The following is a 72,089-nucleotide window of genomic DNA, read 5'->3' on the forward strand; positions in this document are numbered from 1 at the left end:
TCGGGAAGAGGGGGGGGGGGGGGAGAGGGGGGTAGGGGGAGAGGGGGGGGGGGAAGAGGGGGGTAGGGGGAGAGGGGGGTAGGGGGAGATCACATCACCGTGTGTTCCAATACAACCCTGAACACACCCAGGGGGAGAGGGGGGGGGGGGGGGAGAGGGGAGATCACATCACCGTGTGTTCCAATACAACCCTGAACACACCCAGGGGGAGAGGGGGGGGGGGAAGAGTGGGGGGGGAAGAGTGGGGGGGGAGAGGGGGGGGGGGGAGAGGGGGGGGGGGGGAGAGGGGGGGGGGGGAGAGGGTGGGGGGGAGAGGGTGGGGGGGGAGAGGGGGGGATCACATCACTGTGTGTTCCAATATAACCCTGAACACACCCAGGGGGAGAGGGGGGGGGGGAAGAGTGGGGGGGGAGAGGGGGGGGGGGGGGGAGAGGGGGGGGGGGGAGAGGGGGGGGGGGGAGAGGGGGGGGGGAGAGGGGGGGGGGGAGAGAGGGGGGGGGGCGGGGAGATCACATCACCGTGTGTTCCAATATAACCCTGAACACACCCAGGGGGAGAGGGGGGGGGGGGAAGAGTGGGGGGGGAGAGGGGGGGGGGGGGGAGAGGGGGGGGGGGAGAGGGGGGGGGGGAGAGGGGGGGGGGAGAGGGGGGGGGGGAGAGAGGGGGGGGGCGGGGAGATCACATCACCGTGTGTTCCAATATAACCCTGAACACACCCAGGGGGGAGGAGGGGGGGGGAGAGGGGGGGGGGGGGAGAGGGGGGGGGGGAGAGGGGGGGGGGGAGAGGGGGGGGGGGGGGAGAGGGGGGGATCACATCACTGTGTGTTCCAATATAACCCTGAACACACCCAGGGGGAGAGAGGGGGGGAGGGAGAGGGAGGTGGAGAGGGGGGGGGAAGAGAGGGGGCGGGGAGAGAGAGAGAGAGAGAGAGAGGGGGGAAAGAGAGAGAGAGAGAGAGAGAGGGGGGGAAAGAGAGAGAGAGAGAGAGAGAGCGGGGGGGAAAGAGAGAGAGAGAGAGAGAGAGCGGGGGGGGAAAGAGAGAGAGAGAGAGAGAGAGCGGGGGGGAAAGGGAGAGAGCGGGGGGGAAAGGGAGAGAGCGGGGGGGAAAGGAGAGAGCGGGGGGGAAAGGGAGAGAGCGGGGGGGAAAGGGAGAGAGCGGGGGGGAAAGGGAGAGAGCGGGGGGGAAAGGGAGAGAGCGGGGGGGAAAGGGAGAGAGCGGGGGGGAAAGGGAGAGAGCGGGGGGGAAAGGGAGAGAGCGGGGGGGAAAGGGAGAGAGCGGGGGGGAAAGGGAGAGAGCGGGGGGGAAAGGGAGAGAGCGGGGGGGAAAGGGAGAGAGCGGGGGGGGAAAGGGAGAGAGCGGGGGGGAAAGGGAGAGAGCGGGGGGGAAAGGGAGAGAGCGGGGGGGAAAGGGAGAGAGCGGGGGGGAAAGGGAGAGAGCGGGGGGGAAAGGGAGAGAGCGGGGGGAAAGGGAGAGAGCGGGGGGGAAAGGGAGAGAGCGGGGGGGAAAGGGAGAGAGCGGGGGGGAAAGGGAGAGAGCGGGGGGGAAAGGGAGAGAGCGGGGGGGAAAGGGAGAGAGCGGAGGGGGGGAAAGGGAGAGAGCGGGGGGGAAAGGGAGAGAGCGGGGGGGAAAGGGAGAGAGCGGGGGGGAAAGGGAGAGAGCGGGGGGGAAAGGGAGAGAGCGGGGGGGAAAGGGAGAGAGAGCGGGGGGAAAGGGAGAGAGAGCGGGGGGAAAGGGAGAGAGAGCGGGGGGGAAAGGGAGAGAGAGCGGGGGGAAAGGGAGAGAGAGCGGGGGGAAAGGGAGAGAGAGCGGGGGGGAAAGGGAGAGAGAGCGGGGGGGAAAGGGAGAGAGCGGGGGGGAAAGGGAGAGAGAGCGGGGGGAAAGGGAGAGAGCGGGGGGGAAAGGGAGAGAGCGGGGGGGAAGGGAGAGCGCGGGGGGAAAGGGAGAGCGCGGGGGGAAAGGGAGAGCGCGGGGGGAAAGGGAGAGCGCGGGGGGAAGAGAGAGAGCGCGGGGGGAAGAGAGAGAGCGCGGGGGGAAGAGAGAGAGCGCGGGGGGAAGAGAGAGAGCGCGGGGGGAAGAGAGAGAGCGCGGGGGGAAGAGAGAGAGCGCGGGGGAAGAGAGAGAGCGCGGGGGGAAGAGAGAGAGCGCGGGGGGGAAGAGAGAGAGCGCGGGGGGAAGATAGAGAGCGCGGGGGGAAGATAGAGAGCGCGGGGGGAAGAGAGAGAGCGCGGGGGGTAGAGAGAGAGAGAGGGGGAAGAGAGAGAGAGAAGGGGAAGAGAGAGAGAGAAGGGGAAGAGAGAGAGAGAAGGGGAAGAGAGAGAGAGAAGGGGAAGAGAGAGAGAGGGGGAAGAGAGAGAGAGAGAGGGGGAAGAGAGAGAGAGAGAGGGGGAAGAGAGAGGGGGAAGAGAGAGAGAGGGGAAAGAGAGAGAGAGGGGAAAGAGAGAGAGAGGGGAAAGAGAGAGAGAGGGGAAAGAGAGAGAGAGGGGAAAGAGAGAGAGAGGGGAAAGAGAGAGAGAGGGGAAAGAGAGAGAGAGGGGAAAGAGAGAGAGAGGGGAAAGAGAGAGAGAGGGGAAAGAGAGAGAGAGGGGAAAGAGAGAGAGAGGGGAAAGAGAGAGAGAGGGGGAAGAGAGAGAGAGAGAGGGGAAAGAGAGAGAGAGGGAGGGGGAACGAGAGAGAGAGGGGGAAGAGAGAGAGAGAGAGAGAGGGGAAGAGAGAGAGAGAGAGAGAGGGGAAAGAGAGAGAGAGGGAGGGGAACGAGAGAGAGAGGGAGGGGGAACGAGAGAGAGAGGGAGGGGGAACGAGAGAGAGAGGGAGGGGGAACGAGAGAGAGAGGGAGGGGGAACGAGAGAGAGAGGGAGGGGGAACGAGAGAGAGGAGGGAGGGGGAACGAGAGAGAGAGGGAGGGGGAACGAGAGAGAGAGGGAGGGGGAACGAGAGAGAGAGGGAGGGGGAACGAGAGAGAGAGGGAGCGCGGGGGGAAAGGGAGAGCGCGGGGGGAAAGGGGAGAGCGCGGGGGAAAGGGAGAGCGCGGGGGGAAAGGGAGAGCGCGGGGGGAAAGGGAGAGCGCGGGGGGAAAGGGAGAGCGCGGGGGGAAAGGGAGAGCGCGGGGGGAAAGGGAGAGCGCGGGGGGAAAGGGAGAGCGCGGGGGGAAAGGGAGAGCGCGGGGGGGAAAGGGAGAGCGCGGGGGGAAAGGGAGAGCGCGGGGGGAAAGGGAGAGCGCGGGGGGAAAGGGAGAGCGCGGGGGGAAAGGGAGAGCGCGGGGGGAAAGGGAGAGCGCGGGGGGAAAGGGAGGAGCGCGGGGGGAAAGGGAGAGCGCGGGGGGAAAGGGAGAGCGCGGGGGGAAAGGGAGAGCGCGGGGGGAAAGGGAGAGCGCGGGGGGAAAGGGAGAGCGCGGGGGGAAAGGGAGAGCGCGGGGGGAAAGGGAGAGCGCGGGGGAAAGGGAGAGCGCGGGGGGAAAGGGAGAGCGCGGGGGGAAAGGGAGAGCGCGGGGGGAAAGGGAGAGCGCGGGGGGAAAGGGAGAGCGCGGGGGGAAAGGGAGAGCGCGGGGGAAAGGGAGAGCGCGGGGGGGAAAGGGAGAGCGCGGGGGAAAGGGAGAGCGCGGGGGGAAAGGGAGAGCGCGGGGGGAAAGGGAGAGCGCGGGGGGAAAGGGAGAGCGCGGGGGGAAAGGGAGAGCGCGGGGGGAAAGGGAGAGCGCGGGGGGAAAGGGAGAGCGCGGGGGAAAGGGAGAGCGCGGGGGGAAAGGGGAGAGCGCGGGGGGAAAGGGAGAGCGCGGGGGGAAAGGGAGAGCGCGGGGGGAAAGGGAGAGCGCGGGGGGAAAGGGAGAGCGCGGGGGGAAAGGGAGAGCGCGGGGGGAAAGGGAGAGCGCGGGGGGAAAGGGAGAGCGCGGGGGGAAGAGAGAGAGCGCGGGGGGAAGAGAGAGAGCGCGGGGGGAAGAGAGAGAGCGCGGGGGGAAGAGAGAGAGCGCGGGGGGAAGAGAGAGAGCGCGGGGGGAAGAGAGAGAGCGCGGGGGAAGAGAGAGAGCGCGGGGGGAAGAGAGAGAGCGCGGGGGAGAGAGAGAGAGGGGGGGGAAGAGAGAGAGAGAGGGGGAAGAGAGAGAGAGAGGGGGAAGGAGAGAGAGAGAGGGGGAAGAGAGAGAGAGAGGGGGAAGAGAGAGAGAGAAGGCGAAGAGAGAGAGAGAGAGGGGGAAGAGAGAGAGAGAGGGGGAAGAGAGAGAGAGAAGGCGAAGAGAGAGAGAGAGAAGGGGAAGAGAGAGAGAGAGAGGGGGAAGAGAGAGAGAGAGAGGGGAAGAGAGAGAGAGGGGAAAGAGAGAGAGGGAAGAGAGAGAGAGGGGAAAGAGAGAGAGAGGGGAAAGAGAGAGAGAGGGGAAAGAGAGAGAGAGAGAGAGGGGAAAGAGAGAGAGAGGGAGGGGGAACGAGAGAGAGAGGGAGGGGGAACGAGAGAGAGGGAGGGGAACGAGAGAGAGGAGGGACGAGAGAGAGAGGAGGGGGAACGAGAGAGAGAGGGAGGGGGAACGAGAGAGAGAGGGAGGGGGAACGAGAGAGAGAGGGAGGGGGAACGAGAGAGAGAGAGGGAGGGGGAACGAGAGAGAGAGAGGGAGGGGGGAACGAGAGAGAGAGAGGGAGGGGGAACGAGAGAGAGAGAGGGAGGGGGAACGAGAGAGAGAGAGTGAGGGGGAACGAGAGAGAGAGAGGGAGGGGGAACGAGAGAGAGAGAGGGAGGGGGAACGAGAGAGAGAGAGGGAGGGGGAACGAGAGAGAGAGGGAGGGGGAACGAGAGAGAGAGAGGGAGGGGGAACGAGAGAGAGAGAGGGAGGGGGAACGAGAGAGAGAGAGGGAGGGGGAACGAGAGAGAGAGGGAGGGGGAACGAGAGAGAGAGGGAGGGGGAACGAGAGAGAGAGGGAGGGGGAACGAGAGAGAGAGGGAGGGGGAACGAGAGAGGAGAGGGAGGGGGAACGAGAGGGAGAGGGAGGGGGAACGAGAGGGAGAGGGAGGGGGAACGAGAGAGAGAGGGAGGGGGAACGAGAGAGAGAGGGAGGGGAACGAGAGAGAGAGGGAGGGGGAACGAGAGAGAGAGGGAGGGGGAACGAGAGAGAGAGGGAGGGGGAACGAGAGAGAGAGGGAGGGGGAACGAGAGAGAGAGGGAGGGGGAACGAGAGAGAGAGGGAGGGGGAACGAGAGAGAGAGGGAGGGGGAACGAGAGAGAGAGGGAGGGGAACGAGAGAGAGAGGGAGGGGGAACGAGAGAGAGAGGGAGAGGGGGGAAAGGGAGAGAGCGGGGGGGAAAGGGAGAGAGCGGGGGGGAAAGGGAGAGAGCGGGGGGGAAAGGGAGAGAGCGGGGGGGAAAGGGAGAGCGGGGGGGAAAGGGAGAGAGCGGGGGGGAAAGGGAGAGAGCGGGGGGGAAAGGGAGAGAGCGGGGGGGAAAGGGAGAGCGCGGGGGGAAAGGGAGAGCGCGGGGGGGGAAAGGGAGAGCGCGGGGGGGAAAGGGAGAGCGCGGGGGGGAAAGGGAGAGCGCGGGGGGGAAAGGGAGAGCGCGGGGGGAAAGGGAGAGCGCGGGGGGAAAGGGAGAGCGCGGGGGGAAAGGGAGAGCGCGGGGGGGAAAGGGAGAGCGCGGGGGGGAAAGGGAGAGCGCGGGGGGGAAAGGGAGAGCGCGGGGGGGAAAGGGAGAGCGCGGGGGGGAAAGGGAGAGCGCGGGGGGGAAAGGGAGAGCGCGGGGGGGGAAAGGGAGAGCGCGGGGGGGAAAGGGAGAGCGCGGGGGGGAAAGGGAGAGCGCGGGGGGGAAAGGGAGAGCGCGGGGGGGAAAGGGAGAGCGCGGGGGGGAAAGGGAGAGCGCGGGGGGGAAAGGGAGAGCGCGGGGGGGAAAGGGAGAGCGCGGGGGGAAAGGGAGAGCGCGGGGGGGAAAGGAGGAGAGCGCGGGGGGGAAAGGGAGAGCGCGGGGGGGAAAGGGAGAGCGCGGGGGGGAAAGGGAGAGCGCGGGGGGGAAAGGGAGAGCGCGGGGGGGAAAGGGAGAGAGCGCGGGGGGGAAAGGGAGAGCGCGGGGGGAAAGGGAGAGCGCGGGGGGAAAGGGAGAGCGCGGGGGGGAAAGGGAGAGCGCGGGGGGAAAGGGAGAGCGCGGGGGGAAAGGGAGAGCGCGGGGGGGAAAGGGAGAGCGCGGGGGGGAAAGGGAGAGCGCGGGGGGGAAAGGGAGAGCGCGGGGGGGAAAGGGAGAGCGCGGGGGGAAAGGGAGAGCGCGGGGGGGAAAGGGAGAGCGCGGGGGGGAAAGGGAGAGCGCGGGGGGGAAAGGGAGAGAGCGCGGGGGGGAAAGGGAGGAGCGCGGGGGGGAAAGGGAGAGCGCGGGGGGGAAAGGGAGAGCGCGGGGGGGGAAAGGGAGAGCGCGGGGGGGAAAGGGAGAGCGCGGGGGGGAAAGGGAGAGCGCGGGGGGGAAAGGGAGAGCGCGGGGGGAAAGGGAGAGCGCGGGGGGGAAAGGGAGAGCGCGGGGGGGAAAGGGAGAGCGCGGGGGGGAAAGGGGAGAGCGCGGGGGGGAAAGGGAGAGCGCGGGGGGGAAAGGGAGAGCGCGGGGGGAAAGGGAGAGCGCGGGGGGGGAAAGGGAGAGCGCGGGGGGGAAAGGGAGAGCGCGGGGGGGAAAGGGAGAGCGCGGGGGGGAAAGGGGAGAGCGCGGGGGGGAAAGGGAGAGCGCGGGGGGGGAAAGGGAGAGCGCGGGGGGGAAAGGGAGAGCGCGGGGGGAAAGGGAGAGCGCGGGGGGGAAAGGGAGAGCGCGGGGGGGAAAGGGAGAGCGCGGGGGGGAAAGGGAGAGCGCGGGGGGGGAAAGGGAGAGCGCGGGGGGGGAAAGGGAGAGCGCGGGGGGAAAGGGAGAGCGCGGGGGGGGAAAGGGGAGAGCGCGGGGGGGAAAGGGAGAGCGCGGGGGGGAAAGGGAGAGCGCGGGGGGGGAAAGGGAGAGCGCGGGGGGAAAGGGAGAGCGCGGGGGGGAAAGGCGGAAGAGCGCGGGGGGGAAAGGGAGAGCGCGGGGGGGAAAGGGAGAGCGCGGGGGGGAAAGGGAGAGCGCGGGGGGGGAAAGGGAGAGCGCGGGGGGGAAAGGGAGAGCGCGGGGGGGGAAAGGGAAGAGCGCGGGGGGGAAAGGGAGAGCGCGGGGGGGAAAGGGAGAGCGCGGGGGGGAAAGGGAGAGCGCGGGGGGGAAAGGGAGAGCGCGGGGGGGGAAAGGGAGAGCGCGGGGGGGAAAGGGAGAGCGCGGGGGGGAAAGGGAGAGCGCGGGGGGGAAAGGGAGAGCGCGGGGGGGAAAGGGAGAGCGCGGGGGGGGAAAGGGAGAGCGCGGGGGGGAAAGGGAGAGCGCGGGGGGGAAAGGGAGAGCGCGGGGGGAAAGGGAGAGCGCGGGGGGAAAGGGAGAGCGCGGGGGGGAAAGGGGGAGAGCGCGGGGGGAAAGGGAGAGCGCGGGGGGAAAGGGAGAGCGCGGGGGGAAAGGGAGAGCGCGGGGGGAAAGGGAGAGCGCGGGGGGAAAGGGAGAGCGCGGGGGGGAAAGGGAGAGCGCGGGGGGAAAGGGAGAGCGCGGGGGGAAAGGGAGAGCGCGGGGGGAAAGGGAGAGCGCGGGGGGGAAAGGGAGAGCGCGGGGGGAAAGGGAGAGCGCGGGGGGAAAGGGAGAGCGCGGGGGGGAAAGGGATGAGCGCGGGGGGAAAGGGAGAGCGCGGGGGGAAAGGGAGAGCGCGGGGGGAAAGGGAGAGCCCGGGGGGAAAGGGAGAGCGCGGGGGGAAAGGGAGAGCGCGGGGGAAAGGGAGAGCGCGGGGGGAAAGGGAGAGCGCGGGGGGAAAGGGAGAGCGCGGGGGGAAAGGGAGAGCGCGGGGGGAAAGGGAGAGCGCGGGGGAAAGGGAGGAGCGCGGGGGAAAGGGAGAGCGCGGGGGAAAGGGAGAGCGCGGGGGAAAGGGAGAGCGCGGGGGGAAAGGGAGAGCGCGGGGGGAAAGGGAGAGCGCGGGGGGAAAGGGAGAGCGCGGGGGGAAAGGGAGAGCGCGGGGGGAAGAGGGAGAGCGCGGGGGGAAGAGGAGAGCGCGGGGGGAAGAGGAGAGCGCGGGGGGAAGAGGGAGAGCGCGGGGGGGAGAGAGAGAGCGCGGGGGAAGAGAGAGAGCGCGGGGGGAAGAGAGAGAGCGCGGGGGGAAGAGAGAGAGCGCGGGGGGAAGAGAGAGAGCGCGGGGGGAAGAGAGAGAGCGCGGGGGGAAGAGAGAGAGCGCGGGGGGAAGAGAGAGAGCGCGGGGGGAAGAGAGAGAGCGCGGGGGGAAGAGAGAGAGAGAGGGGAAGAGAGAGAGAGAGGGGGAAGAGAGAGAGAGAGGGGGAAGAGAGAGAGAGAGGCGGAAGAGAGAGAGAGAAGGCAAAGAGAGAGAGAGAGAGGGGGAAGAGAGAGAGAGAGGGGGAAGAGAGAGAGAGAAGGCGAAGAGAGAGAGAGAGAAGGGGAAGAGAGAGAGAGAGAGGGGGAAGAGAGAGAGAGAGAGGGGGAAGAGAGAGAGAGGGGAAAGAGAGAGAGGGAAGAGAGAGAGAGGGGAAAGAGAGAGAGAGGGGAAAGAGAGAGAGAGGGGAAAGAGAGAGAGAGGGGAAAGAGAGAGAGAGAGAGAGGGGAAAGAGAGAGAGAGGGAGGGGAACGAGAGAGAGAGGGAGGGGGAACGAGAGAGAGGGAGGGGGAACGAGAGAGAGAGGGAGGGGGAACGAGAGAGAGAGGGAGGGGGAACGAGAGAGAGAGGGAGGGGGAACGAGAGAGAGAGGGAGGGGGAACGAGAGAGAGAGGGAGGGGGAACGAGAGAGAGAGGAGGGGGAACGAGAGAGAGAGGGAGGGGGAACGAGAGAGAGAGGGAGGGGGAACGAGAGAGAGAGAGGGAGGGGGAACGAGAGAGAGAGAGGGAGGGGGAACGAGAGAGAGAGAGGGAGGGGGAACGAGAGAGAGAGAGGGAGGGGGAACGAGAGAGAGAGAGTGAGGGGGAACGAGAGAGAGAGAGGGAGGGGGAACGAGAGAGAGAGAGGGAGGGGTAACGAGAGAGAGAGAGGGAGGGGTAACGAGAGAGAGAGAGGGAGGGGTAACGAGAGAGAGAGGGAGGGGGAACGAGAGAGAGAGGGAGGGGGAACGAGAGAGAGAGGGAGGGGGAACGAGAGAGAGAGGGAGGGGGAACGAGAGAGAGAGGGAGGGGGAACGAGAGGGAGAGGGAGGGGGAACGAGAGGGAGAGGGAGGGGGAACGAGAGGGAGAGGGAGGGGGAACGAGAGAGAGAGGGAGGGGGAACGAGAAGAGAGAGGGAGGGGGAACGAGAGAGAGAGGGAGGGGGAACGAGAGAGAGAGGGAGGGGGAACGAGAGAGAGAGGGAGGGGGAACGAGAGAGAGAGGGAGGGGGAACGAGAGAGAGAGGGAGGGGGAACGAGAGAGAGAGGGAGGGGGAACGAGAGAGAGAGGGAGGGGGAACGAGAGAGAGAGGGAGGGGGAACGAGAGAGAGAGGGAGGGGGAACGAGAGAGAGAGGGAGGGGGAACGAGAGAGAGAGGGAGGGGGAACGAGAGAGAGAGGGAGGGGGAACGAGAGAGAGAGGGAGGGGGAACGAGAGAGAGAGGGAGGGGGAACGAGAGAGAGAGGGAGGGGGAACGAGAGAGAGAGGGAGGGGGAACGAGAGAGAGAGGGAGGGGGAACGAGAGAGAGAGGGAGGGGGAACGAGAGAGAGAGGGAGGGGGAACGAGAGAGAGAGGGAGGGGGAACGAGAGAGAGAGGGAGGGGGAACGAGAGAGAGTGGGAGGGGGAACGAGAGAGAGTGGGAGGGGGAACGAGAGAGAGTGGGAGGGGGAACGAGAGAGAGTGGGAGGGGGAACGAGAGAGAGAGGGAGGGGGAACGAGAGAGAGAGGGAGGGGGAACGAGAGAGAGAGGGAGGGGGAACGAGAGAGAGAGGGAGGGGGAACGAGAGAGAGAGGGAGGGGGAACGAGAGAGAGAGGGAGGGGGAACGAGAGAGAGAGGGAGGGGGAACGAGAGAGAGAGGGAGGGGGAACGAGAGAGAGAGGGAGGGGGAACGAGAGAGAGAGGGAGGGGGAACGAGAGAGAGAGGGAGGGGGGAACGAGAGAGAGAGGGAGGGGGAACGAGAGAGAGAGGGAGGGGGAACGAGAGAGAGAGGGAGGGGGAACGAGAGAGAGAGGGAGGGGGAAAGAGAGAGAGAGGGAGGGGGAAAGAGAGAGAGAGGGGGGGGAAAGAGAGAGAGAGGGGGGGAAAGAGAGAGAGAGGGAGGGGGAAAGAGAGAGAGGGGGAAGAGAGAGAGAGAGAGAGGGAAGAGAGAGAGAGGGGGAAGAGAGAGAGAGAGGGGGAAGAGAGAGAGAGTGGGGGAAGAGAGAGAGGGGGAAGAGAGAGAGAGAGGGGGAAGAGAGAGAGAGAGGGGGAAGAGAGAGAGAGAGGGGGAAGAGAGAGAGAGAGGGGGAAGAGAGAGAGAGAGGGGGAAGAGAGAGAGAGAGGGGGAAGAGAGAAAGAGAGGGGGAAGAGAGAGAGAGAGAGGGGGAAGAGAGAGAGAGAGGGGGGGAAGAGAGAGAGAGAGGGGGAAGAGGGAGGGAGAGGGGGATGAGAGAGAGGGGGGAAGAGAGAGAGAGAGGGGGAAGAGAGAGAGGGGGAGGAAGAGAGAGAGGGGGAGGAAGAGAGAGAGGGGGAGGAAGAGAGAGAGGGGAGGAAGAGAGAGAGGGGAGGAAGAGAGAGAGGGGGAGGAAGAGAGAGAGGGGAGGAAGAGAGAGAGGGGGAGGAAGAGAGAGAGGGGGAGGAAGAGAGAGAGGGGGGGAAGAGAGAGAGGGGGGGAAGAGAGAGAGGGGGGGAAGAGAGAGAGGGGGGGAGAGAGAGAGGGGGGGAAGAGAGAGAGGGGGGGGAAGAGAGAGAGGGAGGGAAGAGAGAGAGGGGGGGAAGAGAGAGAGGGGGGGAAGAGAGAGAGGGGGGGAAGAGAGAGAGGGGGGGAAGAGAGAGAGGGGGGGAAGAGAGAGAGGGGGGGAAGAGAGAGAGGGGGGGGAAGAGAGAGAGGGGGGGAAGAGAGAGAGGGGGGGAAGAGAGAGAGGGGGGGAAGAGAGAGAGGGAGGGAAGAGAGAGAGGGGGGAAGAGAGAGAGGGGGGGAAGAGAGAGAGGGGGGGAAGAGAGAGAGAGAGTGGGAAGAGAGAGAGAGAGGGGGAAGAGAGAGAGAGGGGGAAGAGAGAGAGAGAGGGGGAAGAGAGAGAGAGAGGGGGAAGAGAGAGAGAGAGGGGGAAGAGAGAGAGAGAGGGGGAAGAGAGAGAGAGAGGGGGAAGAGAGAGAGAGAGGGGGAAGAGAGAGAGAGAGGGGGAAGAGAGAGAGAGAGGGGAAGAGAGAGTGAGGGAGGGGAGTGAGAGAGAGGGAAGAGAGAGAGAGGGGGGAGAGAGAGAGGGGGGGAAGAGAGAGGGAGAGTGTGGAGGGGGGATGGAGGGGGTAGTGATGGGGGAGGGGTGTGAGAGGGGGAGAGAGAGGGGGTGGGTGAGGAGGGAAAGGGGTGGGTGAGGAGGGAAAGGGAGGGGAGAAGGGTGAGGGAGGAGGTAGAGGGGGAGGGGGAGGAGGAGGTCGAGGGGGAGGGGGAGGTCGAGGGGGAGGAGGAGGTCGAGGGGGAGGGGGAGGAGGAGGTCGAGGGGGAGGAGGAGGAGGAGGTCGAGGGGGAGGGGGAGGAGGAGGGAGAGGGAGAGGGGGAGGTAGAGGGGGAGGGGGAGGGGGAGGGGGAGGAGGTGGTAGAGGGGGAGGGGCAGGAGGTGGTAGAGGGGGAGGTGGTAGAGGGGGAGGTGGTAGAGGGGGAGGTGGTAGAGGGGGAGGGGGAGGAGGAGGGTGAGGGTGAGGTAGAGGGGGAGGGGGAGGAGGAGGTAGAGGGGGAGGGGGAGGTAGAGGGGGAGGGGGAGGAGGAGGTAGAGGGGGAGGAGGAGGTGGAGGGGGAGGAGGAGGTGGAGGGGGGAGGAGGAGGTGGAGGGGGAGGAGGAGGTGGAGGGGGAGGAGGAGGTGGAGGGGGGAGGAGGTGGTAGAGGGGGAGGAGGTGGTAGAGGGGGAGGAGGTGGTAGAGGGGGAGGGGGAGGGGGAGGGGGAGGGAGAGAGGGTGGGGGAGGGAGTGAGGGTGGGGGGGAGAGAGGGTGGGGGAGGAGGAGGGAGAGGAGGAGGGAGAGGGGAGGGAGAGGGGGAGGGAGAGGGGGAGGGAGAGGGGGAGGAGAGGGGGAGGGAGTGGGGGAGGGAGAGGGGGAGGGAGAGGGGGAGGGAGAGGGGAGGAAGAGAGAGAGGGGGAGGAAGAGAGAGAGGGGGAGGAAGAGAGAGAGGGGAGGAAGAGAGAGGGGGGGGAGAGAGAGAGGGAAGAGAGAGAGAGGGGGGAGAGAGAGAGAGGGAAGAGAGAGGGAGAGTGTGGAGGGGGGATGGAGGGTGGTAGTGATGGGGAGGGGTGAGAGAGGGGGGAGAGAGAGGGGGTGGGTGAGGAGGGAAAGGGGGTGGGTGAGGAGGGAAAGGGAGGGGAGAAGGGTGAGGGAGGAGGTAGAGGGGGAGGGGGAGGAGGTGGTCGAGGGGGAGGGGGAGGAGGAGGTCGAGGGGGAGGAGGAGGAGGAGGAGGTCGAGGGGGAGGGGGAGGAGGAGGGAGAGGGAGAGGGGGAGGTAGAGGGGGAGGGGGAGGGGGAGGGGGAGGGGGAGGTAGAGGGGGAGGGGGAGGAGGTGGTAGAGGGGGAGGGGCAGGAGGTGGTAGAGGGGGAGGGCAGGAGGTGGTAGAGGGGGAGGTGGTAGAGGGGGAGGTGGTAGAGGGGGAGGTGGTAGAGGGGGAGGGGGAGGAGGAGGGTGAGGGTGAGGTAGAGGGGAGGGGGAGGAGGAGGTAGAGGGGGAGGGGGAGGAGGAGGTAGAGGGGGAGGAGGAGGTAGAGGGGGAGGAGGAGGTAGAGGGGGAGGGGAGGTAGAGGGGGAGGGGGAGGTAGAGGGGGAGGGGGAGGTAGAGGGGGAGGGGGAGGTAGAGGGGGAGGTAGAGGGGGTGGGGGAGGTAGAGGGGGAAGGGGAGGTAGAGGGGGAAGGGGAGGTAGAGGGGGAAGGGGAGGTAGAGGGGGAGGGGGAGGTAGAGGGGGAGGAGGAGGTGGAGGTGGGAGGAGGAGGTGGAGGGGGAGGAGGAGGTAGAGGGGGAGGGGGAGGAGGAGGTAGAGGGGGAGGAGGAGGTAGAGGGGGAGGAGGAGGTAGAGGGGGAGGGGGAGGTAGAGGGGGTGGGGGAGGTAGGGGGGAGGGGGAGGTAGTGGGGGTGGGGGAGGTAGAGGGGGAGGTAGAGGGGGAGGGGGAGGTAGAGGGGGAAGGGGAGGTAGAGGGGGAAGGGGAGGTAGAGGGGGAGGGGAGGTAGAGGGGGAGGGGGAGGTAGAGGGGGAGGAGGAGGGTGGAGGGGGGAGGAGGAGGTGGAGGGGGAGGAGGAGGTGGAGGGGGAGGAGGAGGTAGAGTGGGTGGGGAGGTAGAGGGGGTGGAGTAGAGGGGGAGGAGGTGGTAGAGGGGGAGGAGGTGGTAGAGGGGGAGGGGGTGGGGGAGGGAGAGAGGGTGGGGAGGGAGGAGGGAGAGGGGGTGGGAGTGGGGGAGGGAGAGGGGGAGGTGAGGGGGAGGGGGAGGTGAGGGGGAGGGGGAGGGGGTGGGGGAGGTAGGGGGGAGGTAGAGGGGGAGGGGGAGGGGGAGGTAGAGGGGGAGGGGGAGGGGGGGTGAGGGGGAGGGGAGGAGGAGGGGAGGGGGAGGGGGGAGGGAGAGGGGGGTGGTAGGGGGGAGGGGGAGGGGGAGGTAGAGGGGGAGGGGGAGGTGGAGGGGGAGGTAGAGGGGGAGGGGGTAGGGGAGAGAGAGAGAGGGAGAGAGGGTGAGCGAGGGGGAGAGGGGAAAGGGAAGGGGAAGGGGGAAGGGAAGAGAGGAAGGGGAGAGAGAGAGAGGGGGGGGTCAGGGGAGGGAGAGGGGGAGAGGGTGAACTGATCTCTGGACGGTCACCAGACACTCGATACCCCACACACCCTGTGCTGTTACCTGCACTCGAGCCCGGATCACATCCATCGGGTTTGTGAGGGTGGAGGCAGTCGCTGCTGCGAGAGGCCCAGCCACGGCCTGGACCAGGAGGTGCGGGCACACACTGGGTGTCACACAGGAGAGTTGTTCTGTGGAAAGAAGAGACACAAAGATTGAGGGGGAAGGTCCTCATTAGAGCTGAGAATCAGCACTTCAACAGAGGAACGAAACTCCCCCGAACAAACTCAGCGAATCAGGACTGTACCCCACTGTTATACAGTGACAGACCTGTACCCACCAGTACTGTACCCCAGTGTTATACAGGGACAGACCTGTACCCACCAGTACTGTACCCCAGTGTTATACAGAGACAGACCTGTACCCACCAGTACTGTACCCCAGTGTTATACAGAGACAGACCTGTACCCACCAGTACTGTACCCCAGTGTTATACAGGGACAGACCTGTACCCACCAGGACTGTACCCCAGTGTTATACAGAGACAGACCTGTACCCACCAGTACTGTACCCCAGTGTTATACAGAGACAGACCTGCACCCACCAGTACTGTACCCCAGTGTTATACAGAGACAGACCTGTACCCACCAGTACTGTACCCGTTATACAGTGACAGACCTGTACCCACCAGTACTGTACCCCAGTGTTATACAGGGACAGACCTGTACCCACCAGGACTGTACCCCAGTGTTATACAGAGACAGACCTGTACCCACCAGTACTGTACCCCAGTGTTATACAGAGACAGACCTGTACCCACCAGCACTGTACCCCAGTGTTATGCAGAGACAGACCTGTACCCACCAGTACTGTACCCGTTATACAGTGACAGACCTGTACCCACCAGTACTGTACCCGTGTTATACAGGGACAGACCTGTACCCACCAGTACTGTACCCGTGTTATACAGAGACAGACCTGTACCCACCAGTACTGTACCCGTTATACAGTGACAGACCTGTACCCACCAGTACTGTACCCCAGTGTTATACAGGGACAGACCTGTACCCACCAGGACTGTACCCCAGTGTTATACAGAGACAGACCTGTACCCACCAGTACTGTACCCCAGTGTTATACAGAGACAGACCTGTACCCACCAGTACTGTACCCCAGTGTTATACAGAGACAGACCTGTACCCACCAGTACTGTACCCGTTATACAGTGACAGACCTGTACCCACCAGTACTGTACCCCAGTGTTATACAGGGACAGACCTGTACCCACCAGTACTGTCCCCCAGTGTTATACAGTGACAGACCTGTACCCACCAGTACTGTCCCCCAGTGTTATACAGTGACAGACCTGTACCCACCAGTACTGTACCCCAGTGTTATACAGTGACAGACCTGTACCCACCAGTACTGTACCCCAGTGTTATACAGTGACAGACCTGTACCCACCAGTACTGTACCCCAGTGTTTCCAGTGACAGACCTGCACCCACCAGTACTGTACCCCAGTGTTATACAGGGACAGAACTGTACCCACCAGTACTGTACCCCAGTGTTATACAGGGACAGAACTGTACCCACCAGTACTGTACCCCAGTGTTATACAGGGACAGAACTGTACCCACCAGTACTGTACCCCAGTGTTTTTCAGAGACAGACCTGTACCCACCAGTACTGTACCCCAGTGTTATACAGGGACAGAACTGTACCCACCAGTACTGTACCCCAGTGTTTTTCAGAGACAGACCTGTACCCACCAGTACTGTACCCGTGTTAGACAGTGACAGACCTGTACCCACCAGTACTGTACCCCAGTGTTATACAGAGACAGACCTGTACCCACCAGTACTGTACCCCAGTGTTATACAGTGACAGACCTGTACCCACCAGTACTGTACCCCAGTGTTATACAGAGACAGACCTGTACCCACCAGTACTGTACCCCAGTGTAATACAGAGACAGACCTGTACCCACCAGTACTGTACCCCAGTGTTATACAGGGACAGACCTGTACCCACCAGTACTGTACCCCAGTGTTATACAGGGACAGACCTGGACCCACCAGGACTGTACCCCAGTGAAATACAGTGACAGACCTGTACCCACCAGTACTGTACCCCAGTGTTATACAGAGACAGACCTGTACCCACCAGTACTGTACCCCAGTGTTATACAGGGACAGACCTGCACCCACCAGTACTGTACCCCAGTGTTATACAGAGACAGACCTGCACCCACCAGTACTGTACCCGTGTTATACAGTGACAGACCTGCACCCACCAGTACTGTACCCCAGTGTTATACAGAGACAGACCTGTACCCACCAGTACTGTACCCCAGTGTTATACAGAGACAGACCTGTACCCACCAGTACTGTACCCCAGTGTTATACAGAGACAGACCTGTACCCACCAGTACTGTACCCCAGTGTTATACAGAGACAGACCTGTACCCACCAGTACTGTACCCCAGTGTTATACAGTGACAGACCTGTACCCACCAGTACTGTACCCCAGTGTTATACAGTGACAGACCTGTACCCACCAGTACTGAACCCCAGTGTTATACAGGGACAGACCTGTACCCACCAGTACTGTACCCCAGTGTTATACAGAGACAGACCTGTACCCACCAGTACTGTACCCGTGTTATACAGTGACAGACCTGTACCCACCAGTACTGTACCCCAGTGTTATACAGTGACAGACCTGTACCCACCAGTACTGTCCCCCAGTGTTATACAGTGACAGACCTGTACCCACCAGTACTGTACCCCAGTGTTATACAGTGACAGACCTGTACCCACCAGTACTGTACCCCAGTGTTATACAGTGACAGACCTGTACCCACCAGTACTGTACCCCAGTGTTATACAGGGACAGACCTGTACCCACCAGTACTGTACCCCAGTGTTATACAGGGACAGACCTGTACCCACCAGTACTGTACCCCAGTGTTTCCAGTGACAGACCTGCACCCACCAGTACTGTACCCCAGTGTTCTCCAGTGACAGACCTGTACCCACCAGTACTCTACCCCAGTGTTATACAGTGACAGACCTGCAACCACCAGTACTGTACCCCAGTGTTATACAGGGACAGACCTGTACCCACCAGTACTGTACCCCAGTGTTATACAGTGACAGACCTGTACCCACCAGTACTGTACCCCAGTGTTTCCAGTGACAGACCTGCACCCACCAGTACTGTACCCCAGTGTTATACAGGGACAGAACTGTACCCACCAGTACTGTACCCCAGTGTTATTCAGTGACGGACCTGTACCCACCAGTACTGTACCCCAGTGTTATACAGGGACAGACCTGTACCCACCAGTACTGTACCCCAGTGTTATACAGGGACAGACCTGTACCCACCAGTACTGTACCCCAGTGTTTCCAGTGACAGACCTGCACCCACCAGTACTGTACCCCAGTGTTCTCCAGTGACAGACCTGTACCCACCAGTACTGTACCCCAGTGTTATACAGTGACAGACCTGCAACCACCAGTACTGTACCCCAGTGTTATACAGGGACAGACCTGTACCCACCAGTACTGTACCCCAGTGTTATACAGTGACAGACCTGTACCCACCAGTACTGTACCCCAGTGTTATACAGGGACAGACCTGTACCCACCAGTACTGTACCCCAGTGTAAAACAGTGACAGACCTGTACCCACCAGTACTGTACCCCAGTGTTTTTCAGTGACAGACCTGTACCCACCAGTACTGTACCCCAATGTTTTTCAGTGACAGACCTGTACCCACCAGTACTGCACCCGTGTTTTTCAGTGACAGACCTGTACCCACCAGTACTGTACCCCAGTGTTTTTCAGTGACAGACCTGTACCCACCAGTACTGTACCCGTGTTTTTCAGTGACAGACCTGTACCCGCCAGTACTGTACCCCAGTGTTTTTCAGTGACAGACCTGTACCCGCCAGTACTGTACCCGTGTTATACAGTGACAGACCTGTGCCCACCAGTGCTGTACCCCAGTGTTGGACAGTGACAGACCTGTACCCCCCAGTACTGTACCCCAGTGTTATACAGTGACAGACCTGTACCCGCCAGTACTGTACCCGTGTTATACAGTGACAGACCTGTGCCCACCAGTGCTGTACCCCAGTGTTGGACAGTGACAGACCTGTACCCCCCAGTACTGTACCCCAGTGTTATACAGAGACAGACCTGTACCCACCAGTACTGTACCCCAGTGTTATACAGAGACAGACCTGTACCCACCAGTACTGTACCCCAGTGTTATACAGTGACAGACCTGCAACCACCAGTACTGTACCCCAGTGTTATACAGGGACAGACCTGTACCCACCAGTACTGTACCCCAGTGTTATACAGGGACAGACCTGTACCCACCAGTACTGTACCCCAGTGTTTTTCAGTGACAGACCTGTACCCACCAGTACTGTACCCCAGTGTTATACAGGGACAGACCTGTACCCACCAGTACTGTACCCCAGTGTTATACAGGGACAGACCTGTACCCACCAGTACTGTACCCCAGTGTTATACAGTGACAGACCTGTACCCACCAGTACTGTACCCCAGTGTTATACAGTGACAGACCTGTACCCACCAGTACTGTACCCGTGTTATACAGTGACAGACCTGTACCCACCAGTACTGTACCCCAGTGTTATACAGAGACAGACCTGTACCCACCAGTACTGTACCCCAGTGTTATTCAGTGACGGACCTGTACCCACCAGTACTGTACCCCAGTGTTATACAGGGACAGACCTGTACCCACCAGTACTGTACCCCAGTGTTATACAGGGACAGACCTGTACCCACCAGTACTGTACCCCAGTGTTTCCAGTGACAGACCTGCACCCACCAGTACTGTACCCCAGTGTTCTCCAGTGACAGACCTGTACCCACCAGTACTGTACCCCAGTGTTATACAGTGACAGACCTGCAACCACCAGTACTGTACCCCAGTGTTATACAGGGACAGACCTGTACCCACCAGTACTGTACCCCAGTGTTATACAGGGACAGACCTGTACCCACCAGTACTGTACCCCAGTGTTTTTCAGTGACAGACCTGTACCCACCAGTACTGTACCCCAATGTTTTTCAGTGACAGACCTGTACCCACCAGTACTGTACCCGTGTTTTTCAGTGACAGACCTGTACCCACCAGTACTGTACCCCAGTGTTTTTCAGTGACAGACCTGTACCCACCAGTACTGTACCCGTGTTTTTCAGTGACAGACCTGTACACTCCAGTACTGTACCCCAGTGTTTTTCAGTGAAAGACCTGTACCCACCAGAACTGTACCCGTGTTATACAGTGACAGACCTGTACCCACCAGTGCTGTATCCCAGTGTTATACAGTGACAGACCTGTACCCCCCAGTACTGTACCCCAGTGTTATACAGAGACAGACCTGTACCCACCAGTACTGTACCCCAGTGTTATACAGTGACAGACCTGTACCCACCAGTACTGTACCTGTGTTATACAGTGACAGACCTGTACCCACCAGTACTATACCACAGTGTTATACACTGACAGACCTGAACCCACCAGTACTGTACCCCAGTGTTATACAGTGCCAGACCTGCAACCACCAGTACTGTACCCCAGTGTTATACAGTGACAGACCTGTACCCACCAGTACTGTACCCCAGTGTTATACAGGGACAGACCTGTACCCACCAGTACTGTACCCCAGTGTTATACAGGGACAGACCTGGACCCACCAGTACTGTACCCCAGTGTTATACAGGGACAGACCTGTACCCACCAGTACTGTACCCCAGTGTTATACAGGGACAGACCTGTACCCACCAGTACTGTACCCCATTGTTTTTCAGTGACAGACCTGTACCCACCAGTACTGTACCCCAGTGTTATACAGTGACAGACCTGTACCCACCAGTACTGTACCCCAGTGTTATACAGGGACAGACCTGTACCCACCAGTACTGTACCCCAGTGTTTTTCAGAGACAGACCTGTACCCACCAGTACTGTACCCGTGTTATACAGTGACAGACCTGTACCCTCCAGTACTGTACCCCAGTGTTATACAGAGACAGACCTGTACCCACCAGTACTGTACCCGTGTTATACAGTGACAGACCTGTACCCACCAGGACTGTACCCCAGTGAAATACAGTGACAGACCTGTACCCACCAGTACTGTACCCCAGTGTTATACAGAGACAGACCTGTACCCACCAGTACTGTACCCCAGTGTTATACAGGGACAGACCTGCACCCACCAGTACTGTCCCCCAGTGTTATACAGAGACAGACCTGCACCCACCAGTACTGTACCCCAGTGTTATACAGTGACAGACCTGCACCCACCAGTACTGTACCCCAGTGTTATACAGAGACAGACCTGTACCCACCAGTACTGTACCCCAGTGTTATACAGAGACAGACCTGTACCCACCAGTACTGTACCCCAGTGTTATACAGTGACAGACCTGTACCCACCAGTACTGTACCCCAGTGTTATACAGTGACAGACCTGTACCCACCAGTACTGTACCCCAGTGTTATACAGTGACAGACCTGTACCCACCAGTACTGTACCCCAGTGTTATACAGTGACAGACCTGTACCCACCAGTACTGTACCCCAGTGTTATACAGGGACAGACCTGTACCCACCAGTACTGTACCCCAGTGTTATACAGAGACAGACCTGTACCCACCAGTACTGTACCCCAGTGTTATACAGTGACAGACCTGTACCCACCAGTACTGTACCCCAGTGTTATACAGAGACAGACCTGTACCCACCAGTACTGTACCCCAGTGTTATACAGGGACAGACCTGTACCCACCAGTACTGTACCCGTTATACAGTGACAGACCTGTACCCACCAGTACTGTACCCCAGTGTTATGCAGAGACAGACCTGTCGCCACCAGTACTGTCCCCCAGTGTTATACAGTGACAGACCTGTACCCACCAGTACTGTCCCCCAGTGTTATACAGTGACAGACCTGTACCCACCAGTACTGTACCCCAGTGTTATACAGTGACAGACCTGTACCCACCAGTACTGTACCCCAGTGTTATACAGTGACAGACCTGTACCCACCAGTACTGTACCCCAGTGTTTCCAGTGACAGACCTGCACCCACCAGTACTGTACCCCAGTGTTATACAGGGACAGAACTGTACCCACCAGTACTGTACCCGTGTTTTTCAGTGACAGACCTGTACCCACCAGTACTGTACCCCAGTGTTTTTCAGTGACAGACCTGTACCCACCAGTACTGTACCCGTGTTTTTCAGTGACAGACCTGTACCCACCAGTACTGTACCCCAGTGTTATGCAGAGACAGACCTGTCGCCACCAGTACTGTCCCCCAGTGTTATACAGTGACAGACCTGTACCCACCAGTACTGTCCCCCAGTGTTATACAGTGACAGACCTGTACCCACCAGTACTGTCCCCCAGTGTTATACAGTGACAGACCTGTACCCACCAGTACTGCATCCCAATGTTATACAGTGACAGACCTGTACCCACCAGTACTGTCCCCCAGTGTTATACAGGGACAGACCTGTACCCACCAGTACTGTACCCCAGTGTTATACAGAGACAGACCTGTACCCACCAGTACTGTCCCCCAGTGTTATACAGGGACAGACCTGTACCCACCAGTACTGTACCCCAGTGTTATACAGGGACAGATCTGTACCCACCAGTACCGTACCCCAGTGTTTCCAGTGACAGACCTGCACCCACCAGTACTGTACCCCAGTGTTCTCCAGTGACAGACCTGTACCCACCAGTACTGTACCCCAGTGTTTTCCAGTGACAGACCTGCAACCACCAGTACTGTACCCCAGTGTTATACAGGGACAGACCTGTACCCACCAGTACTGTACCCCAGTGTTATACAGTGACAGACCTGCAACCACCAGTGCTGTACCCCAGTTTTATACAGTGACAGACCTGTACCCCCCAGTACTGTACCCCAGTGTTATACAGTGACAGACCTGTACCCACCAGTACTGTACCCCAGTGTTATACAGTGACAGACCTGTACCCACCAGTACTGTACCCCAGTGTTTTTCAGTGACATACCTGTACCCACCAGTACTGTACCCCAGTGTTTTTCAGTGACAGACCTGTACCCACCAGTACTGTACCCGTGTTTTTCAGTGACAGACCTGTACCCACCAGTACTGTACCCGTGTTTTTCAGTGACAGACCTGTACCCACCAGTACTGTACCCGTGTTATACAGTGACAGACCTGTACCCACCAGTGCTGTACCCCAGTGTTATACAGTGACAGACCTGTACCCCCCAGTACTGTACCCCAGTGTTATACAGAGACAGACCTGTCCCCACCAGTACTGTACCCCAGTGTTATACAGTGACAGACCTGTACCCACCAGTACTGTACCTGTGTTATAGTGACAGACCTGTACCCACCAGTACTATACCACAGTGTTATACACTGACAGACCTGTACCCACCAGTACTGTACCCCAGTGTTATACAGTGACAGACCTGCAACCACTAATACTGTACCCCAGTGTTATACAGGGACAGACCTGTACCCACCAGTACTGTACCCCAGTGTTATACAGGGACAGACCTGTACCCACCAGTGCTGTACCCCAGTGTTTTTCAGTGACAGACCTGTACCCACCAGTACTGTACCCCAGTGTTATACAGGGACAGACCTGTACCCACCAGTACTGTACCCCAGTGTTATACAGGGACAGACCTGTACCCACCAGTACTGTACCCCATTGTTTTTCAGTGACAGACCTGTACCCACCAGTACTGTACCCCAGTGTTATACAGTGACAGACCTGTACCCACCAGTACTGTACCCCAGTGTTTTTCAGTGACAGACCTGTACCCACCAGTACTGTACCCCAGTGTTATACAGGGACAGACCTGTACCCACCAGTACTGTACCCCAGTGTTTTTCAGTGACAGACCTGTACCCACCAGTACTGTACCCCAGTGTTATACAGTGACAGACCTGTACCCACCAGTGCTGTACCCCAGTGTTATACAGTGACAGACCTGTACCCCCCAGTACTGTACCCCAGTGTAATACAGGGACAGACCTGTACCCACCAGTACTGTACCCCAGTGTTATACAGTGACAGACCTGTACCCACCAGTACTGTGTTACTCTGGGACCCCTCTCCCCAGTAATGAGAGTATTGGGCTGTGTTACTCTGGGACCCCTCTCCCCAGTAATGAGAGTATTGGGCTGTGTTACTCTGGGACCCCTCTCCCCAGTAATGAGAGTATTGGACTGTGTTCCTCTGGGACACAGGTATTTACTGCCATGGGAACCTCTTCAACCTGTCCAAGGTGAACCCAAGCCCTGACCTTCAAGGCCACCGGTCGAACACACAGTCCCACCTTGGCCGCAGTGAATCCCACAGCCTGTCTCCCTGACCCCACCCTCGGTCAAAGACTGAGCACCTCGACTCTCAGCGCCCAAAGTCTGGGCACACGCACTGCGCTCAGTGGGCGAACAGTCGGACACCTGTTTGATGTTCCTTATAACTGGGCCCCACTGTCAGGTAGCCAGGAATCTCACCCACCTGCGTACAGATGGTAGAAAGGCCACCATAGTGCACTGTTGGGGATGTAGGTCATGAGTGATGCAGCGTATCCTCGGTAAAACCCTCGCAGCCCGTCCAGCTGGAAGATCTGGACGACCACCTCCTTGGTCTGCCCGATGACCAGCTGGTGCTTGCCGGTGCCCACCACCACTCTGGACTGCAGCTTGAAGCGACCCATGCTCTGGCCCTGGCCCTGCACCATCAGGTGCTGCGAGACGATGTCGATGGGCACAGTGATGGTCTGCGCCACCAGCGAGGCCGCGCCCCCGGCAATCACAGACTTCACCACGTTGCGGTTGTTGTACTGTGCGACGTACTTGCGGGTGAGCTCGTAGGTGGTAACGTAGCACTGGCCAGAGATGAGCGTGAAGGTGTTGACGAGAAAGCCTCGGTAGAATCCAGCCACGCCCTCTGTCCGCAGGATCTTGACAAACGCGTCAAAGGTGCCACCGTACAAACTCTTGCCCTTCTGGACCTGTAGCCGGGTGCGGATCAAGGTAAAGGGATAGACGCTGACTCGGATCATCATCGTCATACACACTCCAAACACATAGAACTTGCGTTTATCCAAATCCTCCCACTCGATGATCTGGATCTTCCGCCGATCGTCCATGGTGAGCAGAGGCCGATTCCCACTCGCGGCACGGACCTGGGCAAACAAACAACACCCCAGAAACATGAGGACCTCAGGCCCCTGTGCACACCTCGAACTCCGAGAATCACCAGTCACAGCGGGCGAGGTCAGGAGGTACCGACAGCGCAGGGGGCCGAGTGATCAATGGATTATCGGCGCCACCACGAGGGAAGGGGAGTCTCGGGACTGGCATCACGGCACCAACCCACGTCCCCCGCCACACCGACCCCTGTCCCTTACCGCGATCAACACCGTCCCTCACCGTGCCGTGCTGCACCGTCCCTCGCCAAAACTAACCTCATCCCTCACCGCACAGAACCCACCAGTACTGTACCCCAGTGTTACACAGTGACAGACCTGTACCCACCAGTACTGTACCCCAGTGTTATACAGAGACAGACCTGTACCCACCAGTACTGTACCCCAGTGTTATACAGGGACAGACCTGGACCCACCAGTACTGTCCCCCAGTGTTATACAGTGACAGACCTGTACCCACCAGTACTGTACCCCAGTGTTATACAGTGACAGACCTGTACCCACCAGTACTGTACCCCAGTGTTATACAGTGACAGACCTGTACCCACCAGTACTGTACCCCAGTGTTATACAGTGACAGACCTGTACCCACCAGTACTGTACCCCAGTGTTATACAGTGACAGACCTGTACCCACCAGTACTGTACCCCAGTGTTATACAGGGACAGACCTGTACCCCCCAGTACTGTACCCCAGTGTTATACAGGGACAGACCTGTACCCACCAGTACTGTACCCCAGTGTTATACAGTGACAGACCTGTACCCACCAGTACTGTACCCCAGTGTTATACAGTGACAGACCTGTACCCCCCAGTACTGTACCCCAGTGTTATACAGTGACAGACCTGTACCCACCAGTACTGTACCCCAGTGTTATACAGGGACAGACCTGTACCCACCAGTACTGTACCCCAGTGTTATACAGAGACAGACCTGTACCCACCAGTACTGTACCCCAGTGTTATACAGTGACAGACCTGTACCCACCAGTACTGTACCCCAGTGTTATACAGTGACAGACCTGTACCCCCCAGTACTGTACCCCAGTGTTATACAGTGACAGACCTGTACCCACCAGTACTGTACCCCAGTGTTATACAGGGACAGACCTGTACCCACCAGTACTGTACCCCAGGGTTATACAGGGACAGACCTGTACCCACCAGTACTGCACCCCAGTGTTATACAGTGACAGACCTGTACCCACCAGTACTGTACCCCAGTGTTATACAGAGACAGACCTGTACCCACCAGTACTGTACCCCAGTGTTATACAGTGACAGACCTGTACCCACCAGTACTGTACCCCAGTGTTATACAGAGACAGACCTGTACCCACCAGTACTGTACCCCAGTGTTATACAGTGACAACCTGTACCCACCAGTACTGTACCCCAGTGTTATACAGGGACAGACCTGTACCCACCAGTACTGTACCCCAGTGTTATACAGGGACAGACCTGCCCCCACCAGTACTGTACCCCAGTGTTATACAGTGACAGACCTGTACCCACCAGTACTGTACCCCAGTGTTATACAGTGACAGACCTGTACCCACCAGTACTGTACCCCAGTGTTATACAGTGACAGACCTGTACCCACCAGTACTGTACCCCAGTGTTATACAGTGACAGACCTGTACCCACCAGTACTGTACCCCAGTGTTATACAGTGACAGACCTGTACCCACCAGTACTGTACCCCAGTGTTATACAGAGACAGACCTGTACCCACCAGTACTGTACCCCAGTGTTATACAGGGACAGACCTGTACCCACCAGTACTGTACCCCAGTGTTATACAGAGACAGACCTGTACCCACCAGTACTGTACCCCAGTGTTATACAGGGACAGACCTGCCCCCACCAGTACTGTACCCCAGTGTTATACAGGGACAGACCTGTACCCACCAGTACTGTACCCCAGTGTTATACAGGGACAGACCTGTACCCACCAGTACTGTACCCCAGTGTTATACAGTGACAGACCTGTACCCACCATTACTGTACCCCAGTGTTATACAGTGACAGACCTGTACCCACCAGTACTGTACCCCAGTGTTATACAGGGACAGACCTGTACCCACCAGTACTGTACCCCAGTGTTATACAGGGACAGACCTGTACCCACCAGTACTGTACCCCAGTGTTATACAGGGACAGACCTGCCCCCACCAGTACTGTACCCCAGTGTTATACAGTGACAGACCTGTACCCACCAGTACTGTACCCCAGTGTTATACAGTGACAGACCTGTACCCACCAGTACTGTACCCCAGTGTTATACAGTGACAGACCTGTACCCACCAGTACTGTACCCCAGTGTTATACAGTGACAGACCTGTACCCACCAGTACTGTACCCCAGTGTTATACAGTGACAGACCTGTACCCACCAGTACTGTACCCCAGTGTTATACAGAGACAGACCTGTACCCACCAGTACTGTACCCCAGTGTTATACAGGGACAGACCTGTACCCACCAGTACTGTACCCCAGTGTTATACAGGGACAGACCTGCCCCCACCAGTACTGTACCCCAGTGTTATACAGGGACAGACCTGTACCCACCAGTACTGTACCCCAGTGTTATACAGGGACAGACCTGTACCCACCAGTACTGTACCCCAGTGTTATACAGTGACAGACCTGTACCCACCATTACTGTACCCCAGTGTTATACAGTGACAGACCTGTACCCACCAGTACTGTACCCCAGTGTTATACAGGGACAGACCTGTACCCACCAGTACTGTACCCCAGTGTTATACAGTGACAGACCTGTACCCACCAGTACTGTACCCCAGTGTTATACAGAGACAGACCTGTACCCACCAGTACTGTACCCCAGTGTTATGCAGAGACAGACCTGTACCCACCAGTACTGTACCCCAGTGTTATACAGGGACAGACCCGGACCCACCAGTACTGTACCCCAGTGTTTTACAGAGACAGACCTGTACCCACCAGTACTGTACCCCAGTGTTATACAGGGACAGACCTGTACCCACCAGTACTGTACCCCAGTGTTATACAGTGACAGACCTGTACCCACCAGGACTGTACCCCAGTGTTATACACTGACAGACCTGTACCCCCCAGTACTGTACCCCAGTGTTATACAGAGACAGACCTGTACCCACCAGTACTGTACCCCAGTGTTATACAGGGACAGACCTGTACCCACCAGTACTGTACCCCAGTGTTATACAGAGACAGACCTGTACCCACCAGTACTGTACCCCAGTGTGATACAGGGACAGACCTGTACCCACCAGTACTGTACCCCAGTGTTATACAGAGACAGACCTGTACCCACCAGTACTGTACCCCAGTGTGATACAGGGACAGACCTGTACCCACCAGTACTGTACCCCAGTGTTATACAGAGACAGACCTGTACCCACCAGTACTGTACCCCAGTGTTATACAGGGACAGACCTGTACCCACCAGTACTGTAGCCCAGTGTTATACAGAGACAGACCTGTACCCACCAGTACTGTACCCCAGTGTTATACAGGGACAGACCTGTACCCACCAGTACTGTACCCCAGTGTTATACAGAGACAGACCTGTACCCACCAGTACTGTACCCCAGTGTTATACAGTGACAGACCTGTACCCACCAGTACTGTACCCCAGTGTTATACAGTGACAGACCTGTACCCACCAGTACTGTACCCCAGTGTTATACAGTGACAGACCTGTACCCACCAGTACTGTACCCCAGTGTTATACAGGGACAGACCTGTACCCACCAGTACTGTACCCCAGTGTTATACAGTGACAGACCTGTACCCACCAGTACTGTACCCCAGAGTTATACAGGGACAGACCTGTACCCACCAGTACTGTACCCCAGTGTTATACAGAGACAGACCTGTACCCACCAGTACTGTACCCCAGTGTTATACAGTGACAGACCTGTACCCACCAGTACTGTACCCGTGTTGTACAGGGACAGACCTGTACCCCCCAGTACTGTATCCCAGTGTTATACAGAGACAGACCTGTACCCACCAGTACTGTACCCCAGTGTTATACAGTGACAGACCTGTACCCACCAGTACTGTACCCGTGTTATACAGGGACAGACCTGTACCCACCAGTACTGTACCCCAGTGTTATACAGTGACAGACCTGTACCCACCAGTACTGTACCCCAGTGTTATACAGTGACAGACCTGTACCCACCAGGACTGTACCCCAGTGTTATACAGAGACAGACCTGTACCCACCAGTACTGTACCCCAGTGTTATACAGTGACAGACCTGTACCCACCAGTACTGTACCCCAGTGTTATACAGTGACAGACCTGTACCCACCAGTATTGTACCCAAGTGTTATACAGGGACAGACCTGTACCCACCAGGACTGTACCCCAGTGTTATACAGAGACAGACCTGTACCCACCAGTACTGTACCCCAGTGTTATACAGAGACAGACCTGTACCCACCAGTACTGTACCCCAGTGTTATACAGGGACAGACCTGTACCCACCAGTACTGTACCCCAGTGTTATACAGGGACAGACCTGTACCCACCAGTACTGTACCCCAGTGTTATATAGTGACAGACCTGTACCCACCAGTACTGTACCCCAGTGTTATACAGGGACAGACCTGTACCCACCAGTACTGTACCCCAGTGTTATACAGTGACAGACCTGTCCCCACCAGTACTGTACCCCAGTGTTATACAGGGGCAGACCTGTACCCACCAGTACTGTACCCCAGTGTTATACAGGGACAGACCTGTACCCACCAGTACTGTACCCCAGTGTTATACAGAGACAGACCTGTACCCACCAGTACTGTACCCCAGTGTTATACAGGGACAGACCTGTACCCACCAGTACTGTACCCGTTATACAGAGACAGACCTGTACCCACCAGTACTGTACCCCAGTGTTATACAGAGACAGACCTGTACCCACCAGTACTGTACCCCAGTGTTATACAGAGACAGACCTGTACCCACCAGGACTGTACCCCAGTGTTATACAGGGACAGACCTGTCCCCACCAGTACTGTACCCCAGTGTTATACAGGGACAGACCTGTACCCACCAGTACTGTACCCCAGTGTTATCCAGAGACAGACCTGTACCCACCAGTACTGTACCCCAGTGTTATACAGGGACAGACCTGTACCCACCAGTACTGTACCCCAGTGTTATACAGTGACAGACCTGTACCCACCAGTACTGTACCCCAGTGTTATACAGTGACAGACCTGTACCCACCAGTACTGTACCCCAGTGTTATACAGTGACAGACCTGTACCCACCAGTACTGTACCCCAGTGTTATACAGTGACAGACCTGTACCCACCAGTACTGTACCCCAGTGTTATACAGTGACAGACCTGTACCCACCAGTACTGTACCCCAGTGTTATACAGAGACAGACCTGTACCCACCAGTACTGTACCCCAGTGTTATACAGTGACAGACCTGTACCCACCAGTACTGTACCCCAGTGTTATACAGTGACAGACCTGTACCCACCAGTACTGTACCCCAGTGTTATACAGAGACAGACCTGTACCCACCAGTACTGTACCCCAGTGTTATACAGAGACAGACCTGTACCCACCAGTACTGTACCCGTGTTATACAGAGACAGACCTGTACCCACCAGTACTGTACCCCAGTGTTATACAGGGACAGACCTGTACCCACCAGTACTGTACCCCAGTGTTATACAGAGACAGACCTGTACCCACCAGTACTGTACCCCAGTGTTATACAGAGACAGACCTGTACCCACCAGTACTGTACCCCAGTGTTATACAGAGACAGACCTGTACCCACCAGTACTGTACCCCAGTGTTATACAGGGACAGACCTGTACCCACCAGTACTGTACCCCAGTGTTATACAGAGACAGACCTGTACCCACCAGTACTGTACCCCAGTGTTATACAGTGACAGACCTGTACCCACCAGTACTGTACCCCAGTGTTATACAGAGACAGACCTGTACCCACCAGTACTGTACCCCAGTGTTATACAGGGACAGACCTGTACCCACCAGTACTGTCCCCCAGTGTTATACAGGGACAGACCTGTACCCACCAGTACTGTACCCGTGTTATACAGTGACAGACCTGTACCCACCAGTACTGTACCCCAGTGTTATACAGTGACAGACCTGTACCCACCAGTACTGTACCCCAGTGTTATACAGTGACAGACCTGTACCCACCAGTACTGTACCCCAGTGTTATACAGGGACAGACCTGTACCCACCAGTACTGTACCCCAGTGTTATACAGTGACAGACCTGTACCCACCAGTACTGTACCCCAGTGTTATACAGTGACAGACCTGTACCCACCAGTACTGTACCCCAGTGTTATACAGAGACAGACCTGTACCCACCAGTACTGTACCCCAGTGTTATACAGTGACAGACCTGTACCCACCAGTACTGTACCCCAGTGTTATACAGTGACAGACCTGTACCCACCAGTACTGTACCCCAGTGTTATACAGGGACAGACCTGTACCCACCAGTACTGTACCCCAGTGTTATACAGTGACAGACCTGTACCCACCAGTACTGTACCCCAGTGTTATACAGTGACAGACCTGTACCCACCAGTACTGTACCCCAGTGTTATACAGAGACAGACCTGTACCCACCAGTACTGTACCCCAGTGTTATACAGTGACAGACCTGTACCCACCAGTACTGTATCCCAGTGTTATACAGGGACAGACCTGTACCCACCAGTACTGTACCCCAGTGTTATACAGGGACAGACCTGCCCCCACCAGTACTGTACCCCAGTGTTATACAGAGACAGACCTGTACCCACCAGTACTGTACCCCAGTGTTATACAGTGACAGACCTGTACCCACCAGTACTGTACCCCAGTGTTATACAGAGACAGACCTGTACCCACCAGTACTGTACCCCAGTGTTATACAGTGACAGACCTGTACCCACCAGTACTGTACCCCGGTGTTATACAGTGACAGACCTGTACCCACCAGTACTGTACCCCAGTGTTATACAGTGACAGACCTGTACCCACCAGTACTGTACCCCAGTGTTATACAGTGACAGACCTGTACCCACCAGTACTGTACCCCGGTGTTATACAGTGACAGACCTGTACCCACCAGTACTGTACCCCAGTGTTATACAGAGACAGACCTGTACCCACCAGTACTGTACCCCAGTGTTATACAGTGACAGACCTGTACCCACCAGTACTGTACCCCAGTGTTATACAGAGACAGACCTGTACCCACCAGTACTGTACCCCAGTGTTATACAGTGACAGACCTGTACCCACCAGTACTGTACCCCGGTGTTATACAGTGACAGACCTGTACCCACCAGTACTGTACCCCAGTGTTATACAGTGACAGACCTGTACCCACCAGTACTGTACCCCAGTGTTATACAGAGACAGACCTGTACCCACCAGTACTGTACCCCAGTGTTATACAGTGACAGACCTGTACCCACCAGTACTGTACCCCAGTGTTATACAGGGACAGACCTGTACCCACCAGTACTGTACCCCAGTGTTATACAGGGACAGACCTGTACCCACCAGTACTGTACCCCAGTGTTATACAGGGACAGACCTGTACCCACCAGGACTGTATCCCAGTGTTATACAGGGACAGACCTGTACCCACCAGTACTGTACCCCAGTGTTATACAGGGACAGACCTGTACCCACCAGTACTGTACCCCAGTGTTATACAGGGACAGACCTGTACCCACCAGGACTGTACCCCAGTGTTATACAGGGACAGACCTGTACCCACCAGGACTGTACCCCAGTGTTATACAGGGACAGACCTGTACCCACCAGGACTGTACCCCAGTGTTATACAGAGACAGACCTGTACCCACCAGTACTGTACCCCAGTGTTATACAGTGACAGACCTGTACCCACCAGGACTGTACCCCAGTGTTATACAGTGACAGACCTGTACCCACCAGTACTGTATCCCAGTGTTATACAGTGACAGACCTGTACCCACCAGTACTGTACCCCAGTGTTATACAGAGACAGACCTGTACCCACCAGTACTGTACCCCAGTGTTATACAGTGACAGACCTGTACCCACCAGTACTGTACCCCAGTGTTATACAGTGACAGACCTGTACCCACCAGGACTGTACCCCAGTGTTATCCACTGGCCGCTCCGATAATGATGATCCAGTCTCCGCGCTTCTCTCCCAGCCCCTCGGCCCGGGACACTGACCCTGACCCCGGGCCCGGCCGCGACTCCAACTCCGAGGCTTCGCACCCGCTCCGGGCCGCCAAGCAAACCGGAAGTGGGGTGTGGTTGACTGACATCGCGCTGCTCCAATCAGGATGGTGATCCGGCCCTGGAGGGGGCGGGATCATCGCCGAGCCCCGCCCACCGCCCGTCAGACACTCAACGGAAACCGCGCTCGCGCCCGGCCGGACATCCGGGTTAGAGAGCGCGCGCGGACAGTGGGCGGGGCGGGGTCACAGGGCCACGCCCACCGAGCCCTAACCCCGCCCCCATAGGCAGGGCCACGCCCATAGACAGGTCCCGCCGCCCGAGTCCCAACCGCAGCCCCGCCCGCCGAGCCCTAGCCCCGCCCATACATCAGGACCCGCCCACCAAGCCCTAGCCCCGCCCATACATCAGGACCCGCCCACCGAGCCCCGGCCCCGCCCACACACAGGGCCACGCCCACCGAGTTCCAACCGCAGCCCCGGCCCCGCCCACCGAGCCCCGGCCCCGCCCACACACAGGGCCACGCCCACCGAGTCCCAACCGCAGCCCCGGCCCCGCCCACCGAGCCCCGGCCCCGCCCACACACAGGGCCACGCCCACCGAGCTCACAAGTGGTGCCCCGCCCACCGTGCCCTAGACCCGCCCACACACAGGCCCCGCCCCCGCTCCCTGTCTGTCGGGGGAGGTGGGTGAAGGTCAGGCCCGCTTCCCATTCCTGGGGCCTTGGGCCGGGTTTGAGGCGGACGGGTCACCGGGCCCAGTGTCCTGGGGAAGGGTCACCGGGCGGGGGTCACCGGGCCCAGTGTCGTTGGGGGGGTGGGGCGGGGAAGGATCACCGTGGTGATCACTGGGGGTCACCGGGCGGGGGTCACCGGGCCCAGTGTCCTGGGGAAGGGTCACCGGGCGGGGGTCACCGGGCCCAGTGTCCTGGGGAAGGGTCACCGGGCGGGGGTCACCGGGCCCAGTGTCGTTGGGGGGGGGGGGGCGGGGAAGGATCACCGTGGTGATCACTGGGGGTCACCGGGCGGGGGTCACCGGGCCCAGTGTCGTGGTGGGGGGGGGAAGGATCACCGTGGTGATCACTGGGGGTCACCGGGCCGCAGCTTCCACAGGGAGGAACAAGGGGCTCGGAGGATCCGCAGAGACGAGAAACCTGCGGCTCGACCCCATCACTCGGGGCCTGAGGAAAATCATGGCCACTGCCCCCCCCCTCCCACCGTCCACTCTCCTCGACCCCAGGAACCGCTGCAGGGGCCGGAGGCAGAACGTCGCTCCCTGGGCGTGGACGCACACCCTCCCCCCTCTCCCGCCCCCCTCCTCCCCGGGAGACTCGGGACGCCAGCAGCGACCCCCCCCCGTCTGTCGTCTGGTCCTAGAAGAAGTCGACAAGCTTCCTCTGCCTCTTGACCATGAGCAGCACGTCGTTGGCATAAGCCGAAAAGACGACCTCCACGCCCGGCTCTCCACAGTCCCCACACCCTCGTGCAGAGCCAGTCCCGACAACCTCTTCCGCAAGAGGCGCAGGAAAGGCTCCACGCAGACAGTGGATAATTGGCCGGACATGGGGCATCGCTGACGCACTCCTCGCCTGAAATGAAGGGGTGCCATCAAGGATCCATTAACCTTAGTCAGACAGTCTTCGGCAGCGTACAGAAGTTGGATCCAGGCAACGAAATGCGACCTGAATCCAAATGTGCGCAGAGTCCCGAATAAATATTTGTGACCCACCCCGTCGAGCGCTTTCTGATCCAGACAGACCAGCCCTCGGGGAATGGTGGATGAGGTCCCGGACCAGGGGGATGTTATTGTTGGTTCTGGATCACGTGGGCCAGCACGGTGCTGAGTTCACCGCCTTGGCAAAGACCTTGTAATTTGTGCTGAGCAGCGAGATCGGGCGCCAGGTTTTAAGCTGGCGGAAATCCCTCTTCTTTGGCAGCAGGACGACGACAGCCCTGCGCCAAGAAAGGGGCATCTCCCTGGTCACCAGACCTTCCCCCGGGACCTGTGCATAGTCGCCCCCCCCCCAGGCCATCCCACATCGCCCTGTGGAAGCCCGTCCAGTCCTGGGGATTTCCCCCTAGACAGCTGGTAGAGGACACCAGTCAACTCCACCAGGCCTCGCGGAGCATCGAGCCGGTTGGCGCCCTCCAGGCTGACCTTTGGCAGGTCCTCCCACAAAACTCTGCGAGCATGCTCGCTGGACGCATCCGGAGAGAAGAGAGCCTCGTCGTCGGCCCGGGGCCTGGTACTGACCCCCCTCCGGATCCGAGACGAGGGATCCGTCATCAGCCAGCAGTGTGAGGAGTTTCTAAGGGACCCTCCGCCTTTTCTCCAGCGAGTAGAAGGGGGAGCTGCGGCCCAGGTCCTGAAGGAGACGGAGACTGAGACAGATCCGCGCCCCTCGTCTCTTCGTACACCTGCCGCAGGGCCGGATCCTTGACCACTTGACCGAGAGGGGACTCCAGGTCAAGCGCCTCCTTCTCCAACCGCCTGACCTCGGACTCCCGCCTCTTGGTCAACCCATTTGCGAATTCAGAGCTTCGTTCACGTCCCGCCATCGCCTCAAGGAGAAGACCTCCTGCTTCCGTCTCCAGAATCGACGGAATGTGTCCCGGAGCTGCTCGTCCTTCATCAGCAGGTTGTTACCAGATCGTGGACATCTCTCGAGCGCAGGGCAGAGAAAGATCCCATCCCCACCGGGTGATGTTTCCCGCAGGAAGCACAACGCACACCTCCCTTCCTGGAAGACCGAGAAGTGCTGAGGTCCGTGGTGGTCCTCCCTGCTGTCGTTGAGGTTGAGGATTGTTACAAGAGTTTAATAAGCCTACCAATGATATCGGGACGCGAGTTAGCCTCAGGCATGCACGGAGGAACTAATGGCCACAAGGATAGACCAGATGAACAGCGCCATCAGTAACCAATGGTCAAGGGCCAGCTGGACATCACTGTGGTGACGCAGGTATCTCGCGACACACTCCTGGAGCTCCAAAATGGGCGTGAGGGGGGCACCAGTGAACACACCGCCTCACTGGCGGTGGACTCAATGCCCTCACCCTCAGTCACCCTCCTCCCCCAGCTCATCACCAAATCACCCTCCTCCCCCAGATCATGACCAAATCACCCTCCTCCCCCAGATCATGACCAAATCATCCTCCTCCACCAGATCATGACCAAATCACCCTCCTCCCCCAGATCATGACCAAATCACCCTCCTCCCCCAGATCATCACCAAATCACCCTCCTCCACCAGATCATGACCAAATCACCCTCCTCCCCCAGATCATGACCAAATCATCCTCCTCCACCAGACCATGACCAAATCATCCTCCTCCCCCAGATCATCACCAAATCACCCTCCTCCACCAGATCATGACCAAATCACCCTCCTCCCCCAGATCGTGACCAAATCACCCTCCTCCACCAGATCATGACCAAATCATCCTCCTCCACCAGATCATGACCAAATCACCCTCCTCCACCAGATCGTGACCAAATCACCCTCCTCCCCCAGATCATCACCAAATCATCCTCCTCCCCCAGATCATGACCAAATCATCCTCCTCCCCCAGATCATGACCAAATCATCCTCCTCCTCCCCGATCATCACCAAACCACCCTACTCCAACGAAAGATCGTCACAAAATCACCCTCCTCCTCCAGATGGTCACCAAATCACCCTCCTCCACCAGATCGTGACCAAATCACCCTCCTCCCCCAGATCATGACCAAATCATCCTCCTCCACCAGATCGTGACCAAATCACCCTCCTCCACCAGATCGTGACCAAATCATCCTCCTCCCCCAGATCATGACCAAATCACCCTCCTCCACCAGATCGTGACCAAATCACCCTCCTCCCCCAGATCATGACCAAATCATCCTCCTCCCCCAGATCATGACCAAATCACCCTCCTCCACCAGATCGTGACCAAATCACCCTCCTCCCCCAGATCATGACCAAATCATCCTCCTCCCCCAGATCATGACCAAATCACCCTCCTCCACCAGATCGTGACCAAATCATCCTCCTCCACCAGATCGTGACCAAATCACCCTCCTCCCCCAGATCGTGACCAAATCATCCTCCTCCCCCAGATCATGACCAAATCACCCTCCTCCACCAGATCGTGACCAAATCATCCTCCTCCCCCAGATCATGACCAAATCACCCTCCTCCACCAGATCGTGACCAAATCATCCTCCTCCCCCAGATCATGACCAAATCATCCTCCTCCCCCAGATCATGACCAAATCACCCTCCTCCCCCAGATCATGACCAAATCATCCTCCTCCCCCAGATCATGACCAAATCACCCTCCTCCCCCAGATCATGACCAAATCATCCTCCTCCCCCAGATCGTGACCAAATCCCCCTCCTCCTCCCCGATCATCACCAAACCACCCTACTCCAACGAAAGATCGTCACCAAATCACCCTCCTCCTCCCCGATCATCACCAAACCACCCTACTCCAATGAAAGATCGTCACAAAATCACCCTCCTCCCCCAGATCATCACCAAACCACCCTACTCCAACGAAAGATCGTCACCAAATCACCCTCCTCCTCCAGATCGTCACAAAATCACCCTCCTCCCCCAGATCGTCATCAAATCACCCTCCTCCTCCCCGAGATCGTCACCAAATCAACCTCCTCCTCCCCCAGATCGTCACCCAGTCACCGTCCACCCCGAAATAGTCACAAAATGACCCTCCTCCCCCAGATCATCACCAAATCATCCTCCTCCTCCAGATCATCACCAAATCAGCCGCCTCAACCCCAGATCGTGACCAAATCACCCTCCTCCCCCAGATCATCACCGAATCACCCTCCTCCTCTCCCAGATCGTCACCAAATCACCCTCCGACCCCAGATCGTCACCAAATCACCCTCCGACCCCAGATCGTCACCAAATCACCCTGCTCTCCTAGATCATCAAGAAATCACCCTCCTCCTCCCCCAGATCGTCACCAAATCACCCTCCTCCTCCCCCAGAACGTCACCCAGTCACCGTCCACCCCGAAATAGTCACAAAATGACCCTCCTCCCCCAGATCATCACCAAATCATCCTCCTCCTCCAGATCGTCACCAAATCAGCCGCCTCAACCCCAGATCGTGACCAAATCACCCTCCTCCCCGAGATCGTCACCAAATCACCCTCCTCCTCTCCCAGATAGTCACCAAATCACCCTCCGACCCCAGATCGTCACCAAATCACCCTCCTCCTCCGCCATTTCGACACCAAATCACCCTCCTCCACCACCAGATCGTCAGCAAAATCACCCTTCTCTTCCCCCAGATCGTCACCCAGTCACCCTCCTCTCCCAGATCGTCACCCAAATCACCCTCCTCCTCCCCCAGATAGTCACCAAATCAGACTCCACCCCTAGATCCTCACCAAATCACCCTCCTCTTCCAGATCGTCACAAAATCACCCACCTATTCTCCCAGATCATCACTAAATCACCCTCCTCCTCCCCAAATCGTCACCAAATCACCCTCCTCTCCCAGATCATCAAGAAATCACCGTCCTCCTCCCCCAGATCGTCACAAAATCACCCTCCTCCTCCCCAGTTCATCACAAAATCACCCTCCTCTCCTAGATCATCACAAAATCACCCTCCTCCTCCCCAGATCATCACTAAATCACCCTCCTCCTCTCCCAGATCGTCACAAAATCACCCCCCTACTCTCCCAGATCATCACTAAATCACCCTCCTACCCCAGATCGTCACCAAATCACCCTCCGACCCCAGATCGTCACCAAATCACCCTGCTCTCCGAGATCATCAAGAAATCACCCTCCTCCTCCCCCAGATCGTCACCAAATCACCCTCCTCCTCCCTCAGATCGTCACCAAATCAATCTGCTCTCCTAGGTCATCAAGAAATCACCCTCCTCCTCCCCCAGATCGTCACCCAGTCACTGTCCACTCCCTAATCGTCAAGAAATGACCCTCCTCCCCCAAATCGTCACCAAATCAACCTCCTCCTCCCCCAGATCGTCACCCAGTCACCGTCCACCCCGAAATAGTCACAAAATGACCCTCCTCCCCCAGATCATCACCAAATCATCCTCCTCCTCCAGATCGTCACCAAATCAGCCGCCTCAACCCCAGATCGTGACCAAATCACCCTCCTCCCCCAGATCATCACCGAATCACCCTCCTCCTCCCCGAGATCATCACCAAATCACCCTCCTCCTCTCCCAGATCATCACAAAATCACCCCCTACTCTCCCAGATCATCACTAAATCACCCTCCTACCCCAGATCGTCACCAAATCACCCTCCGACCCCAGATCGTCACAAAATCACCCTCCGACCCCAGATCGTCACCAAATCACCCTGCTCTCCTAGATCATCAAGAAATCACCCTCCTCCTCCCTCAGATCGTCACCAAATCAACCTGCTCTCCTAGATCATCAAGAAATCACCCTCCTCCTCCCCCAGATCGTCACCAAATCACCCTCCTCCTACCCCAGATTGTCACTAAATCACCCTCCTCCTCCCCAGATCATCACTAAATCACCCTCCTCCTACCCCAGATCGTCACCAAATCACCCTCCTCCTCCCCCAGATCATCACCAAATCACCCTCTTCCTCCCCAGATCATCAAGAAATCACCCTCCTCCTCCCCAGATCATCACCAAATCACCCTCTTCCTCCCCAGATCATCAAGAAATCACCCTCCTCCTCCCTCAGATCATCACCAAATCACCCTACTCCTCTCCCAGATCGTCACCAAATCACCCTACTCCTACAAATCGTCACCAAAACACCCTCCTCCTCCCACAGATCATCACCAAATCACCCTCCTCCTCCGCCATTTCGACACCAAATCACCCTCCTCCTCCACCAGATCGTCAGCAAATCACCCTTCTCTTCCCCCAGATCGTCACCCAGTCACCCTCCTCTCCCAGATCGTCACCCAAATCACCCTCCTCCTCCCCCAGATAGTCACCAAATCACACTCCACCCCTAGATCCTCACCAAATCACCCTCCTCTTCCAGATCGTCACAAAATCACCCACCTATTCTCCCAGATCATCACTAAATCACCCTCCTCCTCCCCAAATCGTCACCAAATCACCCTCCTCTCCCAGATCATCAAGAAATCACCCTCCTCCTCCCCCAGATCGTCACAAAATCACCCTCCTCCTCCCCAGTTCATCACAAAATCACCCTCCTCTCCTAGATCATCACAAAATCACCCTCTTCCTCCCCAGATCATCACTAAATCAACCTCCTCCTCTCCCAGATCATCACTAAATCACCCTCCTACCCCAGATCGTCACCAAATCACCCTCCGACCCCAGATCGTCACCAAATCACCCTGCTCTCCTAGATCATCAAGAAATCACCCTCCTCCTCCCTCAGATCGTCACCAAATCAACCTGCTCTCCTAGATCATCAAGAAATCACCCTCCTCCTCCCCCAGATCGTCACCCAGTCACCGTCCACTCCCTAATCGTCAAGAAATGACCCTCCTCCCCCAAATCGTCACCAAATCAACCTCCTCCTCCCCCAGATCGTCACCCAGTCACCGTCCACCCCGAAATAGTCACAAAATGACCCTCCTCCCCCAGATCATCACCAAATCATCCTCCTCCTCCAGATCGTCACCAAATCAGCCGCCTCAACCCCAGATCGTGACCAAATCACCCTCCTCCCCCAGATCATCACCGAATAACCCTCCTCCTCTCCCAGATCGTCACCAAATCAGTCTCCTCCTCCCCGAGATCGTCACCAAATCACCCTCCTCCTCTCCCAGATAGTCACCAAATCACCCTACTCCTACAAATCGTCACCAAAACACCCTCCTCCTCCCACAGATCATCACCAAATCACCCTCCTCCTCCGCCATTTCGACACCAAATCACCCTCCTCCTCCACCAGATCGTCAGCAAATCACCCTTCTCTTCCCCCAGATCGTCACCCAGTCACCCTCCTCCCCCAGATAGTCACCAAATCACCCTCCTCCTCCCCCAGATAGTCACCAAATCACCCTCCTCCTCCCCCAGATCGTCACCCAAATCACCCTCCTCCTCCCCCAGATAGTCACCAAATCACACTCCACCCCTAGATCCTCACCAAATCACCCTCCTCTTCCAGATCGTCACAAAATCACCCACCTATTCTCCCAGATCATCACTAAATCACCCTCCTCCTCCCCAAATCGTCACCAAATCACCCTCCTCTCCCAGATCATCAAGAAATCACCCTCCTCCTCCCCCAGATCGTCACAAAATCACCCTCCTCCTCCCCAGTTCATCACAAAATCACCCTCCTCTCCTAGATCATCACAAAATCACCCTCCTCCTCCCCAGATCATCACTAAATCACCCTCCTCCTCTCCCAGATCGTCACAAAATCACCCCCCCTACTCTCCCAGATCATCACTAAATCACCCTGCTACCCCAGATCGTCACCAAATCACCCTGCTCTCCGAGATCATCAAGAAATCACCCTCCTCCTCCCCCAGATCATCACCGAATCACCCTCCTCCTCTCCCAGATCGTCACCAAATCACCCTCCTCCTACCTCAGATTGTCACTAAATCACCCTCCTCCTCCCCAGATCATCACTAAATCACCCTCCTCCTACCCCAGATCGTCACCAAATCACCCTCCTCCTCCCCCAGATCATCACCAAATCACCCTACTCCTACCCCAGATCGTCACCAAATCACCCTACTCCTACCCCAGATCGTCACCAAATCACCCTCTTCCTCCCCAGATCATCACTAAATCACCCACCTCCTCCCCAGATCATCAAGAAATCACCCTCCTCCTCCCTCAGATCGTCACCAAATCACCCTACTCCTCTCCCAGATAGTCACCAATTCACCCTACTCCTACAAATCGTCACCAAAACACCCTCCGCCTCCCACAGATCATCACCAAATCACCCTCCTCCTCCGCCATTTCGACACCAAATCACCCTCCTCCTCCACCAGATCGTCAGCAAATCACCCTTCTCTTCCCCCAGATCGTCACCCAGTCACCCTCCTCTCCCAGATCGTCACCCAAATCACCCTCCTCCTCCCCCAGATAGTCACCAAATCACACTCCACCCCTAGATCCTCACCAAATCACCCTCCTCTTCCAGATCGTCACCAAATCAACCTGCTCTCCTAGATCATCAAGAAATCACCCTCCTCCTCCCCCAGATCGTCACCCAGTCACCGTCCACTCCCTAATCGTCAAGAAATGACCCTCCTCCCCCAGATCGTCACCAAATCAACCTCCTCCTCCCCCAGATCGTCACCCAGTCACCGTCCACCCCGAAATAGTCACAAAATGACCCTCCTCCCCCAGATCATCACCAAATCATCCTCCTCCTCCAGATCGTCACCAAATCAGCCGCCTCAACCCCAGATCGTGACCAAATCACCCTCCTCCCCCAGATCATCACCGAATCACCCTCCTCCTCTCCCAGATCGTCACCAAATCAGTCTCCTCCTCCCCGAGATCGTCACCAAATCACCCTCCTCCTCTCCCAGATAGTCACCAAATCACCCTACTCCTACAAATCGTCACCAAAACACCCTCCTCCTCCCACAGATCATCACCAAATCACCCTCCTCCTCCGCCATTTCGACACCAAATCACCCTCCTCCTCCACCAGATCGTCAGCAAATCACCCTTCTCTTCCCCCAGATCGTCACCCAGTCACCCTCCTCTCCCAGATCGTCACCCAAATCACCCTCCTCCTCCCCCAGATAGTCACCAAATCACACTCCACCCCTAGATCCTCACCAAATCACCCTCCTCTTCCAGATCGTCACAAAATCACCCACCTATTCTCCCAGATCATCACTAAATCACCCTCCTCCTCCCCAAATCGTCACCAAATCACCCTCCTCTCCCAGATCATCAAGAAATCACCGTCCTCCTCCCCCAGATCGTCACAAAATCACCCTCCTCCTCCCCAGTTCATCACAAAATCACCCTCCTCTCCTAGATCATCACAAAATCACCCTCCTCCTCCCCAGATCATCACTAAATCACCCTCCTCCTCTCCCAGATCGTCACAAAATCACCCCCCTACTCTCCCAGATCATCACTAAATCACCCTCCTACCCCAGATCGTCACCAAATTACCCTCCGACCCCAGATCGTCACCAAATCACCCTGCTCTCCGAGATCGTCAAGAAATCACCCTCCTCCTCCCCCAGATCGTCACCAAATCAACCTGCTCTCCTGGATCATCAAGAAATCACCCTCCTCCTCCCCCAGATCATCACCGAATCACCCTCCTCCTCTCCCAGATCATCACCAAATCACCCTCCGACCCCAGATCGTCACCAAATCAACCTCCTCCTCCCCCAGATCGTCACCCAGTCACCGTCCACCCGGAAATAGTCACAAAATGACCCTCCTCCCCCAGATCATCACCAAATCATCCTCCTCCTCCAGATCGTCACCAAATCAGCCGCCTCAACCCCAGATCGTGACCAAATCACCCTCCTCCCCGAGATCGTCACCAAATCACCCTCCTCCTCTCCCAGATCGTCACCAAATCACCCTCCGACCCCAGATCGTCACCAAATCACCCTCCTCCTCCCCGAGATCGTCACCAAATCACCCTCCTCCTCCGCCATTTCGACACCAAATCACCCTCCTCCTCCACCAGATCGTGACCAAATCACCCTCCTTCTCCGCCATTTCGACACCAAATCACCCTCCTCCTCCACCAGATCGTCAGCAAATCACCCTTCTCTTCCCCCAGATCGTCACCCAGTCACCCTCCTCTCCCAGATCGTCACCCAAATCACCCTCCTCCTCCCCCAGATAGTCACCAAATCACACTCCACCCCTAGATCCTCACCAAATCACCCTCCTCTTCCAGATCGTCACAAAATCACCCACCTATTCTCCCAGATCATCACTAAATCACCCTCCTCCTCCCCAAATCGTCACCAAATCACCCTCCTCTCCCAGATCATCAAGAAATCACCCTCCTCCTCCCCCAGATCGTCACAAAATCACCCTCCTCCTCCCCAGTTCATCACAAAATCACCCTCCTCTCCTAGATCATCACAAAATCACCCTCCTCCTCCCCAGATCATCACTAAATCACCCCCTACTCTCCCAGATCATCACTAAATCACCCTCCTACCCCAGATCGTCACCAAATCACCCTCCGACCCCAGATCGTCACCAAATCACCCTGCTCTCCTAGATAATCAAGAAATCACCCTCCTCCTCCCCCAGATCGTCACCAAATCACCCTCCTCCTCCCTCAGATCGTCACCAAATCAACCTGCTCTCCTCGATCATCAAGAAATCACCCTCCTCCTCCCCCAGATCGTCACCCAGTCACCGTCCACTCCCTAATAGTCAAGAAATGACCCTCCTCCCCCAAATCGTCACCAAATCAACCTCCTCCTCCCCCAGATCGTCACCCAGTCACCGTCCACCCCGAAATAGTCACAAAATGACCCTCCTCCCCCAGATCATCACCAAATCATCCTCCTCCTCCAGATCGTCACCAAATCAGCCGCCTCAACCCCAGATCGTGACCAAATCACCCTCCTCCCCCAGATCATCACCGAATCACCCTCCTCCTCTCCCAGATCGTCACCAAATCAGTCTCCTCCTCCCCGAGATCGTCACCAAATCACCCTCCTCCTCTCCCAGATAGTCACCAAATCACCCTCCTCCTCTCCCAGATAGTCACCAAATCACCCTACTCCTACAAATCGTCACCAAAACACCCTCCTCCTCCCACAGATCATCACCAAATCACCCTCCTCCTCCGCCATTTCGACACCAAATCACCCTCCTCCTCCACCAGATCGTCACCAAATCAACCTGCTCTCCTAGATCATCAAGAAATCACCCTCCTCCTCCCCCAGATCATCACCGAATCACCCTCCTCCTCTCCCAGATCGTCACCAAATCACCCTCCGACCCCAGATCGTCACCAAATCACCCTGCTCTCCTAGATCATCAAGAAATCACCCTCCTCCTCCCCCAGATCGTCACCAAATCACCCTCCTCCTCCCCCAGATCGTCACCCAGTCACCGTCCACCCCGAAATAGTCACAAAATGACCCTCCTCCCCCAGATCATCACCAAATCATCCTCCTCCTCCAGATCGTCACCAAATCAGCCGCCTCAACCCCAGATCGTGACCAAATCACCCTCCTACCCGAGATCGTCACCAAATCACCCTCCTCCTCTCCCAGATCGTCACCAAATCACCCTCTGACCCCAGATCGTCACCAAATCACCCTCCTCCACCCCGAGATCATCACCAAATCACCCTCCTCCTCCGCCATTTCGACACCAAATCACCCTCCTCCTCCACCAGATCGTGACCAAATCACCCTCCTCCTCCGCCATTTCGACACCAAATCACCCTCCTCCTCCACCAGATCGTCAGCAAATCACCCTTCTCTTCCCCCAGATCGTCACCCAGTCACCCTCCTCTCCCAGATCGTCACCCAAATCACCCTCCTCCTCCCCCAGATAGTCACCAAATCACACTCCACCCCTAGATCCTCACCAAATCACCCTCCTCTTCCAGATCGTCACAAAATCACCCACCTATTCTCCCAGATCATCACTAAATCACCCTCCTCCTCCCCAAATCGTCACCAAATCACCCTCCTCTCCCAGATCATCAAGAAATCACCCTCCTCCTCCCCCAGATCGTCACAAAATCACCCTCCTCCTCCCCAGTTCATCACTAAATCACCCTCCTCCTCTCCCAGATCATCACTAAATCACCCTCCTACCCCAGATCGTCACCAAATCACCCTCCGACCCCAGATCATCACAAAATCACCCTCCTCTCCTAGATCATCACAAAATCACCCTCCTCCTCCCCAGATCATCACTAAATCACCCTCCTCCTCTCCCAGATCATCACTAAATCACCCTCCTACCCCAGATCGTCACCAAATCACCCTCCGACCCCAGATCATCACCAAATCACCCTGCTCTCCTAGATCATCAAGAAATCACCCTCCTCCTCCCCCAGATCGTCACCAAATCACCCTCCTCCTCCCTCAGATCGTCACCAAATCAACCTGCTCTCCTAGATCATCAAGAAATCACCCTCCTCCTCCCCCAGATCGTCACCCAGTCACCGTCCACTCCCTAATCGTCAAGAAATGACGCTCCTCCCCCAAATCGTCACCAAATCAACCTCCTCCTCCCCCAGATCGTCACCCAGTCACCGTCCACCCCGAAATAGTCACAAAATGACCCTCCTCCCCCAGATCATCACCAAATCATCCTCCTCCTCCAGATCGTCACCAAATCAGCCGCCTCAACCCCAGATCGTGACCAAATCACCCTCCTCCCCCAGATCATCACCGAATCACCCTCCTCCTCTCCCAGATCGTCACCAAATCACCCTCCTCCTCTCCCAGATAGTCACCAAATCACCCTCCTCCTACAAATCGTCACCAAAACACCCTCCTCCTCCCACAGATCATCACCAAATCACCCTCCTCCTCCGCCATTTCGACACCAAATCACCCTCCTCCTCCACCAGATCGTCAGCAAATCACCCTTCTCTTCCCCCAGATCGTCACCCAGTCACCCTCCTCTCCAAGATCGTCACCCAAATCACCCTCCTCCTCCCCCAGATCATCACAAAATCACCCTCCTCCTCCCCAGTTCATCACAAAATCACCCTCCTCTCCTAGATCATCACAAAATCACCCTCCTCCTCCCCAGATCATCACTAAATCACCCTCCTCCTCTCCCAGATCGTCACAAAATCACCCTGCTCTCCTAGATCAAGAAATCACCCTCCTCCTCCCTCAGATCGTCACCAAATCACCCTGCTCTCCTAGATCAAGAAATCACCCTCCTCCTCCCCCAGATCGTCACCAAATCACCCACCTCCTACCCCAGATCGTCACTAAATCACCCTCCTCCTCCCCAGATCATCACTAAATCACCCTCCTCCTACCCCAGATCGTCACCAAATCACCCTCCTCCTACCCCAGATCGTCACCAAATCACCCTCCTCCTCCCCCAGATCATCACCAAATCACCCTCTTCCTCCCCAGATCATCACTAAATCACCCTCCTCCTCCCCAGATCATCAAGAAATCACCCTCCTCCTCCCCCAGATCATCACCAAATTACCCTCCTCCTCCCCCAGATCATCACTAAATCACCCTCCTCCTCCCCCAGATCGTCACCAAATCACCTTCCTCCTCCCCCAGATTGTCACCAAATCACCCTCCTCCTCCCCAGATCATCACTAAATCACCCTCCTCCTCCCCAGATCGTCACAAAATCACCCTCCTCCTCTCCCAGATCGTCACAAAATCACCCCCCTACTCTCCCAGATCATCACTAAATCACCCTCCTACCCCAGATCATCACCAAATCACCCTGCTCTCCTAGATCATCAAGAAATCACCCTGCTCCTCCCTCAGATCATCACAAAATCGCCCTCCTCCTCCCCAGATCATCACTAAATCACCCTCCTCCTCTCCCAGATCGTCACAAAATCACCCCCCTACTCTCCCAGATCATCACTAAATCACCCTCCTACCCCAGATCGTCACCAAATCACCCTGCTCTCCTAGATCATCAAGAAATCACCCTCCTCCTCCCCCAGATCGTCACCAAATCACCCTCCTCCTACCCCAGATTGTCACTAAATCACCCTCCTCCTCCCCAGATCATCACTAAATCACCCTCCTCCTCCCCAGATCATCACTAAATCACCCTCCTCCTCCCCAGATTGTCACTAAATCATCCTCCTCCTACCCCAGATCGTCACCAAATCACCCTCCTCCTCCCCCAGATCACCAAATCACCCTCTTCCTCCCCAGATCGTCACCAAATCACCCTCCTCCTCCCCCAGATCATCACCAAATCACCCTCCTCCTCCCCAGATCATCACCAAATCACCCTCCTCCTCCCCAGATTGTCACCAAATCACCCTCCTCCTCCCCCAGATCATCACTAAATCACCCTCCTCCTTCCCCAGATCGTCACCAAATCACCTTCCTCCTCCCCCAGATTGTCACCAAATCACCCTCCTCCTCCCCAGATCATCACTAAATCACCCTCCTCCTCCCCAGATCGTCACAAAATCACCCACCTCCTCCCCCAGATCATCACTAAATCACCCTCCTACCCCAGATCGTCACCAAATCACCCTGCTCTCCTCGATCATCAAGAAATCACCCTGCTCCTCCCTCAGATCATCACCAAATCACCCTCCTCCTCCCCCAGATCGTCACCAAGTCACCCTCCTCCTCCCCAGATCATCACTAAATTACCCTCCTCCTCCCCCAGATCGTCACCAAATCACCCTCCTCCTCCCCAGATCATCACCAAATCACCCTCCTCCTCCCCAGATCATCACTAAATCACCCTCCTCCTCCCCAGATCATCACTAAATCACCCTCCTCCTCCCCAGATCATCACTAAATCACCCTCCTCCTATCCCAGATCGTCACCCAGTCACCGTCCACACACAGATTGTCACCAATACACCCTCCTATCCCAGATCATCACCAAATCACTCTCCTAATCCCCAGATTGTCACCAAATCACCCTCCTCCTCCCAAAGATCGTCACTAAATCCCCCTGCTCCTCCCAAAGATTGTCACCAAATCTGCCTCCTCCTCCCTGCGATCGCCACCAAATCCTCCTCTTCCCCCACACTGAGATGGTGACAAAATCACCCAATTCTCCAGATAGTCACCAAATCCCCCAACGCCCCCTCAAGATCGTGCCAAATCAGCCTCCTCCCCCAGATCGTCACCAAATCACCCTCCTCCTCCCTCAGATCGTCAGCCAATCACTCTCCTCCCCCAGATGGTCACCAGTCACCTTCATGCGACAGATCGACTCTCAGCCACACTCCTCCCACTGTACATCACCTCCTGTTATTATAACCCAGTACATCACCTCCTGTTATTATAACCCAGTACATCACCTCCTGTTACTATAACCCAGTACATCATCTCCTGTTACTATAACCCAGTACATCATCTCCTGTTATTATAACCCAGTACATCATCTCCTGTTATTATAACCCAGTACATCACCTCCTGTTATTATAACCCAGTACATCACCTCCTGTTATTATAACCCAGTACATCATCTCCTGTTATTATAACCCAGTACATCACCTCCTGTTATTATAACCCAGTACATCACCTCCTGTTATTATAACCCAGTACATCACCTCCTGTTATTATAACCCAGTACATCACCTCCTGTTATTATAACCCAGTACATCACCTCCTGTTATTATAACCCAGTACATCACCTCCTGTTATTATAACCCAGTACATCACCTCCTGTTATTATAACCCAGTACATCACCTCCTGTTATTATAACCCAGTACATCACCTCCTGTTATTATAACCCAGTACATCATCTCCTGTTACGATAACCCAGTACATCACCTCCTGTTATTATAACCCAGTACATCACCTCCTGTTATTATAACCCAGTACATCACCTCCTGTTACAATAACCCAGTATATCATCTCCTGTTATTATAACCCAGTACATCACCTCCTGTTATTATAACCCAGTACATCACCTCCTGTTATTATAACCCAGTACATCACCTCCTGTTACGATAACCCAGTACATCACCTCCTGTTATTATAACCCAGTACATCATCTCCTGTTACGATAACCCAGTACATCACCTCCTGTTATTATAACCCAGTACATCACCTCCTGTTATTATAACCCAGTACATCACCTCCTGTTATTATAACCCAGTACATCACCTCCTGTTATTATAACCCAGTACATCACCTCCTGTTATTATAACCCAGTACATCACCTCCTGTTACGATAACCCAGCACATCACCTCCTGTTATTATAACCCAGTACATCACCTCCTGTTACGATAACCCAGTACATCACCTCCTGTTATTATAACCCAGTACATCACCTCCTGTTATTATAACCCAGTACAACACCTCCTGTTACGATAACCCAGTACATCACCTCCTGTTATTATAACCCAGTACATCACCTCCTGTTACGATAACCCAGTACATCATCTCCTGTTATTATAACCCAGTACATCACCTCCTGTTACTATAACCCAGTACATCACCTCCTGTTATTATAACCCAGTACATCATCTCCTGTTACTATAACCCAGTACATCACCTCCTGTTACGATAACCCAGTACATCACCTCCTGTTATTATAACCCAGCACATCATCTCCTGTTATTATAACCCAGTACATCACCTCCTGTTATTATAACCCAGTACATCACCTCCTGTTACTATAACCCAGTACATCACCTCCTGTTATTATAACCCAGTACATCACCTCCTGTTATTATAACCCAGTACATCACCTCCTGTTACTATAACCCAGTACATCACCTCCTGTTATTATAACCCAGTACATCACCTCCTGTCATTATAACCCAGTACATCACCTCCTGTTATTATAACCCAGTACATCACCTCCTGTTATTATAACCCAGTACATCATCTCCTGTTATTATAACCCAGTACATCACCTCCTGTTATTATAACCCAGTACATCATCTCCTGTTATTATAACCCAGTACATCACCTCCTGTTACGATAACCCAGTACATCACCTCCTGTTATTATAACCCAGTACATCATCTCCTGTTACGATAACCCAGTACATCATCTCCTGTTATTATAACCCAGTACATCACCTCCTGTTATTATAACCCAGTACATCATCTCCTGTTATTATAACCCAGTACATCACCTCCTGTTAGTAGACAGTTTCTCTTGTGTTCTTGATGTTGATATCGAAGGGGCGGGGGTGGGGAGATCTTCATACTGGTTGATTGTGTTACAATATTCTCAACAGAAAATGGTTAACAATAAAACAACTTTAAATTTTAATCGAAACTAGGAATACAAGTTTTCATTTTTCAACAATTCAAATTATTTTGTCACAAATTATATCTTTCACAACAAAATAACAGTGAATGAAACAGGAGGATTGGAATGGAATGTGATTATTACACTGTGTACAATGGGAGTATTGGAATGGAATGTGATTATTACACTGTGTACAATGAGGATTGGAATGAAATGTGATTATTACACTGTGTACAATGAGGATTGGAATGGAATGTGATTATTACACTGTGTACAATAGGAGCATTGGAATGAAATGTGATTATTACACTGTGTACAGTGAGGATTGGAATGGAATGTGATTATTACACTGTGTACAATCGGAGGATTGGAATGAAATGTGATTATTACACTGTGTACAATCGGAGGATTGGAATGAAATGTGATTATTACACTGTGTACAATCGGAGGATTGGAATGGAATGTGATTATTACACTGTGTACAATGAGGATTGGAATGGAATGTGATTATTACACTGTGTACAATCGGAGGATTGGAATGGAATGTGATTATTACACTGTGTACAATGAGGATTGGAATGGAATGTGATTATTACACTGTGTACAATCGGAGGATTGGAATGAAATGTGATTATTACACTGTGTACAATCGGAGGATTGGAATGAAATGTGATTATTACACTGTGTACAATGAGGATTGGAATGGAATGTGATTATTACACTGTGTACAATCGGAGGATTGGAATGAAATGTGATTATTACACTGTGTACAATGGGAGGATTGGAATGGAATGTGATTATTACACTGTGTACAATGGGAGGATTGGAATGGAATGTGATTATTACACTGTGTACAATGGGAGGATTGGAATGGAATGTGATTATTACACTGTGTACAATGGGAGGATTGGAATGGAATGTGATTATTACACTGTGTACAATGAGGATTGGAATGGAATGTGATTATTACACTGTGTACAATGAGGATTGGAATGGAATGTGATTATTACACTGTGTACAATAGGAGGATTGGAATGGAATGTGATTATTACACTGTGTACAATGAGGATTGGAATGGAATGTGATTATTACACTGTGTACAATCGGAGGATTGGAATGAAATGTGATTATTACACTGTGTACAATGAGGATTGGAATGGAATGTGATTATTACACTGTGTACAATAGGAGGATTGGAATGGAATGTGATTATTACACTGTGTACAATGAGGATTGGAATGGAATGTGATTATTACACTGTGTACAATGAGGATTGGAATGGAATGTGATTATTACACTGTGTACAATAGGAGGATTGGAATGGAATGTGATTATTACACTGTGTACAATGAGGATTGGAATGGAATGTGATTATTACACTGTGTACAATGAGGATTGGAATGAAATGTGATTATTACACTGTGTACAATGAGGATTGGAATGGAATGTGATTATTACACTGTGTACAATGAGGATTGGAATGGAATGTGATTATTACACTGTGTACAATCGGAGGATTGGAATGGAATGTGATTATTACACTGTGTACAATCGGAGGATTGGAATGGAATGTGATTCTTACACTGTGTACAATGAGGATTGGAATGGAATGTGATTATTACACTGTGTACAATGAGGATTGGAATGGAATGTGATTATTACACTGTGTACAATGAGGATTGGAATGGAATGTGATTATTACACTGTGTACAATCGGAGGATTGGAATGGAATGTGATTATTACACTGTGTACAATCGGAGGATTGGAATGGAATGTGATTATTACACTGTGTACAGTGAGGATTGGAATGGAATGTGATTATTACACTGTGTACAATCGGAGGATTGGAATGGAATGTGATTATTACACTGTGTACAATAGGAGGATTGGAATGGAATGTGATTATTACACTGTGTACAATGAGGATTGGAATGGAATGTGATGATTACACTGTGTACAATCGGAGGATTGGAATGGAATGTGATTATTACACTGTGTACAATCGGAGGATTGGAATGGAATGTGATTATTACACTGTGTACAGTGAGGATTGGAATGGAATGTGATTATTACACTGTGTACAATCGGAGGATTGGAATGGAATGTGATTATTACACTGTGTACAATAGGAGGATTGGAATGGAATGTGATTATTACACTGTGTACAATGAGGATTGGAATGGAATGTGATTATTACACTGTGTACAATCGGAGGATTGGAATGAAATGTGATTATTACACTGTGTACAATAGGAGGATTGGAATGGAATGTGATTATTACACTGTGTACAATAGGAGGATTGGAATGAAATGTGATTATTACACTGTGTACAGTGAGGATTGGAATGGAATGTGATTATTACACTGTGTACAATGAGGATTGGAATGGAATGTGATTATTACACTGTGTACAATAGGAGGATTGGAATGGAATGTGATTATTACACTGTGTACAATAGGAGGATTGGAATGGAATGTGATTATTACACTGTGTACAATGAGGATTGGAATGGAATGTGATTATTACACTGTGTACAATAGGAGGATTGGAATGGAATGTGATTATTACACTGTGTACAATAGGAGGATTGGAATGGAATGTGATTATTACACTGTGTACAGTGAGGATTGGAATGGAATGTGATTATTACACTGTGTACAATGAGGATTGGAATGGAATGTGATTATTACACTGTGTACAATAGGAGGATTGGAATGAAATGTGATTATTACACTGTGTACAGTGAGGATTGGAATGGAATGTGATTATTACACTGTGTACAATGAGGATTGGAATGGAATGTGATTATTACACTGTGTACAATAGGAGGATTGGAATGAAATGTGATTATTACACTGTGTACAATAGGAGGATTGGAATGGAATGTGATTATTACACTGTGTACAGTGAGGATTGGAATGGAATGTGATTATTACACTGTGTACAATAGGAGGATTGGAATGGAATGTGATTATTACACTGTGTACAGTGAGGATTGGAATGGAATGTGATTATTACACTGTGTACAGTGAGGATTGGAATGGAATGTGATTATTACACTGTGTACAATAGGAGGATTGGAATGGAATGTGATTATTACACCGTGTACAATGGGAGGATTGGAATGGAATGTGATTATTACACTGTGTACAATGGGAGGATTGGAATGGAATGTGATTATTACACTGTGTACAATGAGGATTGGAATGGAATGTGATTATTACACTGTGTACAATGGGAGGATTGGAATGGAATGTGATTATTACACTGTGTACAGTGAGGATTGGAATGGAATGTGATTATTACACTGTGTACAATGGGAGGATTGGAATGAAATGTGATTATTACACTGTGTACAATGAGGATTGGAATGGAATGTGATTATTACACTGTGTACAATGGGAGGATTGGAATGGAATGTGATTATTACACTGTGTACAATGAGGATTGGAATGGAATGTGATTATTACACTGTGTACAATAGGAGGATTGGAATGGAATGTGATTATTACACTGTGTACAATGAGGATTGGAATGGAATGTGATTATTACACTGTGTACAATGAGGATTGGAATGGAATGTGATTATTACACTGTGTACAATGGGAGGATTGGAATGGAATGTGATTATTACACTGTGTACAATGAGGATTGGAATGGAATGTGATTATTACACTGTGTACAATAGGAGGATTGGAATGGAATGTGATTATTACACTGTGTACAATGAGGATTGGAATGGAATGTGATTATTACACTGTGTACAATGAGGATTGGAATGGAATGTGATTATTACACTGTGTACAATGGGAGGATTGGAATGGAATGTGATTATTACACTGTGTACAATGAGGATTGGAATGGAATGTGATTATTACACTGTGTACAATGAGGATTGGAATGGAATGTGATTATTACACTGTGTACAATAGGAGGATTGGAATGAAATGTGATTATTACACTGTGTACAATAGGAGGATTGGAATGGAATGTGATTATTACACTGTGTACAATGAGGATTGGAATGGAATGTGATTATTACACTGTGTACAATAGGAGGATTGGAATGAAATGTGATTATTACACTGTGTACAATAGGAGGATTGGAATGGAATGTGATTATTACACTGTGTACAGTGAGGATTGGAATGGAATGTGATTATTACACTGTGTACAATGAGGATTGGAATGGAATGTGATTATTACACTGTGTACAATAGGAGGATTGGAATGGAATGTGATTATTACACTGTGTACAATGGGAGGATTGGAATGGAATGTGATTATTACACTGTGTACAATAGGAGGATTGGAATGGAATGTGATTATTACACTGTGTACAATCGGAGGATTGGAATGGAATGTGATTATTACACTGTGTACAATGAGGATTGGAATGGAATGTGATTATTACACTGTGTACAATCGGAGGATTGGAATGGAATGTGATTATTACACTGTGTACAATAGGAGGATTGGAATGGAATGTGATTATTACACTGTGTACAATAGGAGGATTGGAATGGAATGTGATTATTACACTGTGTACAATAGGAGGATTGGAATGGAATGTGATTATTACACTGTGTACAATCGGAGGATTGGAATGGAATGTGATTATTACACTGTGTACAATGGGAGGATTGGAATGGAATGTGATTATTACACTGTGTACAATAGGAGGATTGGAATGGAATGTGATTATTACACTGTGTACAATGGGAGGATTGGAATGGAATGTGATTATTACACTGTGTACAATGAGGATTGGAATGGAATGTGATTATTACACTGTGTACAATAGGAGGATTGGAATGGAATGTGATTATTACACTGTGTCCAATGAGGATTGGAATGGAATGTGATTATTACACTGTGTACAATGGGAGGATTGGAATGGAATGTGATTATTACACTGTGTACAATGAGGATTGGAATGGAATGTGATTATTACACTGTGTACAATAGGAGGATTGGAATGGAATGTGATTATTACACTGTGTCCAATGAGGATTGGAATGGAATGTGATTATTACACTGTGTACAATAGGAGGATTGGAATGGAATGTGATTATTACACTGTGTCCAATGAGGATTGGAATGGAATGTGATTATTACACTGTGTACAATAGGAGGATTGGAATGGAATGTGATTATTACACTGTGTACAATAGGAGGATTGGAATGGAATGTGATTATTACACTGTGTACAATAGGAGGATTGGAATGGAATGTGATTATTACACTGTGTACAATAGGAGGATTGGAATGGAATGTGATTATTACACTGTGTACAATGAGGATTGGAATGGAATGTGATTATTACACTGTGTACAATGAGGATTGGAATGGAATGTGATTATTACACTGTGTACAATGGGAGGATTGGAATGGAATGTGATTATTACACTGTGTACAATAGGAGGATTGGAATGGAATGTGATTATTACACTGTGTACAATAGGAGGATTGGAATGGAATGTGATTATTACACTGTGTACAGTGAGGATTGGAATGGAATGTGATTATTACACTGTGTCCAATGAGGATTGGAATGGAATGTGATTATTACACTGTGTACAATGGGAGGATTGGAATGGAATGTGATTATTACACTGTGTACAATGAGGATTGGAATGGAATGTGATTATTACACTGTGTCCAATGGGAGGATTGGAATGGAATGTGATTATTACACTGTGTACAATGAGGATTGGAATGGAATGTGATTATTACACTGTGTACAATGAGGATTGGAATGGAATGTGATTATTACACTGTGTACAATGAGGATTGGAATGGAATGTGATTATTACACTGTGTCCAATGAGGATTGGAATGGAATGTGATTATTACACTGTGTACAATGGGAGGATTGGAATGGAATGTGATTATTACACTGTGTACAATGAGGATTGGAATGGAATGTGATTATTACACTGTGTCCAATGAGGATTGGAATGGAATGTGATTATTACACTGTGTACAATAGGAGGATTGGAATGGAATGTGATTATTACACTGTGTACAATAGGAGGATTGGAATGGAATGTGATTATTACACTGTGTACAATAGGAGGATTGGAATGGAATGTGATTATTACACTGTGTACAATGAGGATTGGAATGGAATGTGATTATTACACTGTGTACAATGAGGATTGGAATGGAATGTGATTATTACACTGTGTACAATGGGAGGATTGGAATGGAATGTGATTATTACACTGTGTACAATAGGAGGATTGGAATGGAATGTGATTATTACACTGTGTACAATAGGAGGATTGGAATGGAATGTGATTATTACACTGTGTACAATGAGGATTGGAATGGAATGTGATTATTACACTGTGTGCAATGGGAGGATTGGAATGGAATGTGATTATTACACTGTGTACAATGAGGATTGGAATGGAATGTGATTATTACACTGTGTCCAATGAGGATTGGAATGGAATGTGATTATTACACTGTGTGCAATGGGAGGATTGGAATGGAATGTGATTATTACACTGTGTACAATGAGGATTGGAATGGAATGTGATTATTACACTGTGTACAATAGGAGGATTGGAATGGAATGTGATTATTACACTGTGTACAATGAGGATTGGAATGGAATGTGATTATTACACTGTGTCCAATGAGGATTGGAATGGAATGTGATTATTACACTGTGTACAATGGGAGGATTGGAATGGAATGTGATTATTACACTGTGTACAATGAGGATTGGAATGGAATGTGATTATTACACTGTGTACAGTGAGGATTGGAATGGAATGTGATTATTACACTGTGTACAATGAGGATTGGAATGGAATGTGATTATTACACTGTGTACAATGAGGATTGGAATGGAATGTGATTATTACACTGTGTACAGTGAGGATTGGAATGGAATGTGATTATTACACTGTGTACAATAGGGGGATTGGAATGGAATGTGATTATTACACTGTGTACAATAGGAGGATTGGAATGGAATGTGATTATTACACTGTGTACAATAGGAGGATTGGAATGAAATGTGATTATTACACTGTGTACAACAGGAGGATTGGAATGGAATGTGATTATTACACTGTGTACAATAGGAGGATTGGAATGGAATGTGATTATTACACTGTGTACAATGGGAGGATTGGAATGGAATGTGATTATTACACTGTGTACAGTGAGGATTGGAATGGAATGTGATTATTACACTGTGTACAATGAGGATTGGAATGGAATGTGATTATTACACTGTGTACAATAGGAGGATTGGAATGGAATGTGATTATTACACTGTGTACAGTGAGGATTGGAATGGAATGTGATTATTACACTGTGTGCAATAGGGGGATTGGAATGGAATGTGATTATTACACTGTGTACAACAGGAGGATTGGAATGGAATGTGATTATTACACTGTGTACAATAGGAGGATTGGAATGGAATGTGATTATTACACTGTGTACAATAGGAGGATTGGAATGGAATGTGATTATTACACTGTGTACAATAGGAGGATTGGAATGAAATGTGATTACTACACTGTGTACAATAGGAGGATTGGAATGGAATGTGATTATTACACTGTGTACAATCGGAGGATTGGAATGGAATGTGATTATTACACTGTGTACAATAGGAGGATTGGAATGGAATGTGATTATTACACTGTGTGCAATATGAGGATTGGAATGGAATGTGATTATTACACTGTGTACAATAGGAGGATTGGAATGGAATGTGATTATTACACTGTGTACAATGAGGATTGGAATGGAATGTGATTATTACACTGTGTACAATCGGAGGATTGGAATGGAATGTGATTATTACACTGTGTACAATAGGAGGATTGGAATGGAATGTGATTATTACACTGTGTACAATATGAGGATTGGAATGGAATGTGATTATTACACTGTGTACAATCGGAGGATTGGAATGGAATGTGATTATTACACTGTGTACAATGGGAGGATTGGAATGGAATGTGATTATTACACTGTGTACAATGAGGATTGGAATGGAATGTGATGATTACACTGTGTACAATAGGAGGATTGGAATGGAATGTGATTATTACACTGTGTACAATGGGAGGATTGGAATGGAATGTGATTATTACACTGTGTACAATCGGAGGATTGGAATGGAATGTGATTATTACACTGTGTACAATGGGAGGATTGGAATGGAATGTGATTATTACACTGTGTACAATGAGGATTGGAATGGAATGTGATTATTACACTGTGTACAGTGAGGATTGGAATGGAATGTGATTATTACACTGTGTACAATGAGGATTGGAATGGAATGTGATTATTACACTGTGTACAATGAGGATTGGAATGGAATGTGATTATTACACTGTGTACAGTGAGGATTGGAATGGAATGTGATTATTACACTGTGTGCAATAGGAGGATTGGAATGGAATGTGATTATTACACTGTGTACAATAGGAGGATTGGAATGGAATGTGATTATTACACTGTGTACAATCGGAGGATTGGAATGGAATGTGATTATTACACTGTGTACAATAGGAGGATTGGAATGGAATGTGATTATTACACTGTGTACAATCGGAGGATTGGAATGGAATGTGATTATTACACTGTGTACAGTGAGGATTGGAATGGAATGTGATTATTACACTGTGTACAATAGGAGGATTGGAATGGAATGTGATTATTACACTGTGTACAATGAGGATTGGAATGAAATGTGATTATTACACTGTGTACAATAGGAGGATTGGAATGGAATGTGATTATTACACTGTGTACAATGAGGATTGGAATGGAATGTGATTATTACACTGTGTACAATGAGGATTGGAATGGAATGTGATTATTACACTGTGTACAATGAGGATTGGAATGGAATGTGATTATTATACTGTGTACAATAGGAGGATTGGAATGAAATGTGATTATTACACTGTGTACAATCGGAGGATTGGAATGGAATGTGATTATTACACTGTGTACAATAGGAGGATTGGAATGGAATGTGATTATTACACTGTGTGCAATGAGGATTGGAATGGAATGTGATTATTACACTGTGTACAATGAGGATTGGAATGGAATGTGATTATTACACTGTGTACAATGAGGATTGGAATGGAATGTGATTATTATACTGTGTACAATAGGAGGATTGGAATGGAATGTGATTATTACACTGTGTACAACAGGAGGATTGGAATGGAATGTGATTATTACACTGTGTACAATAGGAGGATTGGAATGAAATGTGATTATTACACTGTGTACAATAGGAGGATTGGAATGGAATGTGATTATTACACTGTGTACAATCGGAGGATTGGAATGGAATGTGATTATTACACTGTGTACAATAGGAGGATTGGAATGGAATGTGATTATTACACTGTGTGCAATGAGGATTGGAATGGAATGTGATTATTACACTGTGTACAATGAGGATTGGAATGGAATGTGATTATTACACTGTGTACAATGAGGATTGGAATGGAATGTGATTATTACACTGTGTACAGTGAGGATTGGAATGGAATGTGATTATTACACTGTGTACAATGAGGATTGGAATGGAATGTGATTATTACACTGTGTACAATGAGGATTGGAATGGAATGTGATTATTACACTGTGTACAGTGAGGATTGGAATGGAATGTGATTATTACACTGTGTACAATGAGGATTGGAATGGAATGTGATTATTACACTGTGTACAATGAGGATTGGAATGAAATGTGATGATTACACTGTGTACAATAGGAGGATTGGAATGGAATGTGATTATTACACTGTGTACAATCGGAGGATTGGAATGGAATGTGATTATTACACTGTGTACAATGAGGATTGGAATGGAATGTGATTATTACACTGTGTACAATCGGAGGATTGGAATGAAATGTGATTATTACACTGTGTACAATGAGGATTGGAATGGAATGTGATTATTACACTGTGTACAATGAGGATTGGAATGGAATGTGATTATTACACTGTGTACAATAGGAGGATTGGAATGGAATGTGATTATTACACTGTGTACAATCGGAGGATTGGAATGGAATGTGATTATTACACTGTGTACAATGAGGATTGGAATGGAATGTGATTATTACACTGTGTACAATAGGAGGATTGGAATGGAATGTGATTATTACACTGTGTACAATAGGAGGATTGGAATGGAATGTGATTATTACACTGTGTACAATAGGAGGATTGGAATGAAATGTGATTATTACACTGTGTACAATAGGAGGATTGGAATGGAATGTGATTATTACACTGTGTACAATGAGGATTGGAATGGAATGTGATTATTACACTGTGTACAATAGGAGGATTGGAATGGAATGTGATTATTACACTGTGTACAATGGGAGGATTGGAATGGAATGTGATTATTACACTGTGTACAATGAGGATTGGAATGGAATGTGATTATTACACTGTGTACAATGGGAGGATTGGAATGGAATGTGATTATTACACTGTGTACAATGAGGATTGGAATGGAATGTGATTATTACACTGTGTACAATAGGAGGATTGGAATGGAATGTGATTATTACACTGTGTACAATGGGAGGATTGGAATGGAATGTGATTATTACACTGTGTACAATGAGGATTGGAATGGAATGTGATTATTACACTGTGTACAGTGAGGATTGGAATGGAATGTGATTATTACACTGTGTACAATGAGGATTGGAATGGAATGTGATTATTACACTGTGTACAGTGAGGATTGGAATGGAATGTGATTATTACACTGTGCACAATGAGGATTGGAATGGAATGTGATTATTACACTGTGTACAACAGGAGGATTGGAATGGAATGTGATTATTACACTGTGTACAATAGGAGGATTGGAATGAAATGTGATTATTACACTGTGTACAATAGGAGGATTGGAATGGAATGTGATTATTACACTGTGTACAATAGGAGGATTGGAATGGAATGTGATTATTACACTGTGTACAATGAGGATTGGAATGGAATGTGATTATTACACTGTGTACAATAGGAGGATTGGAATGGAATGTGATTATTACACTGTGTACAATAGGAGGATTGGAATGGAATGTGATTATTACACTGTGTACAATGAGGATTGGAATGGAATGTGATTATTACACTGTGTACAATAGGAGGATTGGAATGGAATGTGATTATTACACTGTGTACAATGAGGATTGGAATGGAATGTGATTATTACACTGTGTACAATCGGAGGATTGGAATGGAATGTGATTATTACACTGTGTACAATAGGAGGATTGGAATGGAATGTGATTATTACACTGTGTACAATCGGAGGATTGGAATGGAATGTGATTGTTACACTGTGTACAATAGGAGGATTGGAATGGAATGTGATTATTACACTGTGTACAGTGAGGATTGGAATGGAATGTGATTATTACACTGTGTACAATGAGGATTGGAATGGAATGTGATTATTACACTGTGTACAATAGGAGGATTGGAATGGAATGTGATTATTACACTGTGTACAATGAGGATTGGAATGGAATGTGATTATTACACTGTGTACAATCGGAGGATTGGAATGGAATGTGATTATTACACTGTGTACAATAGGAGGATTGGAATGGAATGTGATTATTACACTGTGTACAATCGGAGGATTGGAATGGAATGTGATTGTTACACTGTGTACAATAGGAGGATTGGAATGGAATGTGATTATTACACTGTGTACAATGAGGATTGGAATGGAATGTGATTATTACACTGTGTACAGTGAGGATTGGAATGGAATGTGATTATTACACTGTGTACAATAGGAGGATTGGAATGGAATGTGATTATTACACTGTGTACAATAGGAGGATTGGAATGGAATGTGATTATTACACTGTGTACAATAGGAGGATTGGAATGGAATGTGATTATTACACTGTGTACAATAGGAGGATTGGAATGGAATGTGATTATTACACTGTGTACAATAGGAGGATTGGAATGGAATGTGATTATTACACTGTGTACAATAGGAGGATTGGAATGGAATGTGATTATTACACTGTGTACAATAGGAGGATTGGAATGGAATGTGATTATTACACTGTGTACAATGGGAGGATTGGAATGGAATGTGATTATTACACTGTGTACAGTGAGGATTGGAATGGAATGTGATTATTACACTGTGTACAATAGGAGGATTGGAATGGAATGTGATTATTACACTGTGTACAATCGGAGGATTGGAATGGAATGTGATTATTACACTGTGTACAATCGGAGGATTGGAATGGAATGTGATTATTACACTGTGTACAGTGAGGATTGGAATGGAATGTGATTATTACACTGTGTACAATAGGAGGATTGGAATGGAATGTGATTATTACACTGTGTACAATGAGGGTTGGAATGGAATGTGATTATTACACTGTGTACAGTGAGGATTGGAATGGAATGTGATTATTACACTGTGTACAATCGGAGGATTGGAATGGAATGTGATTATTACACTGTGTACAATGGGAGGATTGGAATGGAATGTGATTATTACACTGTGTACAATAGGAGGATTGGAATGGAATGTGATTATTACACTGTGTACAATGAGGATTGGAATGGAATGTGATTATTACACTGTGTACAATGAGGATTGGAATGGAATGTGATTATTACACTGTGTACAATGGGAGGATTGGAATGGAATGTGATTATTACACTGTGTACAATAGGAGGATTGGAATGGAATGTGATTATTACACTGTGTACAATGGGAGGATTGGAATGGAATGTGATTATTACACTGTGTACAATGGGAGGATTGGAATGGAATGTGATTATTACACTGTGTACAATGAGGATTGGAATGGAATGTGATTATTACACTGTGTACAATGGGAGGATTGGAATGGAATGTGATTATTACACTGTGTACAATAGGAGGATTGGAATGGAATGTGATTATTACACTGTGTACAATAGGAGGATTGGAATGGAATGTGATTATTACACTGTGTACAATAGGAGGATTGGAATGGAATGTGATTATTACACTGTGTACAATGGGAGGATTGGAATGGAATGTGATTATTACACTGTGTACAATGAGGATTGGAATGGAATGTGATTATTACACTGTGTACAATGGGAGGATTGGAATGGAATGTGATTATTACACTGTGTACAATGAGGATTGGAATGGAATGTGATTATTACACTGTGTACAATGAGGATTGGAATGGAATGTGATTATTACACTGTGTACAATAGGAGCATTGGAATGGAATGTGATTATTACACTGTGTACAATGGGAGGATTGGAATGGAATGTGATTATTACACTGTGTACAATGAGGATTGGAATGGAATGTGATTATTACACTGTGTACAATGAGGATTGGAATGGAATGTGATTATTACACTGTGTACAGTGAGGATTGGAATGGAATGTGATTGTTACACTGTGTACAATAGGGGGATTGGAATGGAATGTGATTATTACACTGTGTACAACAGGAGGATTGGAATGGAATGTGATTATTACACTGTGTACAATAGGAGGATTGGAATGAAATGTGATTATTACACTGTGTACAATAGGAGGATTGGAATGGAATGTGATTATTACACTGTGTACAATCGGAGGATTGGAATGGAATGTGATTATTACACTGTGTACAATCGGAGGATTGGAATGGAATGTGATTATTACACTGTGTACAATAGGAGGATTGGAATGGAATGTGATTATTACACTGTGTGCAATGAGGATTGGAATGGAATGTGATTATTACACTGTGTACAATGAGGATTGGAATGGAATGTGATTATTACACTGTGTACAATGAGGATTGGAATGGAATGTGATTATTACACTGTGTACAATCGGAGGATTGGAATGGAATGTGATTATTACACTGTGTACAATAGGAGGATTGGAATGGAATGTGATTATTACACTGTGTGCAATATGAGGATTGGAATGGAATGTGATTATTACACTGTGTACAATAGGAGGATTGGAATGGAATGTGATTATTACACTGTGTACAATAGGAGGATTGGAATGGAATGTGATTATTACACTGTGTGCAATATGAGGATTGGAATGGAATGTGATTATTACACTGTGTACAATAGGAGGATTGGAATGGAATGTGATTATTACACTGTGTACAATGAGGATTGGAATGGAATGTGATTATTACACTGTGTACAATCGGAGGATTGGAATGGAATGTGATTATTACACTGTGTACAATAGGAGGATTGGAATGGAATGTGATTATTACACTGTGTGCAATATGAGGATTGGAATGGAATGTGATTATTACACTGTGTACAATAGGAGGATTGGAATGGAATGTGATTATTACACTGTGTACAATGAGGATTGGAATGGAATGTGATTATTACACTGTGTACAATCGGAGGATTGGAATGGAATGTGATTATTACACTGTGTACAATGAGGATTGGAATGGAATGTGATTATTACACTGTGTACAATGTGAGGATTGGAATGGAATGTGATTATTACACTGTGTACAATCAGAGGATTGGAATGGAATGTGATTATTACACTGTGTACAATGGGAGGATTGGAATGGAATGTGATTATTACACTGTGTACAATGAGGATTGGAATGGAATGTGATTATTACACTGTGTACAATAGGAGGATTGGAATGGAATGTGATTATTACACTGTGTACAATGGGAGGATTGGAATGGAATGTGATTATTACACTGTGTACAATCGGAGGATTGGAATGGAATGTGATTATTACACTGTGTACAATGGGAGGATTGGAATGGAATGTGATTATTACACTGTGTACAATGAGGATTGGAATGGAATGTGATTATTACACTGTGTACAGTGAGGATTGGAATGGAATGTGATTATTACACTGTGTACAATGAGGATTGGAATGGAATGTGATTATTACACTGTGCACAATGAGGATTGGAATGGAATGTGATTATTACACTGTGTACAGTGAGGATTGGAATGGAATGTGATTATTACACTGTGTGCAATAGGGGGATTGGAATGGAATGTGATTATTACACTGTGTACAACAGGAGGATTGGAATGGAATGTGATTATTACACTGTGTACAATAGGAGGATTGGAATGAAATGTGATTATTACACTGTGTACAATAGGAGGATTGGAATGGAATGTGATTATTACACTGTGTACAATCGGAGGATTGGAATGGAATGTGATTATTACACTGTGTACAATCGGAGGATTGGAATGGAATGTGATTATTACACTGTGTACAATAGGAGGATTGGAATGGAATGTGATTATTACACTGTGTGCAATGAGGATTGGAATGGAATGTGATTATTACACTGTGTACAATGAGGATTGGAATGGAATGTGATTATTACACTGTGTACAATCGGAGGATTGGAATGAAATGTGATTATTACACTGTGTGCAATAGGAGGATTGGAATGGAATGTGATTATTATACTGTGTACAATAGGAGGATTGGAATGGAATGTGATTATTACACTGTGTACAATAGGAGGATTGGAATGAAATGTGATTATTACACTGTGTACAGTGAGGATTGGAATGGAATGTGATTATTACACTGTGTACAATCGGAGGATTGGAATGAAATGTGATTATTACACTGTGTACAATCGGAGGATTGGAATGAAATGTGATTATTACACTGTGTACAATAGGAGGATTGGAATGGAATGTGATTATTACACTGTGTACAATCGGAGGATTGGAATGAAATGTGATTATTACACTGTGTACAATCGGAGGATTGGAATGAAATGTGATTATTACACTGTGTACAATGAGGATTGGAATGGAATGTGATTATTACACTGTGTACAATCGGAGGATTGGAATGAAATGTGATTATTACACTGTGTACAATGGGAGGATTGGAATGGAATGTGATTATTACACTGTGTACAATGGGAGGATTGGAATGGAATGTGATTATTACACTGTGTACAATCGGAGGATTGGAATGAAATGTGATTATTACACTGTGTACAATCGGAGGATTGGAATGGAATGTGATTATTACACTGTGTACAATCGGAGGATTGGAATGGAATGTGATTATTACACTGTGTACAATAGGAGGATTGGAATGGAATGTGATTATTACACTGTGTACAATGAGGATTGGAATGGAATGTGATTATTACACTGTGTACAATCGGAGGATTGGAATGAAATGTGATGATTACACTGTGTACAATCGGAGGATTGGAATGGAATGTGATTATTACACTGTGTACAATGAGGATTGGAATGAAATGTGATGATTACACTGTGTACAATAGGAGGATTGGAATGGAATGTGATTATTACACTGTGTACAATCGGAGGATTGGAATGGAATGTGATTATTACACTGTGTACAATGAGGATTGGAATGGAATGTGATTATTACGCTGTGTACAATAGGAGGATTGGAATGGAATGTGATTATTACACTGTGTACAATGAGGATTGGAATGGAATGTGATTATTACGCTGTGTACAATAGGAGGATTGGAATGGAATGTGATTATTACACTGTGTACAATGAGGATTGGAATGGAATGTGATTATTACACTGTGTACAATAGGAGGATTGGAATGGAATGTGATTATTACACTGTGTACAATAGGAGGATTGGAATGAAATGTGATTATTACACTGTGTACAATAGGAGGATTGGAATGGAATGTGATTATTACACTGTGTACAATGGGAGGATTGGAATGGAATGTGATTATTACACTGTGTACAATGAGGATTGGAATGGAATGTGATTATTACACTGTGTACAATGGGAGGATTGGAATGGAATGTGATTATTACACTGTGTACAATGGGAGGATTGGAATGGAATGTGATTTTTACACTGTGTACAATATGAGGATTGGAATGGAATGTGATTATTACACTGTGTACAATAGGAGGATTGGAATGGAATGTGATTATTACACTGTGTGCAATATGAGGATTGGAATGGAATGTGATTATTACACTGTGTACAGTGAGGATTGGAATGGAATGTGATTATTACACTGTGTACAATCGGAGGATTGGAATGGAATGTGATTATTACACTGTGTACAATAGGAGGATTGGAATGGAATGTGATTATTACACTGTGTACAATGGGAGGATTGGAATGGAATGTGATTATTACACTGTGTACAATAGGAGGATTGGAATGGAATGTGATTATTACACTGTGTACAATAGGAGGATTGGAATGGAATGTGATTATTACACTGTGTACAGTGAGGATTGGAATGGAATGTGATTATTACACTGTGTACAATCGGAGGATTGGAATGGAATGTGATTATTACACTGTGTACAATAGGAGGATTGGAATGGAATGTGATTATTACACTGTGTGCAATATGAGGATTGGAATGGAATGTGATTATTACACTGTGTACAATCGGAGGATTGGAATGGAATGTGATTATTACACTGTGTACAATAGGAGGATTGGAATGGAATGTGATTATTACACTGTGTACAATAGGAGGATTGGAATGGAATGTGATTATTACACTGTGTACAGTGAGGATTGGAATGGAATGTGATTATTACACTGTGTACAATCGGAGGATTGGAATGGAATGTGATTATTACACTGTGTACAATAGGAGGATTGGAATGGAATGTGATTATTACACTGTGTGCAATATGAGGATTGGAATGGAATGTGATTATTACACTGTGTACAGTGAGGATTGGAATGGAATGTGATTATTACACTGTGTACAGTGAGGATTGGAATGGAATGTGATTATTACACTGTGTACAATCGGAGGATTGGAATGGAATGTGATTATTACACTGTGTACAATCGGAGGATTGGAATGGAATGTGATTATTACACTGTGTACAATAGGAGGATTGGAATGGAATGTGATTATTACACTGTGTACAATGGGAGGATTGGAATGGAATGTGATTATTACACTGTGTACAATAGGAGGATTGGAATGGAATGTGATTATTACACTGTGTACAATAGGAGGATTGGAATGGAATGTGATTATTACACTGTGTACAATAGGAGGATTGGAATGGAATGTGATTATTACACTGTGTACAATGGGAGGATTGGAATGGAATGTGATTATTACACTGTGTACAATAGGAGGATTGGAATGGAATGTGATTATTACACTGTGTACAATGGGAGGATTGGAATGGAATGTGATTATTACACTGTGTACAATGAGGATTGGAATGGAATGTGATTATTACACTGTGTACAATAGGAGGATTGGAATGGAATGTGATTATTACACTGTGTACAATGGGAGGATTGGAATGGAATGTGATTATTACACTGTGTACAATAGGAGGATTGGAATGGAATGTGATTATTACACTGTGTACAATGAGGATTGGAATGGAATGTGATTATTACACTGTGTACAATGGGAGGATTGGAATGGAATGTGATGATTACACTGTGTACAATGAGGATTGGAATGGAATGTGATTATTACACTGTGTACAATAGGAGGATTGGAATGGAATGTGATGATTACACTGTGTACAATGGGAGGATTGGAATGGAATGTGATTATTACACTGTGTACAATGGGAGGATTGGAATGGAATGTGATTATTACACTGTGTACAATGGGAGGATTGGAATGGAATGTGATTATTACACTGTGTACAATGAGGATTGGAATGGAATGTGATTATTACACTGTGTACAGTGAGGATTGGAATGGAATGTGATTATTACACTGTGCACAATGAGGATTGGAATGGAATGTGATTATTACACTGTGTACAATCGGAGGATTGGAATGGAATGTGATTATTACACTGTGTACAATAGGAGGATTGGAATGGAATGTGATTATTACACTGTGTACAATCGGAGGATTGGAATGGAATGTGATTATTACACTGTGTACAATCGGAGGATTGGAATGGAATGTGATTATTACACTGTGTACAATAGGAGGATTGGAATGGAATGTGATTATTACACTGTGTACAATAGGAGGATTGGAATGGAATGTGATTATTACACTGTGTACAGTGAGGATTGGAATGGAATGTGATTATTACACTGTGTACAATGAGGATTGGAATGGAATGTGATTATTACACTGTGTACAATGAGGATTGGAATGGAATGTGATTATTACACTGTGTACAATCGGAGGATTGGAATGGAATGTGATTATTACACTGTGTACAATAGGAGGATTGGAATGGAATGTGATTATTACACTGTGTACAGTGAGGATTGGAATGGAATGTGATTATTACACTGTGTACAATGAGGATTGGAATGGAATGTGATTATTACACTGTGTACAATCGGAGGATTGGAATGGAATGTGATTATTACACTGTGTACAATAGGAGGATTGGAATGGAATGTGATTATTACACTGTGTACAATGAGGATTGGAATGGAATGTGATTATTACACTGTGTACAATCGGAGGATTGGAATGGAATGTGATTATTACACTGTGTACAATCGGAGGATTGGAATGGAATGTGATTATTACACTGTGTACAATAGGAGGATTGGAATGGAATGTGATTATTACACTGTGTACAATCGGAGGATTGGAATGGAATGTGATTATTACACTGTGTACAATGAGGATTGGAATGGAATGTGATTATTACACTGTGTACAACAGGAGGATTGGAATGGAATGTGATTATTACACTGTGTACAATCGGAGGATTGGAATGGAATGTGATTATTACACTGTGTACAGTGAGGATTGGAATGGAATGTGATTATTACACTGTGTACAACAGGAGGATTGGAATGGAATGTGATTATTACACTGTGTACAATCGGAGGATTGGAATGGAATGTGATTATTACACTGTGTACAGTGAGGATTGGAATGGAATGTGATTATTACACTGTGTACAATCGGAGGATTGGAATGGAATGTGATTATTACACTGTGTACAGTGAGGATTGGAATGGAATGTGATTATTACACTGTGTACAATCGGAGGATTGGAATGGAATGTGATTATTACACTGTGTACAATGAGGATTGGAATGGAATGTGATTATTACACTGTGTACAGTGAGGATTGGAATGGAATGTGATTATTACACTGTGTACAACAGGAGGATTGGAATGGAATGTGATTATTACACTGTGTACAGTGAGGATTGGAATGGAATGTGATTATTACACTGTGTACAATAGGAGGATTGGAATGGAATGTGATTATTACACTGTGTACAATGAGGATTGGAATGGAATGTGATTATTACACTGTGTACAATGAGGATTGGAATGGAATGTGATTATTACACTGTGTACAATAGGAGGATTGGAATGGAATGTGATTATTACACTGTGTACAATGAGGATTGGAATGGAATGTGATTATTACACTGTGTACAGTGAGGATTGGAATGGAATGTGATTATTACACTGTGTACAACAGGAGGATTGGAATGGAATGTGATTATTACACTGTGTACAGTGAGGATTGGAATGGAATGTGATTATTACACTGTGTACAATAGGAGGATTGGAATGGAATGTGATTATTACACTGTGTACAATAGGAGGATTGGAATGGAATGTGATTATTACACTGTGTACAATATGAGGATTGGAATGGAATGTGATTATTACACTGTGTACAATATGAGGATTGGAATGGAATGTGATTATTACACTGTGTACAATGAGGATTGGAATGGAATGTGATTATTACACTGTGTACAATAGGAGGATTGGAATGAAATGTGATTATTACACTGTGTACAATGAGGATTGGAATGGAATGTGATTATTACACTGTGTACAATATGAGGATTGGAATGGAATGTGATTATTACACTGTGTACAATGAGGATTGGAATGGAATGTGATTATTACACTGTGTACAATCGGAGGATTGGAATGGAATGTGATTATTACACTGTGTACAATCGGAGGATTGGAATGGAATGTGATTATTACACTGTGTACAATGAGGATTGGAATGGAATGTGATTATTACACTGTGTACAATATGAGGATTGGAATGGAATGTGATTATTACACTGTGTCCAATGAGGATTGGAATGGAATGTGATTATTACACTGTGTACAATATGAGGGTTGGAATGGAATGTGATTATTACACTGTGTACAATATGAGGATTGGAATGGAATGTGATTGTTACACTGTGTACAATATGAGGATTGGAATGGAATGTGATTATTACACTGTGTACAATGAGGATTGGAATGGAATGTGATTATTACACTGTGTACAATAGGAGGATTGGAATGAAATGTGATTATTACACTGTGTACAATGAGGATTGGAATGGAATGTGATTATTACACTGTGTACAATATGAGGATTGGAATGGAATGTGATTATTACACTGTGTCCAATGAGGATTGGAATGGAATGTGATTATTACACTGTGTACAATAAGAGGATTGGAATGGAATGTGATTATTACACTGTGTACAATGAGGATTGGAATGGAATGTGATTATTACACTGTGTACAATGAGGATTGGAATGGAATGTGATTATTACACTGTGTACAATCGGAGGATTGGAATGGAATGTGATTATTACACTGTGTACAATGAGGATTGGAATGGAATGTGATTATTACACTGTGTACAATATGAGGGTTGGAATGGAATGTGATTATTACACTGTGTACAATCGGAGGATTGGAATGGAATGTGATTATTACACTGTGTCCAATGAGGATTGGAATGGAATGTGATTATTGCACTGTGTACAATAGGAGGATTGGAA

The 72,089-nt window shown here is 50.8% G+C and overlaps 1 protein-coding gene across 5 annotated transcripts; it reads right to left on the minus strand.

The window, feature by feature from the left end:
* Window positions 1-13,868: 13,868 nt before the first annotated feature.
* LOC137310134 (solute carrier family 25 member 44-like) lies at window positions 13,869-32,571 on the minus strand. 5 transcript variants are annotated; one of them, XM_067978106.1, is made up of 3 exons: window positions 32,336-32,571; window positions 23,495-24,164; window positions 13,869-14,095 (listed from the first exon to the last, which is right to left on the minus strand). In XM_067978106.1, the coding sequence occupies exons 2-3, from the start codon at window positions 24,126-24,128 to the stop codon at window positions 13,884-13,886; spliced, it is 846 nt and encodes a 281-aa protein (XP_067834207.1). In that variant the 5' UTR covers window positions 24,129-24,164; window positions 32,336-32,571; the 3' UTR covers window positions 13,869-13,883. The 5 variants fall into 5 exon arrangements, with proteins under 5 accessions (XP_067834207.1, XP_067834208.1, XP_067834211.1 ...); XM_067978107.1 differs by having other exon boundaries at window positions 32,326-32,571; XM_067978110.1 differs by lacking the exon at window positions 32,336-32,571 and adding an exon at window positions 29,260-29,281.
* Between the last annotated feature and the right edge of the window lie 39,518 nt (window positions 32,572-72,089).

The sequence above is a fragment of the Heptranchias perlo genome, unplaced genomic scaffold, assembly GCF_035084215.1.
Source record: "Heptranchias perlo isolate sHepPer1 unplaced genomic scaffold, sHepPer1.hap1 HAP1_SCAFFOLD_223, whole genome shotgun sequence".
In the NCBI taxonomy this organism is placed as follows: Eukaryota; Metazoa; Chordata; class Chondrichthyes; order Hexanchiformes; family Hexanchidae; genus Heptranchias; species Heptranchias perlo.

What these genes read in the sequence shown, in the direction of transcription:
- LOC137310134 (XM_067978106.1), bottom strand. Translation starts at nt 24,128, where the DNA reads ATGGACGATCGGCGGAAGATCCAGATCATCGAGTGGGAGGATTTGGAT. An exon ending in TTTCTACCATCTGTACGCAG is followed by an intron (nt 14,096 to 23,494) that starts GTGGGTGAGATT and finishes TTCTTTCCACAG; the next exon opens with AACAACTCTCCTGTGTGACA.